Raw genomic sequence first — 72,089 nt, 5'->3', positions numbered from 1 at the left:
AAATTTATAATATTAAAAAATAATTATATATTCATGTGTCTGAATATATTGTTTATAACCACTGCACTGTTAGTTTTCCTTTGCTATTTCTCCAAAATAATTCAGATAATAAGAGACAACTATTTTCTGTTCACAAAAAAAAAAAAAAAAAAAAAAATTGTGATTGGTGCAAGATTATTTTTTTATAAAATATCCAAAACTGCACTCTGTTATCTCTAGGCATGCGGCAGCGAAAACAAGTAGGAATAACAGTAGATAATAATAGCATATGGCATGAAACATAGTATCCTTCAAATTTGATAAGCAGCAGATCTTTTTTACAAGGATAATATTAGATATATTAAATTTTTTATCAAATAAATGGCTAAATATTTCATATGAGTATGACTCACATTTATGTGAGACATTTAATAATTTATTTAGTAGAAAATTTAGGACCTATAACATTTCTTTTTTCACAAATCATAAAACGGCAAATTTGGCAACAAATAGCAAAAAACAAACCTGCTTATACTAGAGCAAAAACCAAGCACTGCTTATATATAAACTAGTTCAAAAAAGCCCGTGCAAGGTAAGGATTATTTTTATAATATATTTAAATTTTGTATTTTGATAATTTTTTAAAAATTAGAATATTGTTCTATGAAATTAAATAGAATAATTCATTAAATATATGATAGAATTATATGATATGAGATGTATAATTTTTCAATTTTTTATACACCTAATAATGTAGACTCCAATTCTATTACAATATCATTTTGGATGAATTTATGAGTCTTTAATATTTCTTCCGAATTTATAAAAAAGATTATGGTGTGTAGCTTTTCTCAACAAATAAACATAAAACGAATACTAGGATAATTTTCCTATCTAAAAAAAACTATTAAAATAATTTACTGAATAAATAAAGAAGCAAAAGAATATATATACAAATGATTAATTTTATTAATACATAAATCATACTCGCATAACAAATGACCAATTTTATTAATATGTAAATCATTAAGTAAATTAACAATTTTTAATGATATGAACAATATTTTTTAGGTAACCATTTTTTAATAAATAAATCATTAAGTCAATTAACATTTTTTAATGATATGAGAAATATTTTTAATAAAAATTTTTGATAATTTATTATTGCATAGGAGGATATATATATATATACATATTTTTCCTCAATATTGTGTTAAATTAAAATTTATAACAAACAATAGATGTAATTTCTAGTATTATAGGACCGATTTATATTTTAAACAAACCTTATGGGTATATTTGTAATTTGTTAAAAAATAAAAGATTTGTATTTCATAATTGACCAAGATTGTTTGCATAATTACGGAAAAACTTATTTCATAATTGACCAAAAATGTTTGCGTAATTATGAAAAATCTTAATTCATAATTGACTAAGAATATTTGCGTAATTACAAAAAAATTTCACTCAACATATAGGCCACAATTAGTAAATTATTCAAAATAAAAAGCAAAATTAAAGAAAATGGCGAATCTCAAGCAGGTAAGCGATTTATATATATATAAATATAGATATAGCAATAGTGAGCCAGAATTTTGACTTAGAAGGGGCAACATTGAGTTAAGATTATAGCGATCTATCACAATGCAAATAATTTTGACTTTTAATTGAGGGTAAAACAACTAAAAATGAATATAATTTCAGATTTAAAATTTTAAAGTTATGCTAAAGTTAGTTAATTTTTTTTTTATTTTTTATTTTTGATTTATTATTAATATGATTTGCTATTTCAATTTTGTTAATGTGACGATCATTATAATTTAAAATGAGATCACATACTATAATTAAAAATGAGAAGGACAAAATTATACCCAAAAACAAAACAAAAACAAAACAGAGAGGGAAGAGAAAGACATGAGAGAAAGGAGAGAAATAATATAGAATTTAAAAGAAAATGTTTTAACAAAATTAAATATTTAGAGTGACAAATTATGGGAATTTGTATTTTATTTTTAATTAATGAATCATGCTATAATGAAACTAATAAATTATAATCATAATGAAAATCAATACACCATATAATTAATATAAATAAATATTTTCAAGATATGAGAGAAAAATCATAAATAAATAACATGGGAAATGCAATCAATAATCAGATTGAGATATTTGAACCTCTAACCTCATAATGAAAATGCAAGAATTCGGACTAATAGATTAATCATGTTGGTTTTGCAAAGATTTTGTCAAAAATAAAAAACAAAAACAAAAATAGAAGATGAGATACAAAAAATTGTGACATATTTTGAATTTTAAAATTAATTGTTTTTTAAATAAGGGTAAAAGTGTAATTTCCAAAAATTGAAGAGGGGCATGTGACTCTCTTGGTCCCAACGTGCCTCCGTCCCTGATAGTCATAAATAAAAACCAACAAATAAAATTTGGTGGAATTTTTTATATGTTCATGAATTCAATTATGTGGTTTCTTCTATTGTAATGTAATGTGAGATTTCTCATTAATCTTGAAATTATCAATTTGTTTGAAGGATTTGGATCCCAACAATATTTACTTGGTTTCAGAAAATTGAGTCATTTTTTAAAAAACAATTTTTGAAAAAAAAAATTCAACATTTTATTTGGTTGAAAATTTTTTGAATTTTTTTTTTTAAAATCACTCTCTCTCTCTCTCTTATACATCAATCAATCACTTTTTCTCTCTCCTCTCTCCTCTCTCTTTCTCAATCCATTTTTTTTCTCTCACACACATCAACTTAATTACAACAAAATATCAAATCATTCCAAACTTTCATACTCCAAAACTATTTCTAAAATATACAACCAAACAAACCAAAAAAAATTCTAAACTCTTTTCTCAAGATTTTTTTTAAAAAAAATTTATCTCCCAAAACCAAACCAAACAAACCCTAAATTTTTTATTTTTTGTGTCTTTTTTTTTTTAAGTCAAAACTTTTGATATTTTAAGAAATTTATTTTATTTTTTAAATGCACCTAACCTAAATATACTTAAAAAGTATAATATTTATGAAAACATTTTTAAAAAAAATTCATCAAATACAAAAAAATATAAAAATTGAGTACATTTTCATATTCTGGTGTATTTATTGAATTTTTTAAAATATTTTTTCACAAATATTTTACTTTTTTTGGTGAACCTAAGTTATGTGCATTTACTAAAAATAAAAAAATAAAAACATTAAAAATAAAAAACTTAATTTTAGAAAATTAATCAAAACCAAACAAGGTGTCCAACAAATATCGGCATGTCCAACAAATTTAAATAGGGCGAATTACACTAACAGTCTTTATAGTTTGGGGTTTGCATCACTTTGATTCCTGACTTTTTTATTGTGACACATTTGATCATAAACTTTGAATCTTGTTTCAAATAAGGACAATTGAAAATACATTGCTCAATTTCAAGGGCAAAGTTGTCAATTTGATAAAATATAAACTAATTTGACAAAAATAAATGTCAAAAAAATATTTTTGAATTTTTAAAAATTATTTCTACCTATCAAAGATAAAATTATGTAAAAAATGATAAATTTTTTACACATTTATTTATTTTATTTACCAAATTAATTTTTATTATGTGTTTGGATCATATAATTGGTGGTTGCTAGGCTTTTAATATGTAATCGATATATTTAATATATGAAATGTTTTTAGTTTTGAATTTTTTGATTTAATGGATTGATTTAATAATGATATTAAAGTTGTCGCCATATTTGACTTTTAAAAAAACTAAAACTAATTTAATGAAAATAAAAATAACTACCTATTACATGATCATCATCAAAACATATAATAAAAATTAATTTGGTAAAAAAAAATAATTAATTTGTAAAAAATTTATCAATTTTATATAATTTTATCATTGGTGGGTAGAAATAATTTTTAAAAATTTAAAATATTTTTTGACATTTATTTTTGTCAAAATAGTTTTTATTTTATCAAATTAACGACTTTGCCCTTGAAATTGAGTAATGGTATATTCATTTGTCCTTATTTGGAATAAGATTCAAGATTCAAGATCAAATATGTCACAATTGAAAAGTCATGGACTAAAGTAACACAAACTCTAAACTATAGGGACCTTTAGTGCAATTCGCCCATTTAAATATGTAAATATGCAGGTAGAGTATATTTCATGTGGTATCTTCTATTATTATGATTGGATTTAACGATACGATTCACTAGTTTAGAAAATAATAAGAAATATATATATTTGTGATTGGTAGAAGATAATATCACGTAATACGTTATTAGTATACAAAACCTTTTGGTAAATAAGATTCCCATTAGGGTGATCTCAGCTCACCAAGATTAAAATTACGTAATACATTATATTACAAAAATTTTACTAAATATTTGACTAAATGTTTCACATGGTGCATGTGAGACATTTCAAATATTTAGTAGAATTTTTGGTATTCATAGCATAACTCTTTAAATTAAGAAATGGGGTGGTTGTTGTGCTTCCAACACTGTAGTCACTGTTGTATCATTATATAAGTTTATTTCGGGACTCGTTTCGATAATCTAAACCGTCCAGTTTTTATAGTATATTAAGTACAACATACCTGCAAAAATTCAAATCGATCGGACATCATTAATCTTTTCATCGACTCACATTTATATTTACAAAAATAAATGACATATGTGATTTGAAGTATAAAATTAAATAAAAACGAGAATCGATTAAATGTTAATGATATCTGATTAATTTGAATTTTTTAAGATATATTATATATATTTTTTTTATCAATAAAAAAAAACTTTATTGATGAACACAATAGATGAAATATATCAATAAAACGGGGGGATATATAGAAGCATCACAGCATAACTTTAAGATCCCAATTAGATTGACACAAACAGTTTAAATTATCAAAATAAATCTCAAAATAGACCTATCTAATAGTACAACAGTAATTACTTTGTAGTGAGTCCAGCAGCCACTTTATTTCCTTTAAATTATGAGCACTTTGCAAAGGATTTGAATAGTCCATATTACTTAAGACGTCAATTTCATGATCATTGTGAAAGGGATGGGCGTCCTTTTAGTCTGTAATCGGATTGATGGGTATTTTTAAGCTTGTGAGGGTTTATCATGAGTTTCGTTTTGATAATCTGAATCGTTCAATATGTAGAACTCATCGAGTACTATATATTTGTAAACAATCACGTTGATCGGATATCAATAGCCATCTGATCGGATTAGATATCTGTCAGCTGTTTATTTTTTTACTTTTTTTTAATACAAAACTAATTCGATCACGTAGCTATCAATATCTAATCAATGTGATTTTTTTCAAACTTATAGTACTCGGCGAGTTCCACATATTAAATGGTTTAGATTATCAAAACGACACTCGTGATGAGCCCCTATGAGCCCAACAGTACTCTTCAGTCTGATAACAAACTGGAGAGAAGTCAACCCCATTGTGAAATAACTACACCAACATTTTTTTTATTTCAAATTTCAAAAACAATTATAAGGTGATTTTAAAATTTAAATTGACCTAATGCTTATAGACCACCAACTTTGAATTTTAATTTTTCCCCCAAAAAAAAAAAAAAAAAATTTGAATTTTAATAACGTGTTTCAATTATTTTCAAAACCATTAAAAGGATTTTAAAATCGAAATTGACATGATACTTTTGTTGTTAACTTTGAATTCTAATAATGTGTTTGTATCTAAATTTTACTTTTTAAATATATATATATATATATATTTATTTATTTATTTATTTATTTATTATGAATGATGAAATTCTCTCCACACGAGATTGGCAAGATGATGCGCCCACCCCTCTGCGCACAAGGGAAACCCAAGTTAGTGATCACCCCCGAACTTGTTAGGTCAGGAGGATCATCCGATGATCAAGTCAGTAGTTTGATCGAATATTCTTATAATGGTAAAAATAAAGTTTAATTTGCTTGAAATGTATATTTTTTAGATTATCTTGGCCTATCCACTTCTTCATGTGATTCCCTTTTTATAACTGAGTATTAAGTCATCTTTAACGGTTGATCTCTTTTTGATTGAAAATCTAGCACCTGTCAGGGGCCACTTTTATTATTGACCAATTTGTATTTAATATTGGTCATTGGATCTTTGCTTATCAGACGATCCCCCTCTTATTAGACTATGGATCTCTGCGTAATGGCCAAGTTGCACCAAGATTGTTGATTTGAATTGATCAGACAACCTTGCCTTTTGTAATCCCTTGAGCAGTAACCATCTTATCCCAATCCTCCACCATTAGATCTATGTAGATAGATTGTCTATCATTGCGTCAGTCAATTTATTTTCTGAATCGCATCTTGTTCTTTTAGATATAATGAATCTGGTCGGTCTTTCATCGATCTGAACTTTATCAAATTTAAAGGTCGTTGGGAATGATCTAAATAAGTGTATTTTTTGTCTTTTTACAAAAAGATGTGCAGAAAAATAGAGAGATGATGTGATGAAAAAAAGATAAAAAATGTATACTTATTTAGGATAACCAAACTTGACCTTAGACTTTTTCTGAGTATTTTGGATCCATATTTCAAGTTGGGATGGACTTAGATTTCCACCCCACATATATGTATATATATATATATATATATATATATGAATTTATAACATTTTTGTTTTGGACCCTCATCAGTGTCACTTGTAGCCCATAATAATGATTTTAAAGTGAAAATTTAAGTACACATTTCACCCACTTCCTTCGTGTCAAGAGTCTTCCACTTTACAAACATCATCTACTTGTCATTCCCCCTTGCCCACTTCTATGTTGTTTGCGTATGTGTGTGGGGAATATAAATTTACACACATTTTGTTTATGGGAACAATGAGGCCGACCACCGAATGAGGGAGGAGCATCACATCTCACAGTAAAGTATGCACTCCATACTTTGGCCGGTGCAAATCCCACCACGCGGTTTTGTTTGGTTGGTTGGCTGGAAAATTTTCATCTAAATTTTCTTCCAAGTTCCCAAGTTACGTGAAACATACAAGCTTGAGAAAGATCACGAAGAAGTTGGTATCAGTGACTCCACTACAAAACTGATCATCATGATGGGAACTAGTCAAGCAGATAAGTATATGATTAACTTTTTATGAGTTAGTTTGGGATGTAGGTTGGTTTTTTAATTTTTTTTTATTATTTTAGTACGAGATTAAAAAGTCTTGTTTGGAAATGATTTTTTGACTTTTTTGACTTTTTATAAGAGAAATGATGTAATAATTATGAGTTGAATGTAATATTTTATCTTGTTAAACTAAAAAAACTTATTTTTTCTTTTTGTAACTAAAATAGTCCTAAATCCAACCCAACCCAACCATTCTTCTCAAACGAAGCCTATTAATTACATTTATTTATTCCCTTGTAGTTTAGGCATTTGCACTTTACTCTCTATTATTTGAAAATAGTTACTTATGTTGTTTGTGATTTTGAATTAAAATGTTACACTAAAACTGCTAACGAAAAATGTAAAATAAATTTAATATAGTATATATATATATATTTTTTTCCTTTTTCTTTCTGTTTCCTCATTCTATCTCTTCTACTATACAATTAATTTAATTTAATTAATCACATAACTTTTCTAAATTCTTAACTCTATTTCTAATTTAATCTCACATTACATTATAAAAAAATATAAGATATAATACAACATAATAAAGCATATATATAAATATAAGTATATTTTATACATATATATGTCTCAAGCAGGTAAACAACAAAACTTCAAACGAAATGGGTATGCCTAAAAATACAATCGTGCCGAATTCCAATCAACTCGTTCCTTTTGTATGATCCAGCAACCATTCCAGCTTTTGCCTCAATTCTTCTCAAGAAACAGAGCAAACACACAAATGCTTGAAATATAATGAATTTTGTGGCACAGATCTTGAGAATCAAAAGAGATTTGAGCTCATATTGTGTGGAATTTGAGTAGATTGCGAAGATAGGGGCTTCCCTCACACTAACTCACTGATCGCCATCGCTTCCCATCGCCGTCGCCACCTACTCCATCAAATCGACCACCCATCGCCACCCCCCACCCTCAGATCGACCACCTACGGCCACGTTAAAAGGTATCTGGAAGTAGGAGAGGGTGGTTAAGGTTAGGGTTTTCAGAGTTAGGGTTAGATTTTAGGGGAGAAGATGATAGTGGAGAAGATGAAATCTCCTTCATGGTTTTCGCCGGAGACCAATATAATCCGTGGCGAAATTAGAAATTCAGAGTAGAGGTATACATTAATTACAATATAATTTTTTTTTTAGGTAGCATCACATGAGTTTTGCTTAAAATATGAATTGCCTCTTGAAATTTGAAAAATTATAAATATTTCTCTATTAAAATTTTTTATTTAACAAAATTAATTAAAAAATAAAAATTTTAACTATTCATCTATACAATAATAAAATTATTTGAATTATTAATTAAAATAAAATTTTAACATTATTAAAAACTGTTAATTAACTTGATAATTTATTAATAAAAAGACTTATTGTTATAAAATTAAAAATTTTAAGAGGCATAATGTAATTTCTAAAACTACAATGAGTAATTTATAATTTAAGTAAATTTCAGAGGATGCGTTTTTAATTTACTCTTATTTTTTCTCTTTATAACAAGTAATAACAAGGTATTATTAAGCTTATATGCATTTTTGTGTATTTTTCATCAATTAATAAGGTATAATATTGTAATTATCCTGAGATGTATACGTGATGTGACTTCTAAATTGGTAATTAACATTTATTAATCCGACATTAGGAACAAACAAATAACTAAATTTATAATTAATAAGTTTAACACCACAAACTCAATTAATAAAAAGAAATAACCAACTAAACAAATTATCTAATAAAAAATGAATTATTAATTTATTCAATTTCTACTCTGACTTGTTAACTAAGAGCATCTTCAACGGTGAACTTCTTTTTCACCAAATTTGAGTAAAAAATGACTCATTTTCTCAATTTGATATCAGTTGCTCCAACGGTGCATCAAAATCCCATGGGTGAACCGGTTGGTCGACCAGTAAAGCCAATTTTTATTTTATTTTATTTTTTTGGGACCTTTTTGAACTGTGTGAACCAGTTCGCAGGCCAATTTTTGCATGCACTGGTCGACCGGTTGGTCAACCGGGTGGTCGACCAAGGGGTCGACCAGGTGGTCATCCAGGTGGTCGACCACCATGTGTAAAATTCTCAAGCTTTTCTGCTTTAACGATCACGCACAGTAATTTGATAAAACCTGTATTCTATTCTCAGTTTGATGGTTTTTTTGTTTAATTCTCAATTTGATACCAGTTTGGTGAAACCGTTGGACCTTCAAAAAGTGCCTTTTGCACCAAATTTCAAATTTGATGCCAGATTTGCTGAACCGTTGGAGATGGTCTAAGGGTGTACAAAAATGAAAAGGTGAATATAATAGAATATTTTTAAAATTTAAAAAGGAAAAAGCCTCCGACCCCAGAGGGGGTACTGGGGGTTACGTGTGATTGGTGCAAAAAAAAAAAACTGTTATTTATTTATTTATTTTTTGTTTTCAGCCAATGGGGAGGCGACACCTCACTGGGAGTTGTCAGTGGGGGTCGCCCCACTGGGGGTCGGTAGCACGGCTCATTTAAAAAATGTTTAGAATTTTACATGATTTACAGAAAAGATACTATTAAACTTTTATTAGAAATAAATAATATATAATCTTTATATAGGAACAATAGTCTAATTATCAAAACTTTAAGAGTACGTGCTCCTTAACTTTAAGGGGTGGTTTGGCATAACCTATTTTAGTCCATCTTTTTATCTTTTTTGAATCACATCAATCAACATCTCCTCTCTACTTTTCTACACATCTTGTCATAAAAAGTCAAAAAGTACACTTATTTAGGACATCCCAAACTATTCCTAATTGTCTCTGCCACTGCAGATAATAGTGAGTAGACTTCTCGACCCAAATCCAATTATATAAATCTGAGCTTTACAATTCATGGAAACAATTTGGTTCAAGAAAACAATTCTCAAAAAGGTGAAGCGAATGAGCGAAAGAGATGAGATTGAATTGAAGGAGAAAGAGATGGAGCTGGAAAAATAAATAAATTATTGGTGATGATCTTGGTGTTGGATTCCCAGACAGAGGATGAAATGAATGGAGATGGGCTCTATTCCATGGAAGAGGAAGAGGAAGATTTGAGAAGAAGTTGAAAAAAAAAAAAAAAAAAAAAACTTTTAAACAATTGTAGGGAATAAGATGATAGTGGGGATGATGAAATTTTGGACAAATTTGTGTTTTTCCATCATATTTCAGCTTATAAATTAATTTTTTTAGTACCTACTCTATTTTTCCGCACATGTATGGCAAATTTTGTCAATTTAGACGGAATAAAAAACTGCAGAGAGGGAAATTGCAAAACAACTAAAACCGTAGAAAGGGTAGGTAGTTATTTTCAAATAATAAGTGTTAAATTTGATGTATATAAAAAAAATAGAGAGAATGAAATATGTATTGATGATTGATATTATTGATTGATATCTATTGATGTGTTACAAGATTGTTGTTTGATTTGTATGTTACAAGATATTATATAGGAGAGGTGTGAGGTAAGTGAGTGGTGGTAGTGGATGGTAGTGGAGGTGGTGGGTGGTAGTGGAGATGGTAAGTGTGTTAGGTTTAGTGGGGTGGATGTAGTGGGTTAGGTTAGTGGGTTAGGTTTAGTGTACATTAACAGCCCCCCTCAAACTCAAGGAGGATAGGAACTAACCAACTTGAGTTTGAAGAGAGTAACAAAACAGAAAAGTAAACTGATAAATAAAAAACAAAACAGGATAGGAGACACGGTATGGTCGTGTCGGACCGTTGTAGCAGACAGTTTACGGGGTCATGTTGGACCGTTGTAGAAGACAGTTTACTGGGTCATGTCGGACCGATGTAGCAGGACAGTTTACGGGGTCATGTCGGACCGTTGTAGCAGACAGTTTACAGGGTCATGTCGGACCGTTGTAGCAGACACTGTGTGGTCGTGTCAGACCGTTGTAGAAGACAGTTTATGGGGTCATGTTGGACCATTGTAGAAGCTGACCGGAATCAATGTCGGGACAGTTTATGGGGTCATGTCGGACCGTTGGAGCAGACAGTTTACGGGGTCATGTCGGACCGTTGTTGAAGACAGTTTACGGGGTCATGTCGGACCGTTGTAGAAAATTGTGATGATGTACCAAGGGGGCGACTTAGGGAGTGCGCCATGAGTGACTTATACATGATACTGTGTATAACCCCCCCTCAAACTCAAATAGGTGTGAAGATAAAAACCTATTTGAGGTTGAAAAGGGATTGATAAAGCGGACCGGTAGAGAAGACACTGTATGAGTGTGTATATAGGCTGCCCAAAAGATATACATGGATGTAGATATCGAGCCCTCAAAAGTCGTGCCCTTAAAAGGTGTGCCCGCACCCTCAAAAGGCGTGCCATCAAAAGGCGTGCCCAAATGCATCAAAAGGCGTGCCATGAAAAGGCGTGCCAGGTTGTCGGCGAGCGCCGAGCGGCGCAGGATGCGCGTGGCTGTCTCTGTGTCATGGTCTTTATAAACCGAAGCGGAGGAGGCAGAAACTGAGACAGAAAAACTGAGAGAAACCTCTGAAAAATTCTTCATTTTGCTGAGAAAGAGAGGTCGTGTTGCTGAGAGAGATAGTCTGTAACACTCTGTTGCTGTTGCCCAGAAAATGGCTTCGTCGTCCCGCGGGCTGCTCACCCTCTTTCCCGACCTCAACGAGTCCACAGGAGAGAGAACTGGTGCAGTGGCCAGTGAACCGCAACCAAACACTGCTGGGTTTGCTCCGCTGAACTTTCCGATGCGGTCTGTGGAGCAAAAAATGGCGGTGCAGTCGGATGTGGAGGCCAATCAGTATACGTTGAAGACATGTGTGGAGTCCATGACGGCGGTTACAAATCTGTCGCACCGGCTGCAGAGTAGGACAAATGAGGTGCAGCAGTTAAACTCCCAGCTGGCTCTGCTCCAACGCATGTATAAGGATGCGCGAGCAGAGATAAGCGTGCTAAGGGCAGAAAACAAGGAGCTGAAGCGGAAGGCCACCGTGATGTTCCGATTTGGAGGGCCGCCATATGTTGCAGTGGAGGAGCAGGGCGTAGTGATGATGCCCAGTGGAGTGGGAAACACGGAGGCAACACCGGCAAGGGCCGCCCAGGACGGAGGCAAGAAGAAGAGACCGGCGGAATAGGCGAAGAAGTGAGGGCGGTGGGTGGCCGGCTGCAGAAAAGAAAACAAAGCTTTGGGTGTTTGTTTGTGGTTGTTTTTTTTTTTTTTTTTTTTTTTTTTTTTTGTCTTTTGTGTAAAAGTGTGATCGGATTTGATCCCGATATAAAGAAAGGATAAGTTTGTGAAAGTAAAACGAGTTATGTTTTTTTTTTTTTTTTTTTTTTTTTTGTGTGAAATCGTCCTTTGGCCTTGGGTAAGATATTATAATAAAATATATATACATATATATGAGTAGTGAGGGAATGATGAGGATAAGGTGGTGTGGTGGGTGGAGGGAGAATCATTTATTTTAAAAAGAGAGTTGATGGGAAGGAAAAGACAATGATTTTGAAAAAAAAGAGAGAGTGGGAGTGGGGAACATGGACGGAAGGGTATAGGATAAAGAGAATAAAAAAAAGTAAAATAAATAAATAAAAGAAAAGGTGTGCTAATGGTGTGAAAGAGTGCTAGTGGTGGATTTGTGAAAGGAATAAAAAATTAAAAAGGAATGTGAGATGCAAATGTACTTGGACGGGGCCGACACTAATGAAAAAGGGAGATGAAGGGTGTATGGTTCGTTTTCTGATCAAAAAAGAGGGAGTAAAATAACTATAAAAAAAAGGAAAAGAAAGTGGAGACCATGAGGAGAGAGAAAAGTACTGATCCCTTGCTCATATTTGCAGATATGAGAGAGATGCTCTAAATCTGTTAATCGCGTTTGGGAAAAGAGAAAATTAGGAGGGGGTTTCTGTCTGTCTGATGTGATGAAGAATTGGAGGTCGGAGGCGTGGCGGAGCTCCTGCAGGAACTGGCGGCAATGGCCGCAGGGGGCGGCGGAGACCAGGGAACTCAAGGTTGACGCTGACGAAGATCCGACCGTCGGATCCTCAGCCGACGGCGCCGATGTGGTAGGCGGATCTGGGCACAGGGGCGCTGTACAAGGCGGCGTCGGGGCCGAGGTCGGCGGCGGTGGCTGCCGCGATTGGCGGCGTGGTGGAACCAAGGAAAAGTTAGAAGAGTTAAATGATTTAGCCATGCGTATGGAAGTTCTTCTACAAGATGCAAAAGAGCAGAAGTTGGCTTTGCAGAAAGTTCCTGCCTGGTTTCGGGGATGGAAATCTCCTTGGCAAGGAAAGCTCAAGGGAGGTGAATGAGGAGGTGGTCGGGATTTTGTGCAAAGAAGCATCATCCGGGAAGGGGATTCAGAGGATTGATCTTTCAGGGCGTCTGTTACGTCTGCTTCCAGAGAGACCCAACATACACACCCCGGAGAAAGAGAGAGAAAGACCATGCCCGAGGGAGGGGCTAGGACAGTGACTGAGATAGAGGAAGCTAGGGTATGTGTAGAGGTCCGGCGGGCGGCCAAGGCGAGGCTGCCGCCCGCCGATGAAGCAGAATAACCAGGTTCTTAACCTTGCTCTGATACCATGTTAAATTTGATGTATATAAAAAAAATAGAGAGAATGAAATATGTATTGATGATTGATATTATTGATTGATATCTATTGATGTGTTACAAGATTGTTGTTTGATTTGTATGTTACAAGATATTATATAGGAGAGGTGTGAGGTAAGTGAGTGGTGGTAGTGGATGGTAGTGGAGGTGGTGGGTGGTAGTGGAGATGGTAAGTGTGTTAGGTTTAGTGGGGTGGATGTAGTGGGTTAGGTTAGTGGGTTAGGTTTAGTGTACATTAACAATAAGAAGTGAAGTGTAAATGGCTTATACCGCAGGGGTAAAGCAAATTTTACCCTTACATAATATTTTTGTATTTCTATTAAAATTTCACATTCATTTTTAATAATAATAATCAATCTTGTACAACGTAAGTCAAATTCTCATGTTATTATTCTGTTCATCTGGGGTTAATTAACAAGGCTAACCAAATTTGTTATATGAATCATACAATGCATTTTTTTCGCTTGATTACCGTCTCTAAACTTTCACTAAAATCTTAGTATAGTCCTCATATTTTCACCAAAATCTTACTATGATCCCCTTGTTTTTAATTTTTTTTTCAATCTAATCAACGGTAGATAGACAGAAGGGTTATATGTAATTTGACTTAAACTGTAAGAAGTCGACTGTTAAAATTGAAATTGAAAATGACATTTTACTGAAACTACAAGTATGCTAATAAGGGGAGAGAGAGAGAGAGATGGGGGGGGTTGATTTATGTTTGCTTCACCCATGATTCTAAATCACAGTATCAGTATGGTAGTATCAGCTGGTATGTATCGAGAATCGGGTGTCATGATTGTAAAATTTCTTAACCATTTTTATAGAAATATCATCCCGTCACAGTTTGTGTAATGGCCTGAAAAATAATTATATCCCGTTACAAACTATAAATCAACTGATATGTTGCAATTTTTAATGTCAGCCTCCAGATGTGGTTTTTGGTGGGACAATGAGTAGCTTCTGAATTTGGATAATCAAGAAGAAATTATTATTATGGAGAGAAATGATTATTTGTTATCAGACAAATGAGCTTTTGTGGGTTGAAGTGTTGAGCAGTTTGTAGTTTTGTGAGTTGTTTTGATCGAAGAGTGATTATGCTTTACGCAACTGTGGGGTGCCCTTGTCCAAGTCAATTTCACCAACTCCATTCACTTGAGTTTTTGTCGATAAAGTGGCCTCAAAATTTGAAATTGTAATATAAATGCATGATGAAGTTATTTTTTATTTTAACTCATTTGATGTAATTTTTTGATAGTCGGGTATTCTGTCAAACTTACATTCATCTCAATTAATTTTAGGATCAACGCAAACGTCCCTTTCACGTAGGATCAGCGCTGGCCTAAGGCCAGTAAGGCTCATGTTTTAGGCCTCCAAATTTTAGCCCAAAAATAGGACTTCAAATTTAATAAAATGTTATAGGTCTAATGCTTTTCTTTTTTTTTAGAATCAATTTAAAGGGTCCCAAAATATTTTATTGGGTCCATGTATAGTTTAACTCATATTTATTTATAAGTGTAGTTTGACCCATATTTATTAAAATGAAAATATATATGAAAAAAAAAGTGTTCGGGCGCAAAAAGAACAATACATACAATATATGGACCCTAATTTTTTTTGTTTTACCTTCTCTATTTATTAGATTTTAGTGGAATAAATAATTTTGTCCCAATTTTTTTACTTAGGTCTTTATCAGTTTTAATTGAATAATTTTTTTTTTTAATTTTTTTGCCCTAATTTTATTTCATTAAATTGTTTTGTTTATAATTTTAATGATTATATGTACAAGTAATTTTTTTTTGTGCCTACAAACAAATAAAAAAATTGTAACTTATCGTTTTATCTATGAATTTTTTTTTTTTTAATGCAAGAGAGGCCCCCATTTATGAAATTTGCCTTAAGCCTTCTAAATTTCAAGACCGGCCCTACTTTCACGTAGACGTGACCCTAAGAAATTAATCACCTAATAAAAGTTGGACCTGAGATCTGAAAAGAACACACCCTCATGCCCCAAGTTACATCTACTATGTCTACTCCTTGAAATTTTTTGCATAGCTGAGATTGAATTGATTTGTGAGCAAGGATGAAAAGTTACTCTGCTCCTCAATACTACCTTGCATAATAAGAGAAAAGTTTGAAGATAAAGAAAGCATGATATTTTGGAAGAGTAGCCTGCTTCAAAAAAGGCTGGCTGTAATATTGCTCATATCATATATGTGGCAAAATTGTGTACATTTAATCGTTTTCAGATTATAGTGGTGAAAATATCAGCGTTGGAATTGCTCTTTAGCTATCTTCAAAATATAGTTTAGAAATGTTATCTACCAAGAATGTTTCGCAAAAAAAAATTAAAAAAAGAAAAGAAAAGAAAAGAAAAAAGCTCAGAAAGTGAGGTGTAATTCTAAATTTGTGATGTAGGTCACGCTCAAGAATGAATCTTTTTCTTTTTGCTCAGTAAACAAATATAATAAAAATGTAAGATACAATGGTAATCTATGCAGTGGACTACCCTTGTGCAACAGTGCAAGGGTGGTCCTTAAAGGAGCTTCGCCGAGATAAGGCGTGGACCTAGTTTTGCCGTGGTTTCGAAGAAAAGAGAATTAAGGGGTGTTTGTTTTGGGGGTGGTTTTGCCGTGGTTTTGAAGAAAAGAAAATTAAGGGAGATGATAGCGCTCTATGTTCATTTCATATAATAGTTTGATGTTTGATCTAAAAAATATAAGTCAGACTAATAGTTTAATTGAACTATCAATTCATTATTTGTGAGATTATTGTGTCCCATGAACGGTGTGAGATACAAAATTGTGGGATAACTCCTTCTCCGGATAAGAGGGTAAAATGACATTTTTGACCCTCCGGATTATTGTACTTATTAGTAAAATAAAATTTAAAGTCTCAATTAAAAATTAAAATAAATTTATTTAATTTTTATTGATGTTCTATTTATTTAATTTTTTAAAAGTTCTAACCAAAAATTAAAATATAATTTATAACTTAGATTTAATATTCCTATTATTTAGTAAACAATTCAAAAGGATAAAATAATCTTTTGAGCATTTATCATTCTTTATAATATCCCAAACAATAGAATAGTCATTTCCTGACATCTAATTTCATGACTACATGGATACACATCATTTCCAACTAAATAGTCTAGGGACTATGTATCTTAAGATTAACAGTCTGATAGATTACAATCCCCTCTTATCTAGTCAGTCCGAATAAATATGGCCTTAGAGTTTTCCTTTTCTGTGATCCGAATAAATGCCAAATTGGTGAAGTGCATTGTATCCATACATTACAACACAACCCAGAGAGAAGTGTATATATATATATAGAAGAGGAGAATTGAGACTTGGGTTCTCTATCAGTAAGTAGCTATTCCCCACACCCTAAATCCTGTATTAGATTGTCAAAGAATTAAGCGTGCCTTCTTGTAAAGAAAAAGTCTATGCAATATAGTAGGACAAGGTCATGATGGTGACTAAAATGCTAAATTCTGGAAGAGAAAGGGAATAGAAGGGTGATCCTATATATTGTCCAGGAAGCACACTTAAATCATGCTTGAATGATTTGGGAATTTCATAGGAACCTTGAATTTTAACACATATTATTGCGTAAGATAATTTTCCTTTTGGTTGAGTCACCAAATCCATAGCTCAAACCCTTCAATGTCCAAAGTTCCAATGGCACATTATAAAAGTTAAATCCCATTTGGGGCACTACAGAGCTCTTGCATCTTTAATTGAATCCTTGGATACCATCTCCTAATGAGTAGAAGCTTCCTACCAAAGTTGTATGGACCATTATTGAATTTTTTATCCAAAGTTTGCTCATCATTAAACTTAAAAATTAAAAAACCACTGTCAAGTGTATACACTTCAGTACACCTTTCCATAAATTTATTTATTTTTAACATTACTGGTCCTTGTTTCTCAAAAAAGGGTTAGTTTATCTCAAATTCAAATATAAATTTTGGAGAACTTGAGGGACTCGTAATACTCACCACAGATCTCGTTTCGATGATTTGAATCATTCATTTGGTAGGTCCTCAATGTATATCATTCATAAAAAAAGATCAATCCGATAATCGTAATATTTTTATTTGATTGTATTTCTCTCCAAAAAAAATGAATGGTATATTTAAAAAAATACTTCTCGTCTATTTTTCTGAAAATAAATGCCATAAAATAAAAAATATTACAATTATTGGATCAAATTAATTTTTTTATCGATAATATACACAGAGAATTTTATAAATGGTTTAAATTATCAAAACGAGACATGTAATGACTCCCATAAACTTTCGGATTTTGAAAATTTTTCTCAAATTTATATTAAATTTTTCGAAAACCCAACCCTTCTAAAAAAAATGTCTCACTAGAGCATGATTCCATTGACCTAAACACTATGTGAAATTTCTATTGGGTGATTAATCTGATTCCCTTGCTTAATCAGCTCAGTACTGTGTGCTTGTTTAGTTTAAATGCTCTGATCCATTTGTTCGCATTAGGTTTAAAAAAGAGGCCTGGTCACAATTTGACTAGCCCATTTCAAAAGGCCCACTACTAATCGATGCATTTGCATGGCATTCCATTTTGAACCCAAAAAAATATTTCAGTACGTACATTTAAATTCATAAATTTTAATTTTTATTATATCATAATATGAATATTTACTAATAAGTATAGTACATATTAAATTCTAAAATAATATATATATATATTTTCTCATGGTACACCTTAATCAATTATTTCTATTCAAATCTCTGCATCTTCTTTTCCAAGAGATCAAAGTTATTTTCTCTTCTTCTTCTTCTCTCCAAAACTTCAATCCACTTTATAAAAACACATTATTATCATCAATATGTTTTTTTTTTACTTTTTTTTATATTATTATTATTTTGAAACCCCAAACGCTAGAAAAATGTTTGATTTTTTGAAACAACTTATCAAAGAGGGAGTAAGTATTTATATAAAGGGGTTTCACAATTTTTATAGAGTACCCTTAATTGTTTTCTATAACCTTTTTTTTTTGGAAAAAAATTAAAAGGCCCACTAGTTAGATTAGCAATAACATATTATTAGAATTGTTCTTAATTTATCATTTAAATAGTACATTAAATGAGAACTAATCTTTCTTGTTAGTACGAGAAGTTTGCTGATGGTGCCTCTGATTATGGCGATTGCCTTAGCTGATGCCTTTGTTGTAATTCGTGTCCCTGTATCAGTTTGAAAAGTTTTTAAAATAATTTAATTTTTTTTAATTTTTTTATTATTTATTATTTGGATTTACTTAAGAGTAATTTGAGAAAAATAATAGAGTGTACTGAGAGTAATATAAAATTTTAAATAATTAAATAAAATATACTCAAAAATTAGAAGTTGAGTAATGCTAGAGATTCCAAATATTCTACTAAAATTTTTACCAAATGTCACATATGGGTGTGGAACCTACACAATGTGGGTCCCATGTGGATCCCACACCCATGTGAGACATTTGATAAAACTTTTGGTAGAATTTTTGGACCTCTAGCATTTTTGTTAGAAGTTTTGAATAATCCCCCCATTTGCATTCATGGAGAGACCCAATCGTAGATGTTGGCCCATTCACATGCCCATTTTGAAAACATCGCTTGCAAATCAAAAGGCCTACTGCCAATTGGATATAACAAATCTCTCTCTCTCTCTCTCTCTCTATATATATACTAGTGTATACCCATGCTTTCAATAAAAATAAGTGAATAAAAATGAGAAAACAGAAAAAATAAAAACAAAAAAAAAAAAAGGGAGGAAAATAAAAAATGGGGGAAATAAAAAAAAATAAAAAGAAAAGGAGGAAGGTGGGATCATGAAATTATTCATAGGATCATGGGAGGGTGGGTGAGAAAAGGAAAAGTAAGAGAGAAAAACGGGAAAGTAGAAAATGTACACATTAAATACATCATAACCATTATTTTGTAGTTTGATAAGATCTGAGCCGTCCAAATATCTTAGAAGAAAATATGTTAAAGATTCAAAAAACCTTTATTACCAACTCTTGGAGTGTGATTTTCAATCTATTTGTAGATTGATTTTAAACTAAATAAATCACAGTATATAGAAATTAGTAGTATTGCCTAGAAAAATAAAGATAAAATTTAGTAGGGACAAATAAACATGAAATGGCTGCAAGTCAAAACTAATATATACAACTCAAAAGGCAAAAAAAACATACAAATAGATAAATGAATAGATGCAAGGCCATAGCATTCATATAAGGATGGATATAGGTTTTTCCAATGGATTATGAGACAGGGTTTCCATGTCTTGTATTATAAGGACGTAAATATAAAAGTAAAATATGACATGGAGGAGGAACTGACAATATCCTTGGTTTAGTAACCTTTTTATTTCACACAGTCAAAAGGTTTTGATTGAGATCAAATGGCAAAAATCAATCCTAAAGACAATATTTCATACATTTGATCCACTATTTAGGTTTCATTCTGCATGTCACCCAACTCAAAACCAACCATATAAACAACCCACACCCCCTAAAAATAAGAACCCAAGGAATTGGAAGTGCAGCAAAAAAATTGATTTTTTTTCCTAGTCAGGAGTTCAATATTGAGAAAAAATGAATTCCATCCAAGATAACAAAATTCATACCTTGAGCAGTTAGTGAACATGGCCAGGTAACTAATCAATGAGGTGTCATTGTATTTCTGCAAACAGCAGTGATGGAAATAAACATCTGATAGAGATGGTGCCAAGGAAGCTTGATCAGGAGTCCAGTCCAATATTATTAAATGATATAAAATCAAATACTTTACAGTGAAAAAGGAAAGGGGGGAGGCCTAGGAAGTACCATAACAGGCAATCACAATTATTTGATTCCCACTCCAACCTCCTATTCTTTTTGGTAGTTATTCTTGTGAATTGGTTAGAATAAAGGTACATTCTATTGATGGTATAACTGGCTAAGGTAAATTCTATTAAACTTGCCTAAAAAAATGAAGCATCCCCTCCTCTTCTCTCCCCAAAAGAACGAAAATTTAAATAAGAAAAGAAATTTGATAAGTTAGGGTTTTTTCCCTAATACATGCACCTACTATTCAAATTGCTAATTATTTGATTTCACATTCATAGAAAAATGCATATATTCCTTGTGTGCATGTTATCTAGCAAAATTATGCCTTACAATGCTCTGCTTATTAAATTTAGAATCTAGGAATTCTTGGAATTGTTTTGGCTGATTTTCAAATATTCTCTCTTTTTTTCTTTCAATATGTATATATATATATATATAGTATATCAAAATGTTCCAAGAACAGAACAATGAAGAATAGTGGGGAGATGAAAGGATGAAAAAACCAACCAGTGGTAATGAGCAAAACACTCAATGGTGTTCTATAGGAAATTGGAAAAACTAACCAGTGTACAGCAAAATAAAAAATTACCAGTGTACAGTAAATGGTGTTCTACACTCAATGGTCAGCACAACCAGTTCAAAAACTAATGTAGTTCTTGGTGCTTGGATGGGTATTAGATAGAGATGAGCTGAGCTTAATTAACAACAACAGTTTATTTCAAGTTTGCTATGGTAAACAAAATTTGAACATAAACATGAACATTCTGCTACAATGACACATATAAATAAATTGATATTCATGAGATTCTTTAATTTGGGTAAATTCTCAAAAAAATCCAATTCTAATTTTAATAGGAGGATCACTCCAGTCAAGATAACCAGTACACAACAAAATAAAAAACACTCAATGGTGTTCTACACTCAATAGTCACCACAACCAGTTCGGTGCTTGGATGGGTTTAGATTTTGTTTAATTAATAAAATGTATTAGATTGAGATGAGTTGAGTTTAATTAATAAAATTGTGTGTTTGAAAGAATGGAATTCTAATAAACAATGTAAAATAACATTGAAGCCCAATGTAAATGACCCATAAACAATGTAAAATAACATTGAAGCCTCTGGATTGTCAACACAAAGAACTGATAAACTTACCTCTGTTTTGCAGCAAGGGAAATTCAAGAACAGACACAACAAACATAGAGAGAGAAGGGGAGAGGCACAAATCGAGTGAAACACAAAATAAAAAAACATTGAAACAATTCTCAATCTTACATGAACGATGGGTTTGAATTGCAACAACGATGGGTAGGAAGTTGTTTGCCTCGTAATAGTTGAAGAAGATAACCTAACTTGGATCATCATCAACCTGAAAAAGTGAAACAAAGAGAAAAATATTCATAAATTAAGAGAAAAAGATTCATAAATTACCAGTTTCAGATATATGAAAAAAAAATGTTTTGTTTTTGAATGGATAAAAGGAAAAGAGTGGCAATGAATCGAAGATGGGCTATCGATTTCACTGACAATTCAATTGTTCCTTTATCTCGTGACATCCCTCATCCCCCTTGTTTCTCTCGTGCTTCTCTCTCTCTCTCTCTCTCTCTCTCTCTCTCTCTCTCTTTGTTGCATTGTGGATTTGAAAATCAAAGAGCCCTTGAAGATTTGTGGAAGTTGTTTGCCTTGTAATAGCTGAAGAAGAAGAAGATATACCGATTGATTGGAACAAAGCCGAACTTGGACCATCATCCGTAGATCATCATCAACCCGAAAAAGTGAAACAAAGAGAAAAAGTTTCAGATACAGAGGCAAGAGATAAGAGAAATAGAGGAAAGTTGGGAAGGCAGGTGTTTTTGGTGGTTCTGGAAGAATAACAAATAGGGAGAGAGAAAAAGAGGGAATGGGGAGGAGATGTGTAATGGAGAGTGAGAGAGAGATAAAGACGGAATGTGGAAAGAGACGTGGGTAGGTGGGAGAGCGAGAGAGCACATAGTGTTTTGACGGGAATGAAAATCATCTCAGCCATGGATGTTTATTAGAATTGATCTGAGCCATTCAAATGAAATGTATTTCTGATACATTTTGACATATTTTCAAAAACCGTTATGCTTTATTATATAAATATTGCTTAGATTTGTTTGATTTGAAATAAACTAAGATTGATCTTATTAAAATTTGAACGACTGGGATAACTTGATTAGAAATGAACTTTTCGTCCAAACAATTGTTAACTTTTATTTTACAATCCTACATTAGGAAAATGAGAAGAAATTGAGTTGTTTCACTATATAAACCTTATGATCCCATTTAATATTGTAGTGTTGTGCATATTTTAGTTCAAGACAGTTTAAATTTTAAAATTAAAATAAAATTTAAAAGTTTTAATTAATTAAATTTTGTATAAGTTGGTTGGTCCCTTGACCTAGCCGATAGGGTGAACTGTTTTTGGTTTGACTGATTCACTGGTTTAACTGCGATTTTAGCAGTTTTATCAAAATATATTGATTAAATTTGTTTGCTTTGAAATAAATTAAAGGTTGGCCTAATTAAAAATTAAATGGCTAAGATTGCTTAATTCAAAATAAACTTCTCACCAAAACAATTGTTAACGTTTAAATAATTAAGAAAATCTCCATAGCTTTCATTTAATTTTTATTTTATAATCACACATCAAGAAAAGAAAGAAAAATTGAATTTTTTTACTTACATGAAGTGAATCTTATACACCCATTTATACAAGCAAAATAAGATTTTTAATGAGAAGCCTTATGATTAATATTTTATACTAATTTTTTTTTTAATTTTAAACAATTAAGACAATTTTGATTGGTTAACTTCTATTTAAATTTTATTTTATATAATATAAAAAAATTAAATATAATTATAATATTTTTATTAAATAATATATTATTTTATTCGTTCGGTGATATGCTAGTTTTATTTTATTACGTTGGCACTTTTTTATTTTTATTTTTTAACTTTTGTTTAGTCCATCGTGAGTGTATTAGTAGTTAAAGATTTAAAATGGAGAGTCTGAGCTAAAGGCGGGGTTTATAAAGACTTTGATGTAGGGGTGAGCAACGGATATATTGATTCGTCAAAATCGATCGAATCGAACCGATTCGTCGTATTTTGGACGGATGCGTGATGTCGAGCGGACGGTTGCGGATTGATTTTCTCCAATCCACCAATTTGGTGGACGGATGGCGGATTTGAGATTCCTTTGGCTGCAACCGAATCGCCAAACTGCGAGTACCCTTAGTAATTTATAAGACTTTGTGTTTTCAATTTGTTTGAATATTTTGTTTGTGTTTTCAATAGAAAAAGAGTTCAAATATTCTGTTGAAATTTTTTTTTTAACTTGAATATATTTTTTGAATTGAAAAAAATAAACATATTATTTATTTATATTTTTTGGTTTTTAAATCTAACTCTAAAAGTAATAAATAGAAAATATAGTATATGCTGGTTGGTTTTTGTTTTCAAAAACATATATAAATGTGACAATACAGAGATATACAATCTTTATTATTGCTTTGTTCATGGTTTTGGTGGTTTGCATTGTTTTTATATTTTAAGAACTACAGATTGTAATATTTTATGTGGATGAGGCATGCTGTGATTGTAATATGTGGATGAGGCATGTAGTGATTGTGATATTCTAAAGTTTCAAACTTTCTTTCTTTGGATGAGGCATGCAGTAATTGTAATATTTTTTTAAGTCATTAACTGTAATACTTTCTTTCTTTTTTTCTTTTTTTTTTATTTGAGGAAGTGCACAAGTTGAATTATGTTGAAAATTTATAAAATTTCAAACTGTCAAACCGATTCGCATCCATCCGCCAATCCGCCAATCCGCTCAATCCACATCCGCCGGATTGGCGGATGGATGCGGATTGATTTTCTCTAATCCGCCAATCTAGCGGACGGATGGCGGATTGGAGATTTCGTGGCCACAACTGACCCGCGCCTACCCCTATAAAAGACAAAACAGAAAGTCAAAATCATGCGTGGTTGCCCGAGCTCCGATAACTTTTCCGCGATCTTTTTTTTTATTTTTAAAATGTAGATCTGTAGATTTATTTATGTGTCGTTTGGTAACACTTACGTTTTCAGTTTTCTGTTTATATTTATAAAAATTCAAAAAATTCAAATAAAAAATTATTTCGTAATTTTTGATTTATAAATCAGTGGTCTCAGTTTATAAATTTGACCAAAAAATGTAAATTCAAAAAATGTGTTTCCGTTTTGAGTTTTGAGTTTTGAGTTTTTTTTTTTTTTTTTTTTTTTTTTTTTATATCACCCAACAATAGCTACCACTCGCCACCATTTTCCACCACCGTCTTCCGCCACCACCACCCACCTCCCACCACCACCACTCACCACCCACCTGCCACCACCCGCCATTACCACCCACTTGCCACCCACCAAGCACCACCCACCTGCCACCCACTCGCCACCACCACCCACCCCTCGCTACCATTACCATCACTACCACCGCCACCCGCCACCCACCACCCACTTGCCATTCACCTGCCACCACCCACCAACCGCCACTACCATCCACTGTCCGCCACCACCACTCGCCTCTACCACTCACCAGCCACCTGCCACCACCAGCCACCCACCACCACCCACCCGCCACCCACCTGCCACTACCCGCCACCGTCACCCACTCACCCACCATTACCACCACCACCACCCGCCACCACCCACAAGCACCCACCATCACTCGTCATCTGCCACCCACTTGCCACCACCACCACCCACTCGCTACCACTCATTACGCGCCACCGTCACCCACCCACCCACCATCACCACCTGCCACTATCCACCACCACCCGCCATCCGCTACCCACCTGCTGCCACCACCCACCACCCGCCATCGTCACCCACCCACTCACCCACCACCACTACCCGCCACCTACCCGTCACCACCCGCCATCCGCCACCTACTTGCCACCACTACCTACCACCCGCCACCACCACCATCACCACCACCACCACCACCCACTCGCTACCACCCGCCACTGTCACCCACCCATCCACCAACCACCACCACCCACCCACCACCACTTGCTACCCACCACTCACCGTCACCACTTTCCACCACCGTCTTCCACTTGCCACCACTTGTCATTTCTCACTCTTTTTTATATTTTTAAAATTTTTTAAACATTTTGTTAATTACCAAATGCGTTTGTAATTTATGTTTTTCTAAAAATAAGCAAAAAATAAACAAAAACTAATTTATAAAATTTTTGCAAATATAAACTGAAAACGTAAACGTTACCAAACAGACCCTTAGAATATATATTTGAATTTTTTATGTCTGAAACAAAAGTTTTTGAGAGTTTTTTCTTCTGATTTCGGCATAGATTTTTGATTTTTTGATACTTATAATGGTTCCCTCCTCTCTAAACCCTTTTCCCATACTATTGTGGGTGTTCTTTCTTCTTCGGCGACAGTGGTGGCGGCGGCGGCAGCGTTGGGCAACGACGATGAGGACGTTGTCGACAGGGACGGCGAATTTTTAAACAGATTTTGCTTTTCAGACCACATATTTGAACAGATCAGTGGTTTTTCCTAGATCGTAGCTGTTTTTTTTGACGAATTTGTTTTTTATTTTTTTTTTGTTGTTTTTTTTTTCTTTTGTTGTTTGGTTGGAATGACCTTTTGGGGTCTTAATTATATATTCTTGTTTTATTAATATATTGTTTTTCATGTTCTCAAAAAAAAAAAAAAAAAAAAAATTAAAAATTATTTAAAATTTTATATCAATGGTTCAGATTCATTTAATATATGGATCACACATTTCATCAGTTTAATTTTTACCATACAATCTACTTATGGGTACATTCTTGATTCCAAATTTTCGGACCTCAAATTTTTGCTGTTGTTATTATTGTTGTTGTTGTTGTTGTATACATAAATTTGTTGTCAGCAATAATAAATGTATGAAATGGAATGACAAATTTAGATTTGTTAATTTGACATAGTGCAAATACAGTTTCTGAGTATACTGTTTGGGCAGAAGATTTTTTTATTAAAATAGTTAATAAAGATAAAAAAAATCTTAAAATAATCAATAAAATAAAATATCGCATCTAAATTATAATTATTTTATTTTTTCTTTCACAATCATCAAATCAAGTACAAAAAAAAAAAAAAAAAAAAAATCATCTTCCCAAACATCATTTTTTTAAACCAAATTAAAATAGTAAAAAAATTAACTTTCCAAACGAGCTCAAATTTAGATGTCCAGTTTTTACTGAGTTGATGCATTTCTATTGAGTTGGCCCAATTCATTAACCCATCTAGGGAAATAATGATAATTAAAAAAAAAAAAAAAAAAAAAAGAAGGAAACTAAAAGACTTTTTAGTTTAAGACGGATTTTATAAGATGAAAAACATAGAACATTTTTGTAATAGTTGAGATTTCTTAGCTTTTGTTTGGCAACTTGAGTGGGGTTTAGTTTGGGTTTATTTTAACTATAAAAAGAAAAAATATGTTTTTTAACCCAATAAGATAAAATGTGACATTCAATCCATAATCATTACATTATTTCTTTTACAAAAAGTTAAAAAAGCTAAAAAACTTATCCCAAACAAGGCATTTAGAGCCAAACCCATTTCTCAAACAAACTCCAACATTTTCATAGAGTTTTTTTTTTTTTTTTTTTTTTTTTTTTTTCTCTTCACAGAGTAGAGAAATTTCAACTTTGTGACAAGTTAAAATTTTTCTAATAATATTATTATTGAGGAACCTTATTAATAAGAAAAAAAAATTATTGAACCTCTCCTACTATCTAAAATTAAAGAGAGATGTTTTATTAATTTTTTTTTCTAAACTAAATTAGAAAAATAAGAAATTCATAATAATTTTGCTTTTATGTCCATGGTGGATCCTTAATGAGGAAGGATAGTGAAATGTGACTCAAATGTGTTTTGTGTGTGTGTGTTGTGTGTGTGTTGGGGGGAGGGGGGTCCATGTCTATGGTGAATCCTTAATGAGGTAGGATTAGCGAAAAGTGACTCAAATGTTTTTTTTTTTTTTGGGGGGGGGGGGAGGGAGGGTGTAATTTTTCCGTACAAATGGAATCAACTATAAATTTGGGAATCATTAGGGAAGGTTACCATAATTTACTCTTAAAAAATGTAAGTAGGATGGGATGATGTACGACACAATTAACATTTTAAGAGACAAGTTGTTAGCGAAACATTTAATTAGAATCGTTGAGATATGAAAATAGAGAGAAATAACGAATTTAAATGGTAAATTAAATGTATGTACAAGAATATGAGATTTATATAATTCATCTACAACTACCATCGTCGTTGTTTAAATATGATAAAAAAAAAAATTACAATCAAGATAGAGAGATAACTTTCTCTAAATACTCTTAATCTATAATTCAAGTTGATAATGCAATATGGTCAATGGAGGATGGGTCGGACTGATCCACATGTCCCACAGGTTTACTGGTCTTCGTCTTCTTAATAGGTGCCTGCAAAAGGTCCGGTGGGGAGGTACTAAGACTGGAGTCGTTTCTCCTTGTGGACACTTCGATGATCAAGTTAGATTGGAAGTGATAGAGAGACTAGTTGGAGACGGAGAGGGAGAGGGAGGGAGAGAGAGAGAGAGAGTATTACTTGCTATCTTTTATGTTCTTCACAAGCTTCCTTATATATTTTTTCTCATCATTTCCTTGTCCATTCGAACTATCTTATTCGCCGAAAGTTTATGGTTTACTCGTCGTCGACCATGGCAGTTTCACAATAACAATGGACGAGAGGTCTTGTTGTATTTAATGTTATGACATCCTCATTTAATGCTTGATACTCGGGTTCAATAACTCTGTAGGATTTTTGTTTGCCACGTGGCTAACTCCCTGCCTAACAGGTGTCTAAGTATCACAAGGTTGGGCCAACATGGGTTCTTCGGTGGGCCTGTTGTTGAGTTTCACCCACAAGATTATAACTGAATGGCCGCTTGGGCCGCCAGAAGCAGTTGTGGTTTGGGCTATCCTCGGCCATGTGGGCCATGCCCATCAGTAGTCCTCTTTTCCCGAGCATAGCTTTAAACTAGCGAAGGGAATAAGAAAAATGATGGTAGTACCCCAAGTTGCCAAAGATGGGACCGAACGAGGAGAGAGTAGACGGATGAGGAGGAGCGAGAGTGGACGATTGTCGTGGTGACCGATCGTCAAGGGAGCTGATCGTGGAAATGGTCATCCGTCGGGATGGCCAATCAAGATGGCCGACTGTTGAGGTGGCTGACTGTCACGGTGGCCAACCGTTGAGGTGACTGACCGTCAAGGTAGCCAACCATTAAGGTGGCTGACTGGGGAAGTGGTTGACCATTGATGTGGCCGATCGTCAAGGTAGTTAACCATTGAGGTGGTCGACAATTATGGAGGTCGACCGTTGAGGTGACTGATTGTCAAGGTGGTCGACCTTTAAGATGGATGCCCGCCAAGGTAACCGACCATCAAGGTAGTCGACGGTTAAGGTGGTCGACCGTTGAGCTGATCGATCGTTAAGGTGGTCGACCGTCAAGGTGACTGACTATTGAGGTGAACGACCATCAAGGTGGTCGACCGTTAAGGTGGCCGACCGTTATGGTGACCGACCGTCAAGGTGGCCGATTGTTGAGGTGGTCAATCGTGGAGGTAGTCGACCATGGGATCTTGAGGGTTGACTTGACGGCTTTGATGGTGCACGGGGCTCGAGTTGCATCGGTGCGTGTGATGATGCGATGGAGGACAGACGGGACGGAAGAGAGAAAGTTAGTCGTGGAGGAAGTGATCGTGGCCGTCAACGTGATGCAGTCTAGGCTGTTGATGGGGAGTTTGAATCGTTTGTGGGAGGTAAAAAAGGCTTTTCATTTCGTTCCACTCCCATTACCTAACTTTTTATTCCCTCCACATTCTTGGCAAAAGTGTTTTCAAACTGGCAATCCCTAAAACACAAGCAAACCTTGGGCGTTTAGACGTGTGCAATTTTCGTACCTGATTGCTAAGAACCAACGTATTCCAGACCTCTCCTCATTCATAGCTACGGAAGCCCCTTTACTTCACATCTCGAATGTCCTCGCCCTTGCCACCGAAGCGATTTATAGAAACATAAGGGATATGGCATAAGAGAGAGTCCATACCATGACCCCTGATGCCCTAGGGGATGACGACGGGGTGGCCCTTGCAAAGAAGTATAAAGTGGAGAGGCTGGTTGAGAAGATAGTGGAGAGGCCACCATGACCTATTCCGACAATGATGATATCGACTGCTCAGTTGTTGAGCCAAATTGCCCCTGACATTGGCATACCAAGGCAGGTAAATCGACGATGACGCTAGAGGATCTGGAAGAGTTGCGTACCAAATACCAGATCTCGACGAGCGTGGAGCTGAGGTTGCCAACAACAGCAGAGAGGGCGTTAGACACACGGCCGGGGGAGTTTGCTTTATATGAAGAGGCACTAGTGGGGAGTTGAGACTGCCACTCCCACAGCTCGTCATCGACGTGTTGAATCGACTGGTGGTGGCGTCGGGCTAGCTGATGCCAAATGCGTGGAAGATTTTGTTCCCTTGTGTAATCTTTTGGCCACGAGCAATCAATGGGGAGGCGATGACAGTAGATGAATTTTTCTCTTACTATAAAGCCTCAAGCCAACATGAGACATGGGTGACTCTACATGTAGTAGCGGGTAGAGAGTTGGTGACAGGGCTTCCCTTATCCGTGAGGGGATGGCGCACAAATTGGTTTTACATATTAGTGGATGGTGGGAGGTGGTGCGGAGGATGTGGAAAATCCCAACCAAATCCCTCGAACCAAAGTTGGATGCTACAGCGGAGAGAAGGGTGAAGTAGGTGAAAGACGACCTCATTAACCCTTCGGTCTTGTTTGCTCTGAAGTTGGGGCCATAACCAGTTGGGGGGGGGGATCCTGCCCCTGAAGAAGTGGAGGCGATGAGAAAAGCACAAGAAGCTGAAGATAGGCGAATCTTAGCAATAGCAAAAAAATATAAGGAGACGGAGTTGGGCCCAGCTTCTAAGTTGGTCACGAAGAGGTCGACTCACCCACGATACAAAGCTTTGGAAGAGGGGGATTTGAGGACTTTTGTGCCGTTGAAGGCTCCATTTGACCTGCTAAAGGCGAGAAGCAGAATGGAGGTGAAGCAAGTGAGAGAGAAGAAGAAAAGGGGCCCGTCCAAGGGTGGAGGTGAAGAGCCCAGCCTGTAGAAAAGGAAAGAAGGGATAGTAGAGGGAGCGAGGGTAGAAAAGAGGCCCTTAAGGCCAGCAGTTGACACGTCAATGACCGAAGCTGACCCTCCCGTGGTGGAACAAAGTAGGCTAAGTGAACCAAGATAGCAAAAGGCGAGCCAAGAGGGAGATCGCCCCCAGCCAGAGGAGAGCGATATTAAGGAGGGGGAGAAGACCGTGGTGGATAGAGAAGAGACAACCTCATGCCCAACTGAAATAGAAGCAAGCGTAATAGAGAGGGTAGTGGGCGTGCAGGGTAGGAGTACCACCGCTTGGCATTTTAGTACCGTAGTGGGAGTGACCCTGGTGAATCTGTGAATCTACTGGGCGACGTGAAGGCCTCTTATGAGCAAATGCTTGGAGTAGTGGATGACATTGCGGTCAGAGATGCATCTAGGTTCAGTGAGGGTGAACTCAGGAAGGTCCTAGGCTCAGCGCAGATGGAGGCATTGATGCTGGCCATATCGCTTTTGGACAAGGAGGTTGGGGCGATGGTGGAGTTGAAGGAGGTGAAGGCACAGGCCGAGCAAGCAAATGCTGAAGCAAAAATAGCTAAGGCCGAAGTCAAGTTGCTGTGCAAATTGGCCCAAAGTGCCTGCGGCAAAGGGCTCTTACTCGTCCAAAATTGTAAAAAATTTGAAGTGTTAGCGCTCGTGTAGAGCCACGCAACTGAGAATGCAAAGGGGGAGAAGATGAGGGCATAAATGGAGTTGGTAGAGTCCAGAGCTCAGCTGGGCCACGGCATCAAAGACTTAGAAGTTGCCCGCTGCAAGGTGGTGGGGCTAGAGCTTAAGATGGCGAACGAACGAAAGAAGAGTTTAGAGGTGGATGAGGCCTATCAAACTGCCAAGGAGCGGTTGGAAAAGGCCTTAAGCAATAATGAGGATTTGTGTGACTCAGCTTTGAAAGAGAAAGAGGAGTTGGGTGCACAAATCATAGAGTTGACAAAGGCGCTGTCCATAGAAAAGAAGATGGTGGAGGAAGAGAGGGCCAAGGTTGAAGAGTTGGCGTCAGGAAGGGCGTCCTACCTTGATATGTACACAGCAGTGATGGAACAATTCAAGCAGTCGACAGAATTTCAAGTTGCGGTGGATTCTACCTCAGCCAGGAGTTTGGCCATGAAGGGGGGAGGCGAGGTTGGACCATCAAACTTGGCTGTTGTTGAACTGGTGGAAGAGCAGACTAAGTCGAAAATAATCCAGAACTTTCAGCAATCTGACTACTACAAGCACCAGCTAAGCATCTATTGGGATAGAGGATGGGTTACCTTCCAGCAAAGGGTAGATGAGGTCTTCCCAGACATTGACTTCACCCTCATAAAGCCAGGAGAAGGAGACGTTGCCCAAACCCCACTGGACGAGGGGGTTGAAGAAGAAGATCTCGTGTCCAGTTAGGAGGAAGGAGACGGAGGGGGGCTAGTTAAGCTGGTAGGGGCATAGTTGTATTTATATTTGTTTGTTTTGTTTTGATCTGCTTTTGTAAGAAAAATGTTTTAGTTTGTAATGGACTTATGTTATAATATGAAAACTGGTTTTGTAAGTTGTGAAGTGACAAATTGTTATTGGTGTGTATTTTTCATTATTGTGTGATGAGCTGGCCCTGTACCTTTTACAGTAGTTGAAATAAAGAATAAAAAGGAGTTTGAAAACTGTAAAGTGTATAAAAACTGGATTTGTCCAAAAACAAAAGGTGAATTGGTGAATTGTAAGTTTAACCGGGTACATTTTAATGAATGGAACAATATTATTTGACTGAGGCTTGTTAGACTCAGTCTGGCTGAGTTATGCATGTGTTTTGCATGCTTAGTTTGGCTAAGCTTTTCGTGTTCAGTCTGGCTGAGGCTTGCTTGATTCAGTTTGGCTAAGGCTAGTCACGCTCAGTCGAGCTGAGGCTAGTCACGCTCAGTCTGACTGAGGCTTGTTATGCTCTGTCTGGTTGAGGCTTGTTTGACTCAGTCTAGTTGAGGCTTGCTTGACTCAGTCTGACTGAGGCTTGCTTGACTCAGTCTGGCTGAACTCTTCATGCTCAGTCTGGCTAAGGCTCTTCATGCTCAGTGTGGCTGAGGCTAGTTATGCTCAGTCTGGCTGAGCTCTTCATGCTCAACGCAATGCAATACTCACAAAATGTACAACACGAATAATGGGGGTTGAATAACTTTGTCATTAATGCGTAGTCCTGCCATTGTAAGCTTATACATTGTATTGAAATGATAAAAATAAACAAGTGGTTCGAACATCAAAATGAACAATACAACAAGAAAAGACGTCATTTTACTGGAAATACCGCTTTAAATTCTCAGCATTCCATGGATGAGGGAGGTCTCTGACCTTCATATCTTGTAGATGGTAAGTGCTTGGCCATGACCTGGATTTGACAATGTAAGGTCTTTCCTACTTAGCTGCTAGCTTGTCCTCGGTCGGGTTTTTGGTGGCGAGAGTTGCTTCTCGTATGACCAGGTCTCCTATTACGAATCCTCTGGGTCTGACTCTGTAGTTCTAATGTTTCTGCATCCTCTATTGATATGGGGCCAACTTGACAGCGGCCAACTCTTGTAGTTCTTCAATTAGGTCTAGCTCGTCTCGTTGCAATTCTTTGTTTAGTTCTGAGTTCGGTTGTGTTACTCGGAGGGGGGGTAGTAGACCGATCTCTACGGGGATGATTGCCTCAGTGCCATATGTTAGACGGACATAGGTCTCCCTAATGGGAGTTCTTGCTGTCGTCCAATAGGCACAAAGTACGTTTGGTAGCTTGTCTGTCCATAGTCCCTTAGCGGTTTCTAATTTGGTCTTGATGATCTTTAACAGAGACTGGTTGGTGACTTCGACTTGCCCATTAGCTTGGGAATGGCCTGGAGAGGAAAAACATGTCCTGATGTTGAGTTCCTCACAGAATTTCTTGAAGTTGACGTTGTCAAACTATTTGCCATTATCTGATACAATGGCTTGAGGGATCCCGAATAGGCAAACTATTGACTTCCAGATGAACTTGGTGGTATTCTGTTCAGTGATCTTAGCAAGAGGCTCTACTTCCACCCATTTGGTGAAGTAGTCAATGGCAACCACAACAAACTTGACTTAGCCTTTGCCAATGGGCAAGGGACCGATTAGGTTGATGCCCACTTGGCTAAGGGAGATGGGCTACTGAGTGTGATCAACTCTGTTAGAGGGGCATGAGGTATGTTGGCGAAGCATTGGCATTTGTCACATTTTAGCACAAAATCATTGGCGTCTTGACTAAGCATGTGCTAGAAGTAGCCCGTGTGGAGAATTTTATGGGCCAAAGACCATCCCCCAGAGTGGTTTCCACAAACTCCTTCACGTATCTCTCTCATCGCATAGGTAGCTTAATCAGCTTTTAGATACCTGAGGTATGGCCGTGAGAATCCCCATTTGTACAAGATGCTGTTAGTGATGACATAATTAGACGACCGAGCTCTGACATTGTCGGTCTCCTTCTTATTTTTTGGTAGCATCCCCTGCTCTAAGAACGTGATAATGTCTTCGATCCATGGAACATGCTCGTTTTGGAGCAAGTGGATCGCTTGTTAATCTGGTGAAATTGCTGAATGGGTTAGGTATTCGATTCGGACGTCGTGTCTAAGATCTGATTGGTTTGCTGAGGCTAATTGGGCCATTTCATCTGCTTGAGAGTTTTCTGATCTGGGGATATGCTTGATGTGAAAACTATTGAAGAGGTGGGAACCTAGGTATAAGAGGGGAATGTCATGAATTAAGCACCCCACTCACTCGATCAAAGATTAGCCTTTACTAATCATGATGTGATTTTTATGTATAGTATATGTTTGTTCCGATTATTGTGCTAGCTTTACTATGTGATTCACACAAGTATAGACCAATTCACAATACTTGGAACGCTTTGATTTCATGTTTGTTTAAAAATTGTTTTGAATATATGCCACTTTGAAAAAGTAAGCCCACATTTATATTAATCAAATTATCCAACTTAAGCAAAATTGCCTTCATCTACAGGCATTCAAACAGTTATATCAACTAAGCACATAGCCTCATGGTAGTTTATGCTTGACATATCAACAATTGCACACATGCAATATGCTAAAGGAAAAATTGCTTACCCCAAATATCTGAGGTGAGTCAAAAGAAAGAAAAAGTTAGAAAAAAGAATGCATGATCCTAAACAATACAACATGACTAATGCAACACATACAACATGCAATTAATAGGCTCGGTTACTAACATGGACTGTAAGTCAATTCAAGGCATGCGATAAAGCACGTGTTCGAGTAAGGAATTTGAAATTGACATTGATTAGTATGATGAGCTAAACCCTTATGCATGGAAAACGAATGGATGTGAGTCATGGAGAATGCTAAGGAAAACATGATATTATATGCAATCCATCATAAGCGGGTAAATAAAAGGGAGAAAGAAATGAGGGTTGGAAGACATACACAATATTATAATTTTTCCCTCATGTAAGAGGGTCTGAATGAATGTCCTAGCTAGGTTAATTATTACATTACCAACTAAACGAATTAACTATACTAACGAATTATTACAAATTAGAATTAAGCTAATTACAAACTCAAAAGAATTTAACTAATTAATTACAACATGCTAATTAATCTCAGAGTTATTAAGCTAATTAATTCGAATGGAAGCCAAAGAATCACGCACGCAACCGAGAACATCCTCCCGGAAACTCCTCCGTTTTGCTGCCTGAACTGTTCTGTTTGCAGTCAGAAAATAATTCTATTTTTGCCCCAGCTTCTGCTCTATTCTGCCATGAAAATGGCACTGCTTGCTCAACAAAAGGTGGCCGGCCGGCCAAGGAAAGTGGACGGCTAGATGGTAGGGTGGCCGGCCGGCCACTGTTTCTTGGTACTGCCTTGCTACAACAGAATGGAAATAGAGAAAAAACGGAGTGTTTCCAGGGTTTATCCTCTTTGCCTCTTCCTATCATGAAATTGATCAAGGGAAGAGTAGAATCGGTTCCCAAATCATCAATGATCACAAGGTTGTTGTGTGATGATCTATGAATCAACGGGACAAAGGCTTAATGACTGAAAATGAAAGACCAACAAAACCTTCTCCTTATCATGGAGTTACCTCAAAGGAAGTGGTAGACACTGATTCTTGAGGCATTATCATCACTAGAGAGTAAGAAATGACTCAAGACTCGATGGGTTCAATTAACGTCCGATTGAACCCGACTTGATTTTATTCTCTTGCTTATTTTCGTCTAATTTTATTAACCCTTTTTTAATTACCTCTCCATTCTTTAATCATTTTAGGCCTTGTTTGGGAAGTTGGCTATTTTAGTAAGCTATTTTAGTTTTTGGCTATTTTAGTAGGTTAAATTTTTTGTGTTTGGGAAGATTGTTGGATTTTTTTAGTTGGATATGATGTTTGGAAAGAAAAAGTGAAATGATTATGGGTTTGATGTGACGTTTTGTCTTATTAACTATTTTAGCCTATTTTGTCTTTTTGTGAATTTTAGCCTAAAATAAGCTAAAATAGCCCTTGCCAAACAAGGCCTTAGTCCAAAAATGGGAGTTATGTCCACTAATGAAGAGAAGTGTCAAACAAGAAGTTATTTTTGGTATGAGAGAGATGTAATGCTTTGGTAATGAACCTCTAAAGAGATTAAACTATTAAGCGTGGAAAGTCTCTTTCGCATGCCTTAAACAACACACATTTGAAATAACTCTCAAACAAAGAAAACTAAGAAAGGAGGGAAGGTGCAGAGATGAGTATTACAAGTGTAAGCATATGTATGAAAATGAAAGCTATTAACTCAAATAGATTGGTGTCTAAGGCCTAAACCACCAAACCTATGAGGGCTACAACACTACAAGTATACTATGCAAAGCATAAATAAAGTTAACACACTAAAACAGTCCTAAAACTCACAAAAATAGTGCTGGAAATACTTTGAAAGAGCCAAAAAAAGTAAGCAAAACGAGAGAGAATTAAAGCTAGTAAGCAAGCCTAAGGAGGGGTGGCTAACCCCTCCCATTTTTGGACCTCAAAACCACATATTTTTTCCTTTTAAAACTCTGAAAATCAGTGGTCAAAAGTTAAGAAAGAAGTGGGAAACATAAGGACAAAAACTTATGGAATAAGGTTCAAAGAAGGGTGGTTAACCCTTCCACCTTTGGTAGTTTTAAGTCACAAGTTTCAGCCCATAAAAACAATCCAAAAACAACAACAAAAGTGAGGGAAGAAGTAGTGTAAAGAAGGCAAAAGTTATACCTCTTGAAGAGAGGCTACTCTTTGATTCACAAACCAACAAGTGATCACCTTTAAGAGCTGAAATTTTAGCTTAAGAACCTCAGCAAGGTGACTCAAATTTTTGGTTTAGGAAGTGTATGTATAGTATATGTATATTGCAAGATAGAGAAAGAGAGTGCTTAGCAAGTTTTTGAGCTTTGGACAATTTTTCTAACTTAAAACCAAGAGGAATGTTCAAGTATATATGGAAAAATAGGTTGCTATCTTGGAAATATCTGTATGGAGCCAGCTGGTGCAGTGCATGCATATGGGGGAACAGCTGGCAACAAATATCTATTCTTCCAAAAAACCTAGCTGGCCTGTTGGCTAGGTAGGGGACGACTGGCCACTAATTTCTGGCCAGCCGGCCACATGTTGCCCAGTAGGCCTCTGGGTGATTAGGCTTGAAAAAATTGGGTTTTGGTCCAAAAGAAGTACAGGGTTCCAGACTTCTGAAACTCAAAATCGAGGCTTCCTGCGAAAGAAATCGAACGTTTACACAGTGTACTAATTCATCATCAAGTGATCAACTTGAGGCACCTAAGTTTTAAGGGCGATAAAAAGTGGGGTGTCTATAGTTGCCTATGTTTGACAGAGCTGGAAGTCATGAAATGACGTGAGTGAATGTCAATGCCCGAAGACAACCCATTTTGACTAGGCCATAAAAGTTTGGCAAAGTAATCAAAATGCAGATCCAATTAGTTGAACCCAAGGGTTGCCTATGTATCCCTTTGCAAGAAACCAAATGAGTGTTGTTCAGGGGCAGAATGAAAAACAAAATAATATATGATGCAATGCAACAGTTGAGAACATAAACGAGCATGCCGCCCTAAAATTGTGTAAATGAAATTCAATATAAGGCAACAGTTGAAACCATCGATGAGCATACCGCCCGAAAATTATAAAGATGAGATGCAATACAATGCAACAAATGAAACCATGAACGAGTAACAATCTTAACTACACTTCCACGTACAAGAAACAATCCTAACTACACTTTCGTGTAGTGAGGTTAATAAGAAACAGTCCTAACTACACATTCGTGTAGAGAGGACATGAAACAAACCAAACTACACTTCTGCGTGGAGTGGTTACCAAGAAACAGACCAAACTACACTTCTGCGTAGAGAGGTGAAAGCAACAAACCTAACTACACTTCCGCATAGAGAGGAACAAGAACAATCCAAACTACACTTCTGCGTGGTGAGGAACAAGAATAATCCAAACTACACTTCCACGTAAAGAGGAACAAGAAACAGGCCTTACTACACTTCTGCGTAGAAAGGATAAAGAAACCATCCTCACTACACTTCCGTGTAGAGAGATCAAGAACAATCCTAACTACACTTCCACATAGAGAGGAGAAGAAACAATCCAAACTACACTTCTGCATAGATAGGACAAGAACAACCCAACTACACTTCCACGTAGAGGGGTTAAGGGTTGCAAGCCGAATCACACTCATGTGACAAGGACAGATACAATAAATAAAAAGCGAGACGCTTATGAATGCAACATAATGCGGCATAATTGATGCGAAGTACAAAACGATGCATGTTCTATGCAATATAACATGCAACAGAATCGAAAAAGATAAACAAAAAATAGTATTTTGAAAACACCTCATAAAGATCTCTGGCTTACTGCTCGGAGGTTCTTACATGCTCAAAACGATAAAACTTGCTCAAACTTGAGGTTGGGGCATTTTCTATTTTAGAGAAACGACGAGATTTGAAACGACATATTCAGAATCACATTTTGGAATTTTCTATGAAGGAAACAAACCTGGATTCTTCAATTCTTCACGTTAGGATGCATACAGGATTCTCCATGTATAGAATAGGCAAGACCTCAGCGAAAAAAACCACATTGGACCAGCTTCTTGGTCGGCCGGCCACTTGAGTAGCTGGCTAGCCACTCAATGGGTTTTCGGGGGCAATTTGGTCCTTTTTGCCCGTGGCTTATTTAATACACAACCAAACTTCATTTCCTTCCCCTCCTTCGAAAACACTCCTTCTGTCACTCTAGGTGTTTCCTCTCTCTATATTTGTGCTTTACAAACGTTACCCAACGCTCCACGCAATTTTTTTTTTCTTCAAAAAACACCTTTGGCCTCTACGTTTTGAATCGATTGGATTTTGTTTTCACTGAGTTTTTGGGTTTTTTCACTTTGGGCTCATTTCCCTCGTGTTGTTCTTAGGTTTCACACTTTTTCTTGGGTTTTGACTTTTTCTCTCATTTTCTCTCTCCTAGGGTTTGAATTTTCAAGTTTTATTCTCCTCATTTTCTTCATTTTCTCCCATATTTCTCCATGGCGGATGGTATTCCACACGGCAGTGCCCCTCTAGAGGTTGAGGAGCTGATAGTTAACGAGGCTAACGGGGTGGCGCAGGACATCGCCACTGATATTGAGGTGGAGGAGATATACCCTCTAGGGTATGAGTCGGAGTTGCCACCACTGAGGGTGGGACCTTTTGATCCGGCCACTTACCACCCCCGAACACATACGATGGCCCCCTAGGGGATGCTACGGTTCGAGGATTTTGCTATGGACATGCCCGAGGATGTCCTATTGAGGGAGCGGGCCTCCCATCTTTCTCATGACACTGTTGAGGTAAAAACTTTACTTTCATGCACTTTGCTTGTTTTGTCATTTCATTACTGCCTTTCATTACCGTCTTTCATTCTGTTATGCATCTGATACTTTGTTTTCTTGTCAACACAGGTTGTCGCTTTCTCTTGGAAACGATATGGAGCGGTGATCGTAAGGGACGGGACTGGACTCATGAGCTCTCTAGTCGGGTCCGTGTGATTGTTGACGAGGTGGGCTTTGGCCTATTTTGCTCTAGGCTTTCGTGGCTGTTGGCCAGGCAAGCTCTACTTGGATCTTTGGTGGAGAGGTGGTAGGACACCACAAACTCCTTCCACTTCTTTTCCATCGGGGAGATGACAATGACTCCCTTTGACTTCTCGATGATTACAGGCTTGAGAGTAGGGGTGATCCGATCCCTTTCGACCTTGACATGGACTAGTGGGAGGCAACTTGGATATATCTGCTTGGGGCACGCCCTCCACTGGACAGGTCGGCTATGGTTTGATACAGTTGGTTCTACGATCATTTTTATGGGAGTCAGCCAAAGACTTAGGAGGAGGTGGAGTAGTACACCTGGGGCTTTTTGATCTATCTCCTCGGTATCACCTTGTTTGCAAACATGTGGAATACCGTAGGTCTGTACCTGCTGAGTGCTCTTGTGGTGCTGTCCCGGGCCCGATTCTATGATTGGGGTGGCCCTGGCCTCGCTACCTTGTATGGGTACATGAGCTCCGGTTCCCGCAAAAAGAAGAACAAGGTTGGAGGCTACTGGAGAGTCTGAGAGGTACACACTGTTCTTTTATTTTCAGTTTCTTTCTACTCTATACATTCTATCTTCATTCATATTGTCCTTTCTGTTTTGCACTTTTTGTCTTCATCTCTGTTTATACATTGTTGGCTCACAAATTGATCTCTTATTCACAGCTCTAGCTATATGCATATTTCCTTGCCCTTGGCCCAGTTCCAAGGGATGAGATAGAGCCGACCGTGCCTTATTTCGGGTGATATTATAGGAGATACCATTCTCGACATCGCGACGATACCATTTTTGCCTACTACTGCCAATATTTTGACATAGTGACGGCGCAAGAGGTACCATACTCACTCCTGCTTCATTTCCACAGCTAATGCTTTGATTCATATTCTAACAACTGATTTTGACCACTAACGACGACTAATAACTGTGAATCCCTTATTTGCAGATCGTATGGTAGCCCTGGGCGATAATGCCGGCCAGGATACGGGATCAGTATGCCGGGTCCTGGGCTACCCCCCGGTTTCAAATCTTGCTAGTGGGCCTTTTCTGCCGGACATGGTATTTGGGAGAGCGGTTCGTGCGCTAGACACAGGGCCTACTTGCTCTAGTTGTTTCTGTCCCTCTTTCGGCATCCATAAGAACAACTGATAGCCTCCCAGTTGAGGCTATTGTACATTAAATGGTAGGGCAGAACGATGTTTTCTTCCAAGGGGTTGGGGATTATGGGGCCTTCTTCAGGACTCATCTGATGCCACCCCTGACTAGAGTTCGCACAGGAGGTGTTGCAGGTGCCCCTATGGCTGGAGGTGTTGCTTGTGTGGTCGAGGCGGATATTGGTGGAGCTCCCCCTGCTGTGCACGTAGTCGGTTGGCCAGTGATTCTGACAGCGATCCCATGTTGGCGGTTGAGCGAGACAACTTATCAGATTTCGATAGAGCCACCAGAGGTGGAGCATGGGTACGTCAGGGATCTTGACGTGCAGCAGGTATAGACCTTGCTTTATAGTTTGGATACTGATTGGTCAAACTCACTTGCAGGCACCCATAGCGTGCACGGACGGTCTCCTCCAATTGGTCGCCTCTCTGGTCTAAACAATGTAGAGGAGAGAGACGCTGCTTACAATCCACAGTATCTAGGTATTCTGTTTTTTTTCCTCATGTTTTGACTTGCACTAACTTGCACTGATTCATGCCCATACAAACTCTATATTACACTGTACTGATATGTCATACTCATATTGACCCTGTGCATCAAACAATACTGATATACCATACTCATACTGAATCTGCATCATTCTGTAATGACATCTGTACTCATACTGAATCTGTATCATACCCCTACTGAATCTGTATTATGCATCATACTCATACTGTGTTCTGATACTCTGATTCTTGTTTTCAGGTTCCACATGCACAGATGGCACCAACGGCATCGGTAACATCGGCGGCACCAATGGTGCCTTCTCTGGTTGCAGGGAGAAGAAGTAGGCAGGCTCCTATTCGCGGTAGGGGTGAGGGTAGAGGCAGGGGTGCCCGGAGTGAGAGTGAGGAGTTTGAGGTGCAAGAGGCCTTCTCATCCTCAGAGCCGCCTTTGAGTGGAGACGACGCATAGACCAGTGGCGCTGAGGAGACAAGGAGCAGGCGCTTTAAGTCTGAGACTGGGGATGATGGTGCTGGCTCTGAGTCAGGGAGTGGAGAGGACGAGATCAGCTCTGCGTTAGGGAGTAGAGAGGGCGATGTCGATTCTGGTTCTGAGTCCCACTCTTCTAATGATAGTAGCACCGATGGTGATAGTGCCCCTGAATCCCTTCCATGGAAGAGGGCGAAGAGGGCCTCTTGAGCTGTAATGCCCTCAAAATTAACCCATTATATATCATTGACATGCATTATTTAAAGAAGACAATTTATTAATTCATTCATCAGAGTATTACTAAATAAAGCATTACATGTAATATGGAATAAAATGCCCTACAGGCTTACATCTTTCCAAGCCAACACTTGGATACAAAAATATGAGTTCTAACTCAATACAAGAAAAGCCCTAGGCTTGAATGTTTACATGTACTAATAAATAAAGACAATTAACTAAAGGTAGTCTTCTTCAATCCAGAAGCCAAACCCTCCCAAGCTAAGTCCTTGGAGGTAGTTTATCACCTGAACCTGAAAATGATGTTCCCATAAAGGGTGAGCCACAGCCCAGTAGAAATATACTAAACCACATATAAGCAATGAATAAAGCAATAGCATTCAACAGATGGTTAACCAAGATAATCAATTACTTCATTTTACAGTCTCATGACACTATTGTCTAAGATACGTTTTACTTTCCAATTTTATCAACATGGCTCAGAACCTGGCCAAACTTACAACAGTGAATCACATATATAATATTCACATCCTTCCAATATCAACAAACAAATGAGACTCAAGCTCAAATCAAACACTTCATACTTCCAGATTGATACACATTTTAGTGCTGTATCAATAAAACACTTCTATATAAATAAGCACACATAAAAGTGATGCTAATGGAGTCCATCCCCTATCTCCTCCCAAACAAAATCCGGTTTAGAGGTCCATCCCCTATCTTCCCCTAAACCGTGGAGTACATCCCCTATCTCCTCCCACACACAAAACAATGTATGCAAATGCAATGCTCAATCAATACACGTATTTTCTGTATCAATGCCATAGTCAAAATTAATGACTTAACCAATGTGATTAGTTTCAGTTATTCCTAATCCACATGCAATGTCTACAACAATCACGACTATCCTCCACCGATAGCCCAAAACAGTTATTTCTAAACTGAAAATAACTATGTCAACAATTCAATAGACAAATGATTCCAATTACCCAATTACGCCATTTAATCAATGAATTCCCCAATTCCATGAATTTAACCATCTTTTCCCAATTCCATGAATTACTTATACAAATTAATTCAATAATACAACTAGGGTTTTTCCCAAAATTTACCAAAGTATCCCCAACATATCAAAATACCAAAACTTAGAACAAAACCTATAAAATGGAGTAGGAAATCCCTACCTCGAAGAAAACAACACAAATGGTGAAGACAAAGATGAGTGCCCAAATACCAAAGTGCTCCAAATCGCCAAATGTTCAGATTAAATGAAAGCCCTCGACTCCCTCTATCTTTTTAATGAAGGATCTAGGGTAGAAACACACCCTAAGTGGATCAAATCTAAGAAAGAAGGTGAGTAGGGAGAGAGAGAAGTCGGACCTAGGGTTTGGAATCAAAAGAAGATGAAAAAGACTGATCAAAACCCGCTGCTGTGTATATAAACTGGACAGGCTCGCTCGAGCGAAGACATGGTCGCTCGAGCGACCAGACACAGAAAAGCAACGCTCGAGCCAAGGAAGCCTTGCTTGAGCCAACAACCCAAAAGCTCGCTCGAGCGAAAGAAAACTCGATCGAGCGAAGAATTCAAACCCTCAGGTCTGTAACCAGACTCACGCTCGAGCGAAGAAACTATCGCTCGAGCGAAGAACGAACTAACTCGCTCGAGCGAAGAAAAACTCGCTCGAGCCAAGAATGCAAAGCTACAGGTCCATACTGGACGCCACCTCTCGCTCGAGCGAACAACTCCTCGCTCGAGCGAAGAACCAAAAACCTGGACAGCAACACTTGGTTTCTAAACCCAACCAACCTGAAACAAACCTGTCCAACACATCCTATAATTCCAAATGAGAAAATAAGGGACAACAACAACAATTATACAATGACAGAATCTACGGAACCTAAGTCCGGATACAATAATCAAATGGGAAAAGACCGGGGTCGCTATATGAGCTGCCTGATGTGACTGGTGCAGATTTTTGTACTCTTTTGCTTATTTTATTTTGTTTTGGTAGGTTAGCACGTGTATAGCTTTAGATAGGACTCTTACTTCTTGTTTTGAAACACTTGTAATTCCTCTTTTGTACAAACTATGATTAGGCTAAAATCCTGTAGTTTTATAAAAAGAGTTTTATTTTGCATCTCAAGCATGGCACCACACTTTGCATAAAATTGGAACTGAATTTGAAACTGCAAATGCCTATATTTGAATGATATTCGTAACCGGATATTGAGCTGACAACTGACCCAAAATGTAAAATAAAACTCGATAAATGAAAAATAAATTAAAAACAACCTATACACAGCTATTTACAATTGCTGGAAACAAAGGACTCAAAACAAGACCTTAAAGCAAAAAGACCAAAACAAAACTATGTTGCCTAACTGCCTAGCTAGCAGAGCTGGTTGGTTAGCCACCTGAAGGGACGGCTAACTGCTGGCATCCACCCAGACAACCTTATCCTCTATAAAAGGTCTTTCTTTGCTATTTCTTCGACAAAACTTCATTATTGCTGTTATTTTGTCTGAAAATAAAGATATTCCTTATCGAGAAGCTCAAGGATTGGATAGCCACTTTGGATGGCTCGGAAAAGGTAAATTTTTGGGGTTTCAGAATAAACGCTCTTTTTTCGTTGAGCCATACTTTGCTTTGTTTTCCATTCCTTCACGTCGCGGTCCGTTGTTGGAACCTGGTTGCGCACGTATTTCACTTTGGAGCACAAGAAATGTGCCCTACGCTTGAAGAATTTCAGGCTTTAATGGAATCCCGATGCGATGAGGAGATTATGCCTTATCCCCATTTTGGCCATGCACGGGCTCTAGAACAGATGTGTGGGCTTACTTTACATGAGACTTGATCCTTGGCTCATGACGGGGAGTTGGACATTCCTGGTTTGATTCATCGATTTTCAGGCATTGGAGACAAAGGTTCTCTTCTCTGGTAAAGTCATTGCCAGCATGCTCTCTGCTTATGCTTGTTTACGCACTTATTTCTTGCCCTTAGTTATGGCGGAGCCAACATTAGATTGATCGAAGTGGTCCAACGTCTGAAAGAGGGTATGAGTTGTATTGGTTTGGCACTAGTCGAGACCTTGATGGGTTTAAATGCTTTTCATCGGCGAGAGACTACTCGGTTTGTAGGGAGTCCACTGCTTCTCTAGGTAGTGTTTCCCACCCTTTCTTATTTATGATGATTTTTCACATCACTCGACACTCACTCTCTATTTTTCTTTCAAAACCCTTTCCTTATTTTTCTCTCCACGTACATCTCTCTATTCTTCGCTCTCTCTTATTTTTCATCTCTTCCCAGGTATGGTTGATAGATAGGTTGAAAGTGGTGGACCTTTGTCCCGAGTATTCAGCCAGAGCCTACTTCTTTCGCCAGTGGCTAATGGACTTCCCTTCAGAGGGATTGTGGTGCGACTTAATGTGCAATAGATCTGTGATTGACATTACTTGGCATTGCCCCTGGCTTAACTTGACTAAGATGGGCTACAACATGTCTCGACAGCTGGGTATACAGTTGATTGGCCTCATTCATTGGGTCTTCTATTTTCCTTTTCGGTTCAGGCGCTAGTTTGGACATGATTAGACTTGTCTGGAGGAAATGGTGGAATACCCAGCTCCATTTCCAGTTTGTGCCTCGCACTTGACCCAATACCTTGTTGCTTGGTGGACGAGAGAACTTCTGGCCCTTGACCTTAGCTTCAGTTACGCCTTTTCTGGCGAATGCTTGGCTTGGCTCGAGGATGAGGCATAAGTCGGGCCATTCTTGGTGGCAAAGACTTCCATAAGCGCGAGTAGAAGACATAGGAACACCTGACTTATCTATGCCCCTAGTTTATTGCTTTGACATTTCTTTTCAAGTTTTATGATGTAAAAACAACTTTGATTTAATCTGAGAGTTAGAAAATATACTTGTGTGGAAATAAATAGAATTAAAGTTGTGAGCATTGAAAATTTTCCTTTTTACTTTAAGAATGGTCTGTGTTGTAAAAGGTAAAATTTTGAGCTAATCAACCTCATTAAACTTTTCAAAATCATAAGAGGGGAAGGTCATGAATTGAGCACCCTACTCACCCGATCAAAGATCGACCTCTACTGATCATGATGTGATTTTTATGTACAGTATATGCTCTTGTTCTGATTATCATGCTAGCTTTACTACGTGATTCACACAAGTATAAACCAATTCACAAAACTTGGAACGCTTTGATTTCATATTTGTTTGAAAATTGTTTTGAATATGTGTCACTTCGAAAAAGTAAGCCCATATTTATATTAATCAAATCATCCAACTTAAGCGAAATAGCCTTCATCCACATGTATTTAAATAGGTATATAAACTAAGCATGTAGCCTCATGGTAGTTTATGCTTGACATATCAACAATTGCACGCATGCAATATGCTAAAGCAAAAATTGCTTACCCCAAATATCCGAGGTGTGTCAAAAGAAATAAAATAGTTAGAAAAAAAAAAAATGCAAGATCCTAAACAATACAACATGACTAATGCAACGCATAGACCATGCAATTAAAAGGCTTGGTTATTAGCGTGGCACATGAGTCAATTCAAGGCATGCAATAAAGCGCGTGTTCGAGTAAGGAATTTGAAATTGACATTAATTAGTATGATGAGCTGAACCCTTATGCATGCAAAACGAACAGATGCGAGTCATAGAGAATACTAAGGAAAACATGATGTTATATGAAATCCATCATAAGCGGGTAAATAAAAAGGAGAAAGAAATGAGGGTTAGAAGACATACACAATGTTATAATTTTGCCCTCATGTAAAAGGGTCCGAATGAATGTCCTAACTAGGCTAATTATTACATTACCAAATAAATGAATTAACTATACCAACTAATTACTAAAAATTAGAATTAAGCTAATTACAAACTCAAAGGAATTTAACTACTTAATTACAACATGCTAATTAATCTATGAGCAATTAAGATAATTAATTCGAACGGGAGCTGAAGAATCACGTGCGCAACTGAGAACATCCTCTCAAAGACTCCTTTGTTTTGCTGCATGAACCGTTCTGTTTGTAGTCAGAAAATAATTCTGTTTTTGCCCCAGCTTTTACTCCATTTTGCTATGAAAATGACATTGCTTGCTTAACAAAAGGTGGCTGTCCGACCGGTACTGCCTTGTTGCAACAGTATGGAAATAGAGCAAAAACAGAGTGTTTCCAGGGGATGTTTATCCTTTCTGCCTCTACTTATCATGAAATTGATCAAGGAAGGAGTATAATCGATTCATAAATCATTAATGATCTCAAGGTTATTGTGTGATAATCTATGAATCGATGGTACAAAGGCTCAATGAATGAAAAGGAAAGACCAACAAAACCTCCTCCCTATCATGGAGTTACCTCAAGGGAAGTGGTAAACATTGATTCTTGAGCCATTATCATCACTAGAGAGTATGAAATGACTCAAGACTCAATGGGTTCAATTAACGTTCGATTGAACTCAACTTGATTTTATTCTCTTGCTTCTTTTAGTCTAATTTTATTAACCCCTTTTTAATTACCTTTCCATTCTTTAATCATTTTAGTCCAAAAATGGGAGTTATGTCCACTAATGAAGAGAAGTGTCAAACAAGAAGTTGTTTTTGATATGAGAGAGATGTAATGCCTTGGTAATAAACCTCTGAAGAGATTAAACCATTAAGCATGGAAAGTCTCTTTCGCATACCTTAAATAATACTCATTTGAAATATCTCTCAAACAAAGAAAACCAAGAAAGGAAGGAGAGTGCATAGATGAGTATTACAAGTGTAAGCATATGTATGAAAATGAAAGCTATCAACTCAAATAGGTTGGTGTTTAACGCCTAAACCACTAAACCTATGAGGACTACAACACTACAAGCATACTATGCAAAGCATAAATAAAGTAAACACACTAAAACAATCCTAAAACTCACAAAAATAGTGCTGGAAATACTTTGAAAGAGCCAAAAAAAAGTAAGCAAAATGAGAGAAGTAAAGCTAGTAAGCAAGCCTAAGGAGGGGTGGCTAACCCCTCCCATTTTTGGTCCTCAAAACCCCATATTTTTTGTCCTTTTAATACTTTGAAAATCAATGGTCAAAGGTTGAGAAAGAAGTGGGAAACACAAGGACAAAAACTTATGGAATAAGGTTTAAAGAAGGGTGGTTAACCCCTCTACTTTTGGTAGCTTTAAGTCACAAGTTTCAACCCATAGAAATAGTCCAAAAATAGTATAAAAACAGTAAGAAAAGAGAGGGAAGAAGTAGTTTAAAGAAGGCAAAAGTTATACCTCTTGAAGAGAGGTTACACTTTGATTCACAAACCAACAAGTGATTACCCTCAAGAGTTGAAATTTTAGCTTAAGAACCTTAGCAAGGAGACTTAAAATTTTGGTTTAGGAAGTGTATGTATAGTGTATGTATATTGCAAGATAGAGAGAGAGAGAGAGAGTGCTTACCAAGTTTTTGAGCTTTGGACAATTTTTCTAACCTAAAACCAAAATGAATATTCAAGTATATATAGAAAAATTGGTTGCTATCTCGAAAATATCAGTATGGAGCTAGTTGGTGCAGTGTATGCACATGGGGGGACAGTTGGCAACAAATATCTGTTCTGCAGGGAAACCCGGCTGGCTAGGTAGGGGACAGCTGGCCACTAATTTCTAGCCAGCCAGTCACCTGTTGGCCCGTAGGCCTTTGTATGGTCAGGCTTGGAAAAATTGGGTTTTGGTCCAAAGGAGGTGCAGGGTTCTAGGCTTTTGAAACTCAAAATCGAGGCTCCTTGCCAAAGAAATTGAACGTTTACATAGCGTACTAATTCATCATCGAGTGATCAACCTGAGGCGCTCAAGTCTTAAGGACGGTCAAAAATGGGTGTCTACACATCAACGTAGACCTCCGTGTTCCTACCTATCTGGTTTTTGAAAATGGCATTAACTAGTCATTGGTAAGTGGTTATTGCATTTTTCAGACCGAATGGCATCACACGGTAATGGTAAGTCCCCCTGTCAGAATGAAAGATGTGTGCTCCTGATCAGCTGCATGCATTAAGATTTGGTTATAACTTGAAAATGTATCCATGAAACTAAACATCTGATGGCTTCCTATTGCATCGACTAATAGATCTATCCTGGGTAATGGATAGCTATCTTTTGGGCAAGCTCGATTGAGGTCAGAGTAGTCAATGCAAAGTCTACATTTATTGTTACTTTTGCAAACAAAGACCACGTTGGATATCCACTTGGGATAGTCCATGTTTGTTTGTTTGTTTGTTTGTTTGTTTGTTTGTTTGTTTTTTTTTTTTTTTATGAATTCAACAGCTTGTCTACCTTTGCAGCGATGAGATTATTGCGCTCTAGATGGAAAATGCGCTGTTTTTGTCAGAATAGCTAGAACTGGGGCTCAATGTTGAGGCGATGAGTAATAAAAGAAGGATCAATGCCTGGTATGTCCGAATGAGTCCAAGCAAAGACATCGTTATGCTCGGCTAAAAGAGCTGTAAGGTCGACCTTGGTCTGAGGGAACGACTGGCTACCAATCTTAGCTATTTTCGTTGGGTCGGTAGAATCAATGAGTACTTTGACTTATTCTTCCACTAGTTCCCCTTGATTAATTCCTCTTCATCCCTGATGTCAAGGTCTTCGATGATCATAGCCTCCCTCATCTTGACCTCCTTTAACGAGGCTACGTAGCATTCTCTAGCTACCATCTGCTCACCTCTCATAGTGCCGACCCCCTATTTAGTCGGAAACTTTATGGCCAACTGATAAGTGGACGTTACAGCTTGGAGGGTGTTGAGAGCCGTGCATCCAAGGATAATATTGTAAGCGGAAGGACAGTCGACAACGAGAAAGGTGAGAAGTTTGGTGGACTGTCGTGGATATTCTCCAATGATGATTGGAAGGCTTATGGAGCCTATGGAGGTCATTTGATCTCAAGTGAATCCGACTAGTGGGGTTTGTAGGGGCGACAGCTTTTCTTCCCCGATCTTGAGCTGTCAGAAGACACTAAGGAAGATGATATCTGATGAACTGCCATCATCGACAAGTACTCAAATGACTTTGTAGTTCGATAAGAGAGTAGAAATGACTAGGGGGTCGTCATCGGGGTAGTGGATTACTGTACAATCTGTAGTCGTTACGACCATTATTTGGGTTACTTGTAGGGTCGGTCCATGGTCGCCACTTCCTTATCCGAGCCTTGTCTGATCTTTCTAAGCTTGGCTCGCTGTGTCGACCAAGATGGTCCGCCGCACGCGAGTCCTCCCGCGATAACCCCAATCTCGCCCAATGAGGGTGCAGCCCCACATTGTGCTCGAGGTTGTTGTTGAGCTTTGTCATCATTTTGCTTGGGTTGTTCAGGCTGCCTGGGAGGAGTACGTCTGTCATTTTACTATGGGGGGTCGACCGTGGCTTTTTGGTGGGGAACGGGCTATAGTGAATCGATTGAGGCGCCCCTGGCAGATCAAATCCTCGACCTGGTCTTTAAGGTTAACACATTCTTCAGTGTTATGGCTCTGGTCACGATGGAAACAGAAATATTTGGATTGGTCCCGCTGGTTGGAGGGAGATCTTGATGGTTGGGGCCATTTGAGGTTATAGTCACGTTGAATTTGGTTTAAGACTTGCTCCATAGGTGAGTTGAGAGGTGTGTATCATTTGAACCGACCAGGTGGACGGGTAGGAGCTGGTCGGGCAGAGTGTGGGGGTCGGTCTGCATATTGAAGAGGTCAGTGAGCACATTGTGAGTGCTTGGGCTCAAGTTCTTTTCTCATTTCCTTGGATTGTGGGGTAATCCGATGAGCGCAAGCCAGCTATGAAGGCTGTGAAAATGACTTTTGTTATCGTTCTTTTCAACCTATAAGGCCTCTGTATTGAAACGGGTGACAAAGCTGCGTAGTGATTCCGTTTCTGTCTGCCGGATATTTAGCAGCTGAGTCGTCGGATGTCGCTGCCGCTAGGAACCAATGAAATGGCTTAAGAAAGATTAGTTGAGTTGTTGAAAGGAACTGACAGAGTTTGGTTGATGCTGACTAAACTAGAGTTGCATCGACCCTTTCAATGTGATGGGGAAAGTGCGACACATGATTTCGTTTGGAAAGGCATGGAGCATTATGAGTGTTCAATATGCTTCCACATGGTCGACCGAATCGGTGGTACCATCAAAGGTATCAATCGACGACATTTTGAACTTAGGGAGTAGAGGCTTGTTCCTAATAGAAGTAGTAAAAAGGGAGTTGACAGTAAAAGAAGGTTTGTTCTGCATGTTTTGTATGGCCCTTTAGAGCTGGAGCTTCATGGCCCGTAGTTCTTCATCCTAAATGGGAGCATTGTCCCCTCTAGCATGAAGTGGGGGTTAAACACTAACTTTTTCGCCCCCCATTTCGGAAGTCGAATAAGCCTTACAGTATCGGACTCCCGCGGTTCTGAATCTAATCCCATAAGTGCAATGTGAAATAGATAAGCAGCAAAGAGTCCAAATCTGGTAAATCTTTTGAAAAATCGATTTTGAATCAAATTGCCAAAAATGGACTTCTTTGCCAGATAGAGAGTCGCAACCTAAATATTTTTGGAAAATTTAAGAAACCCATGACTTGTGCCAAAGGCTACGTGTCCGTCATCACCAAGATTGTCTCGACTCGGGAACTTAGGTACGAGAGGGAAAGGTCATGAATTGAGCACCCCCGCTCGCCCGATCAAAGATCGGCCTCTACTAATCATGATATGAATCTTATTTACATTATATTCTCTTGTTTCAATTTATTAGGCTAGCATTTACTATGTGATGTGCACACACATAAGTATAGACTAAATCACAAGAATTGGAACATTTGGCTCTTGTTTTTTTGCAAAATTGTTTCGAATATGTACCATTTGAAAAAGTGATTACATATAAACATTACTCAAATTATTCTAATTCAAGCAATTAGCCTTCATCCACAGGCATTCAAACAATTTATTATTTAAGCAATTAGTCTCATGGCAAGCATGCTAGACATGACAACATCAACATGTGATATGCTAAAGCGAGTAAAGGCTCACCTAGTACTCCAAGCCAAAAGAAAGATGAGTTAGAAAAATGCATGATTCCAACTTATGCAACATGACTAATGCAACACATGTGATATGCAATCTAAATAGACTTGGCCACTTAAAATGACATGTGAATCAATTTGATAACATGCAGTGTAAGCACGTATTCAAAGAAATATTTAAACTAACAATGCAAATTAGAATGATGAACCAAGCCTTAGTGCATGGAATACAAGTGGATGTAAATCATGAAATATGCTAAATAAAACACGATGCCCTAAACTAACCATCATAAGCTAGTAAATAAAAGGGAGAAAGATGTGGGGTTGGAAGACATACACGTTATTACAACATTGCGCTCTCACAAAGGAGAGTCCGAATAAACTAACTAGCTAACTAATTAAAGTTAAGCTATTTAAGCAACTATTACAAACCCAGATGAATAAATAGCTAAACTACTTAACTAATTATTGCAAACCGAATTAATTAACTAATCTAGCTAATTAAAATAATTACAACACGAGACGAATTAACTATTCTAACTAATTAATTTACAAAGCCACTACTTCAAGCACAACACTACTATTGTTACAACGCGGTTCCCAAGGATCAATGGAGAACTCATGCATGAATACGGTTTTCACCCGAAAAGTCAATGTTTCTACTGCTGAATGCCTCTGTTGCACAGTAGATCACTTGCACTGATTTCTACTTCCAGACCAACTCTGTTTCTCTGGGGGAGTACATTGCTAAATTTTGCACTGGTGGCCGGTAGAGGGCCTTCCATCCACTGATGATGGCCTGCCGGCCACTGATGACAGAACTTCTTTGCTGCAATAGAGAGCAACTAGAGCAAAGACAGTGTATTCTCAAGGGTTTGTTTGCACAATTTAACCCTCCATATCATGAACAATTCAAAGGAGTAGTAAGCGTGGTTCACAAACCATCAATGAAAGCAATTTCATTGCATAATGGCCTATGAACCAAAGGGTGCAAGTTTGATAAATACAATAAAATAAGACTCTCAAAACTACCTCTCTCTCATGAAAGATCAAAGGAAGTAGTTGACAATGAATTTTGAACCATTTTCATCACTAATGAGTATGAAAAAACTCAAGACTCAAGTGTTCAATTAACGTCTGATTGAACCCAAATAAGTTATTATCTTGCATCATTTTTTAGCCTTAAGTTTTATTACTTCATTTTAGTTTACCAACCATTTTTTAATAACTTGAGTCCAAAGGTGAATTTAAGTCCTCTAATGGAAAGAGGGCTCAAACCAAAAGTTGTTTTGGACATGAAAGAGACATCATACCGTTGGTAATGAACTCCCAAATGGATTAAACCATTAAGCATGATATCTCAATCTCATGCTTAAACAAACAAGTTGTTTGAAACCACTTTCAAAACAAAACAAAAGACAAGAAATGAGGGAGGTTGCAGAGGTGATTAAGAGTGATCATAAGTATAAAAAGCCATAAATGAATACAACCAACTCAAATAAGATGATGTCTAAGGCCTAAAACCCCAAACTCATGAGGACAATTACACTACAAGCATGCAAAAAAAAAAAAAAAAGGCTCAAATGCAACAAACACTTAAAGACAGTCCTAAAATAAGCTAAAGTTAGTCCTAAAACATGCTGAAATTAAGACAAAAATAGCTAGAATAATATGCTAAAATATGGAGCATGCTAGACTAGTATGCAAAACACAAGGAGGGGAGGCTAAGCCTTCTAATTTTGGACTTCAAACCATGATTTTAGCCACTGAAATAGCTCTAAAAATTAGTGTTTAAAAGCTCAATAAAAGATAGTGCAAATGTGGGAAACACAAGGGTAAAGGCCTTGAGGACAAGGTGTAAAGAAAGGTAAACCACCCCTCAACCTTTATTGGCCTTAAAACCCAAGCTTCAGCCCAAAATACAAAATTTTTGTAGCCCAAAAAAAATTGAAAAATAGCAAGGAAAAGAGTAGATACAACAAGTAAAGAGGTGAAGCCTTATACCTCTTGAAGAGGAGAACCAATTCCAAGTAATAAACCAAAGCAAACACACATTTAAGAGCTCAAACAAGGCTCAAAGATACCTCAGCTCAAATATGAAGAGGTTTGGTTAAGAGTGTATAAGCAAAGGTGAAGGATATGCAAGCAAAGGTTGAGAAATTTGTAAGAGAAAGAGAGAGAAAGTTGTGGAGAGAAAGGAAAAATTTTGCTCCAAAATTTTTCTAACCTCCAAATATGAGAGGGAGGTCATCTATATATAAAAAACATGAATTTCCCTCATAAACATCCAGCCATACACGTGGGAGCAGATGCAAGCATCTGTGCAAACAGCTGGCACAGCTATCACAAAATATCTGCAAAAGACATTGGTGGCAGGCAACCAAGAGTGATGACCGGCAGCCCATATAGGTGGCCGACAGGTCACCAGAGGTTGCAGGCTTGAAAATCACTTGGTTTGGTCCAAAACAGGGCAACAGGGGTGCAAGGTTTGAAAGGTTCAAAGCTGTGACATTCCGCTGAGGACTTCGAGCACTTGACAAGCATATAGGCTTATCATTAGGTGTGTAAGTGATGGCATCTAAGTTATAAAGGCCGTAAAAAATGGGGTGTCTACAAACAATGCTATCTTCTCCCTCATGGATAGTAGCATGGTGCTGTGGAGGGTGATTGTGGAAAAGCGGTGGCCTCTCCTAGTAAAACCGTGAGCCTAGAGGAAGGACGTGCAGACCTTCAAGGTTCGATGGTTAAGGCTGTGGTACGAAGGGCGAAAATGACCCTTGGGACAGATATGGTGGGAAGGGATGATAATGGTGGGCTTGTTTTGGGTTTAGAGGGATTTCTTGTGGCGGTGAAGGAGGGATAGGTAAGTCACGTTAGAGCAAAGCGTTAACCAAGGCTTGGTTTTGTTTGACTAGTCGGTTGATGCTGTTAGTGAGTTTTGCGAAATATAAATATAGGTTGGAGGACTCAGCTTGGGGGTTACCAGTATTGTGTTGCGAAGTCATGAATCTCATCGTAACCATCCACTCTGACATAGAAGATGGGTGATGGTGGAACTTCTTCCGATGACAATGAACATAACTGCCAACCAAGGGCGATTTCCACAGACGGTGCCAACTGATAATGCAATATGGTCAATGGAGGATGGGTTGGATTGATCTACGCATCCTACAAGTCTGTTGGTCTTCGTTTTCTTAATGGGTGCCTACAAAAGGTCCGGTAGGGAGGTACCAAGACTAGAGTGGTTTCTCCCCGTGGACACTCCAATGATTAAGTTAGATTGGAAGTAGGGCTGGGCATAGGATTATCTAACCCGCACAACCTGCCTTACCCGATCCAAACCGCACATGTATGGGCAGTTTCACGAAGTGAATAGGGTAGGGTGCGGTTTAGAATATATAAGATTTGCGGGTTGCGGGTTTGAACCGCACCCACCACAACCCGTCCGCACTTAGCCAAATATATTTTTTAATTTTTTTTTTTAATAAAAACACATGGACTGTTGGCCTTTATATAGATTTTTTTTTTCTTATATGTATATTGTTGTGTGTAGCTACACGGGCATGGTGTCAACCTGTGATAAAAGGCACACCACCGGTGCGTAGGGACAGCCATAGCTGTACCACTGTGGCAGATAATCTGTTTGTGTTTGGGGGTACAGATGGAATGAACCCTCTTAAGGATTTGCATATCTTAGAACCTGTGAGTTACCACTTACTTTTCTCTTTTGCATTTGTCATGTGTTTAACAATTGAGTTATTTAATTTTATAATATGTATCGAATAGCTATGATGATATTATTTGACTGAAGTGATCCTAAAATTGCTAAAATGGTTTTGTTTACATCTTGTGTAAGTTTTGTTTACATCTCACGTTCATTTCCTCAGCAGTTGCCAATGATACTAGATCTTATACTTTAATTTTGTATTATTAGAAAATTGAAAGAAAATGATCCAAAATAAATATTTACAAAATGGGAAAAAAAACTCAAAAATTAGTTTTTAAAAGGTCAAAACCAAACCGCAAACCGCAAACCGCAAACCGCCTGCAACCGTCCGCACATCCGTAAACCCTATTCGTACAAACCGCAAACTGCACTGCGGGCGGTTGCGGTTTGACTTTTTCCTAAACCACATACATGCGGGCGGGTCAAAATTGAACCGCAAACCGCGCAAAACCGATTCGCGAGCACCCCTAATTGGAAGTGATAATGAGAGTTGTTAGAGAGAGAGAGAGAGAGAGAGAGAGAGAGAGAGAGAGAGAGTATTACTTGTTGTCTTTTACATTCTTTATAAGCTTCCTTATATCTTTTTTCTCATCATTTTGTTGTCTATTCAAACTATCTTATTGGCCGAAAGTCTATGGTCGACTTGTCGTCAGCTATGGCAGTTTCACCATAGCAGGAGACGAGAGGTCTTGTTATAATTAATGCTATGACATCTTCATTTAATGCTTAATGTTTGAGCTCAATAACTCTACAGGATCTTTGTGTGCCACGTGACTAACTCCCTGCCTAACAGGTGTCTAAGTGTCACAGGGGCTGGGCCAACATGGGTTCTTCGGTGGGCCTGTTGTTGAGTTTCACCTACTAGATTATAACTGAATGGCCGCTTGGGCTGCCTGAAGCAATTGCGGTTTGGGCTAGGCCGTATGGGCCATGCCCATCACAAGTCAAGTGTTATTGTTTGTTATTTATCAAGATTCATGCTACTCAATACGAATTTATATTGATATTTTTTATGTTAAACAAAGCATTGCAAGTTTAATTTAGGAGATTTGTTTATTTATTTATTTCTTAGGGAGTTCCTTAAAGGCAGTTATTAAGAAACTTAAAATCACTGTACATTTTAAAATACATGTCACTAAAAAAATTAATTTTTTAATTTTTTAAAAATAATATAAATAAAGCACTCTTTTAATATTTTTAATTTTTTTTAATTAATTTCTTTTTCCACACAAGACAAATAAGCAAGCCACTTAGCCGCTTTAACTTTTTGAGAAAATTAGGGGTGCAACTCGGGCGGGCTCAACCCGAGCAACCCGAGCCCAGTCCGAGTTTTTTTAGGGCTTGGGCATCTATATCTTGTAATCTGGACGGGCTTGGGCAGATTTTTGATGCCCGAATTGCAATTTGGGCCGGGCTTGGGCAGAACCAATGGCCAACCCGAGCAACCCGAACCCGAATTGAATTTAATATAATATATAATATATAATTTAATAAATTATATAATATATATAAATTAAGTAAAAGAGTTAGTCTTAATTTTTATTTTTTATTTTTTATTTTTTTTTTGGTTAGTCTTCTATTAAGTAAAAGAGTTTGTCTTAATTTTTATTTTTTATTTTTTTTTGGTTAATCTTCTACCATTAGATTATTATCTTTTATGTCTACCCTTAGATCTACCTACAGGTTTCTGGACTCGGGCAATTCGGGCAATCTGGGCAATTCGGGCAATTCGGGCAATCTGGGCAATTCGGGCAAAGCTTGGGCCGGGCTTGGGCAGCAATGCTCGGGTTCATGGTCGGGCTTGGGCGGGCTTGGGCATTGCCTCGGGCAATTCGGGTCGGGCTTGGGCAGACCCCCAACCCGACCGAACCCGTCCGAGTTGCACCCCTAGAGAAAATTAGGCTCAAGGGTTAGTCTAGTGATTAAAGTCTGAGACCTAAGCATATGTTTTTTTTCGTAATCTTAGGTTTGAAATTTCTCCGATGTAAATAATTTCATAGAATCCATTAATGGACGGTAGAATTGGTTTTCAACTTGGACCGCATACTGAGTATAAAATAAATAAATAAATAACTTTTTAAGACAATCCTTCAGTTCGAAGTTAATGCCTACTTAAGGATAGTGGCAAAGCTTCTTTTGGTCTTTTTTGCTTTAGCTCCCTTTTATTTATTTATTTATTTATTTTTATTTTCTTTCATGATATCATCAAGGTTTTACCTAATTAAATATCACGTTAGATAATGAGAAGTGATAGTTATTGCTATAATTATTTTATTTATTCTTTGTATTCATGCAGTAAACTATGTGTATATGTAGGGATTATCATATTTAAAAAATAAGCAGTGTGTTTGGTTTGAGTTTTTTGGATTAAGTTTTTTGAAAATTGAGTTTTTTAGTTTTTGTGTTTTTTTTTTTAATTTTTTTAATTTTTAGTGAATATTTTTAAATTTTTAAACATTTTTTTTTTTTACTTTTTTAAATGACATTACTTAGATATGTCTAAAAAGTAAAAAATTTGTGAAAAAATATTTTAAAAAATTAATAAATACATAAAAATACAAAAAATGTACTGAATTCTTATATTTTTTTTTATATATTTGGTATTTAATGAATTTTTAAAAGATTTTTTTTACATTTTTTTTTTAGTTTTTAGGTGTATTTATGTTAGGTGTGTCTAAAAAGTAAAAAAATTGCTTAAAATATTAAAAAAATTCAGTAAAAACAAAAAAACACGAAAAATAAGAAAGTAGAATTTTTTGAAAAGTGTTTTTTGAAAAATGAAAACAAGCAAGCTGTTGGAATTCATCATGTTAGTCGTATAAGAAATGAAAAAATTTAGTCAAATTTTCTGAATATATATACATATATATATATATATATATATATATATATATATATATATATATGACATAGGTTTTCTTTGAGTTAAGAAGTGATATTGGGGCTCTTTGTTGTAGCTTAAAAAGTATAACTTTTTAATTTTAGCTTTAGTTAAATGTAATATCCAGTAATCCAACCATAAAATTTTCATATTGTAAAAAATGATTTGAATCCATACGTGTTTTCAGGTACGTCTACATTGTAATGTGTTTATTTCTATGAGTAGATTTACAACAAATATTTGTTGGCTAAAAATTATTAAGGAGCGAGTGAGATATTGATCAACAAAACTAAAATTTGACATAATGGTTGAAAGGTAGTAGCTAGTGTAAATCCATTATTGATGGGCTGGTTTAATTCAGTTTGGTATTAAATTTGAAACCAACAAAATCATAATCCGCTTTAAGTTTTTGGACTTGCAACAAAACCAACCATGCATTAGAACCAATTCAATCTAACCTAATATAGCTCGAGTTAAAACCACAGTTCCACTATATTAAAAATAAGTAAATCTGTCAAAATAAATAAGTCTTTAACATTTAAATATAACACAAATAAAGAGTAAAATATTATTCAATGCAAGTCAATACAAATTAAATCCAAACTAGGGGTCATCAATGGGACGGGACGGGCTTACCCAACCCTGTAACTATTGGGTCCAAATTCCATATTTTAACAGGTTTTTCAAATTTTGACCAGTCAACGGACTGGTATAGGCCGTGCTTATTTAAAAAATTAAAATCATGTCCCGCTAATAAGCCCAAATTTTATGGGCCGAATGAAATGAACTAAACTACACATTTTTCATTACACTTGTATTATTAAATTCTATACACTTTTCATTCACATTTTAAAAATATTTTCATTAGTTTTTTTTTTGGGTTTACTTTTTAACATAATTCAAGTATTTTGATTTTTTATTTTTTTTACAACTCATATAATCAAGTAACACATAAAACCTACAAGTGGGGTGGGCGGATACTAAATATCAAACTTACCTATTGTAACAACCCTATCCGTAATTAGCCACTAATCCGTAGTTAATGATGTTAATGAGAGGATTAAAATAAATTATGTGTTTATTCTGCACTTTGTATGATTTTGGCTTTCTATTTGTTACTTATAGAAATATCTGTTTGGAATTCCACTTTAATATGTAAATCGAAAGCTTTATCGGCATCTGAACCGAAATTGACTACACCGATGTGTTATTTGGAATTTTTAGAACCATATGATAAATTTTATTAAAAATTGATTCAGTCTGATTCGTTAAGTTGCGTTTGGCAAGCTTTATGTTCTAATTAATGTATTTTAGCACCATGGCTATACATGTAACTCTTAAACTCATTTTTGAGCTCAATTCTTTTACCTCTTAGTGCCAAAATCTGAGAATTCATTTTAGAGAGAGAGAGAGAGAGTGCAATTCTAGAGAGAGATAAGAAGAGATTAAGGAGAAATTGAAGGCTATAGCTTGAATTGATCAAAGATTGTGCAAGTACCTAGCTAATTGAAGACTCTAGGTGAGGATTTAAGACTTAATTATGACTTTTAACCATCAAGTAGATCATTTCAAGAAGAATTTGTGATTATGTACAAGAATTAGATCAAAGATGATGAATTTAGAGTTAATTCATGCATGCATGCTTAGTTTAGTTTAATTTCATCATTTTGAACATGATTCATATCATCCATGTTTGAATTATCATGTTTTGAACCTTGATTTCATATTTTGAAAAGGATTTCTTACATGCATGGAGCTTATGAGCTTAATTTACAAGTTTCATGAGTTTTGGAGCGCATAGATTGAAAAGTTTTGCATGCATGTACATTTTCTTACAAATTGAGCATGACTTCTATGAATCCTCTCTTGCATGTTTGAAATTCATCTTCATTTGGGGAAATCATCAAGTTTCAAGTTGTTTTGTGGTGTTTGATCATGTTTTGGGAAGCTCAAGACCAAGAAAATCCATGCATGTTGTGTTCATGAACATTCTTAAAGTTTAAGTTGAAATTGTAAGCTTTTGACAAACTCTTGGGCCATGATTTTATGAAATAATCCTTAATTCATCATATTTTACAAGTTTACTATGTTATCTCTAGTTTTGGGGCCCAAGAGATGTGTTTTGGATGGTTGAATTCGAGTTTTGAGCTTGGGAGGTCAATCTGGATTTTCCAGAAATTTGAACCACGCTCGAGCGGGGACTTTCACGCTCGAGCGTGAACCCTGAATTCATACACTACGCTCGAGCGTGGGTCAAGCGCCCGTTGAGCGTGAAAACCTTGCATCCAGTACTTTTTAGAGTTTACAATCCGCTCGAACGGGGAAAGTCACGCTCGAGCGGAGATTCATTGTCTGCATGTCCGCTCGAGCGGAGAAACCCACGCTCGAGCGTAGACTTCATTTTCAGAAAATTTGACTAAGTGTTCCAATTCATGTTTTGGAATCCTCATTGCATCTTAGGCATTCCAAAGACCTAATTAAGCTTTGATAATGAGGTTATGGATTAGAAACATACTAAGGAATGAATGTACTAAGTCAAGGAATTGCAAGTGTGTATGTGTGTATGTTTAAGCATTGTGATAAGAAAGAACAAGAACCTACGTAATGAAAGCTAAGTTGTTTTGGCCACGTGAATGTGTAATGATAAAATGTGCTTGTGTTATGTATTTTGTGGTTGTAGGTCAAGACTCGAGGACTGATTGACCGCTTACTGGAACCACTGTGAGTAATGTTATCGTAAAGATACATTCATATGAATTATGTTCCAAATGAAATGTGATAAGCTATGATTTCTGAAATGATATCTGTTTACGTGAACGAACATCCCAAGTTTGAAATCTATTATGGCATCCATAGATAGTCCCAAGTTATGGGGGACGACATGAAAATGCGGGACCATGACATACAAGTTTACGAGATCTCGTTAGCCACTTTATTGTGGTGATATGTGTTTAATCGGTATCCAGAACTGATTACTCTAGTCGGGAGACGTTTTGTGATGTGTTCTATGGGATGTACCATTATTATATTCTGATATGAGGATGATTATGCTATGATCTATTTTCCGCTTATGATATGTTCGGATTTCGTTCACGAACCCCTTTACCTTAAAGTTATTCACTGGGCTTTAGCTCACTGTTTGTATATATATATGTATAGGTGAACATTCTGGAGTTCGAGTCTGAAGGCTTTTGTCTGGATCTGTGTTCTGTTGTCAGCCAAACATTGTGCCTCACGTTGAGGTTCCCGAAGCGTCCTATGTTTAAGTTCTATGGTTTCTGTTTATTTAAGACTTGATTTGATGTCGTTGGTTGTACTTAAAATACTGTAATGTGTGTAGGTATAATGTATGGCTGACTACTGGTTATGTATGTAAAGTTTTAAATATTCTGTTTCATATAATTCAGCATAGCTCATTGGACAACTATATTTATGTATTTGCTTTCGCTAGCCCCTTAATCTTGTTATTCTGTTCAGAGGCCTTCGGTAATGCAAGGATTACTGGCCGGTTACGATGTTAAACCTATAGGGGCGGGTTTGGGTCGTGATAGAGTGGTATGAGAGCACGAGTTATACTGCACACACAAGTTCATATGAGTTATAGGATGTCCTAGAAATGAAATAGGGGCATTGCATTACCATGTTTAAGTGTACGAACTATTATGAACGTATCTTTATTGAAAATGAAACGAAATAAAGCCTTTGAGCATGATCAAAGAAGTTAAGTGAAATAACATGTAATGTTAATTTCAATACCGAATGTGGAATCAATGAGAGCTTTTCTTATATTAATAAGCACCCTGTTTGTGTGTAGCCCATGGAACGGACAAGGAATATAGACGAATTTGAATCTTCTGACGCTAGAATTAGCCAGTTAGAAAGAATGGTTGAAGCCTTAACCGAAAATCTGAAACAACAGTAACAAGGGCAAATACATGTACATGAACCAGCTAATTATGATATGATAACACTGACACAGAAATATAATAAGATGAAACCACCGTAATTTCAGGGGGTTATTGAACCGTTAAAAACCAAGGCTCGGGTTTTAGAAACTGAGAAAATGTTTGAAGTATTTTCGTGTATTGAGGCATAGAAAGTTTTGTTGGCAACATTCACACTGAAGGAAGAAGCTAGGAGATGGTGGATGTTAGTACGGAATGAGAATGAATGTGTGACATGGAATAGATTTAAAGAAATTTTCTTCAAAAAATATTTTCCCCAATGCATCCGGGATAGGAAGATATCCGAATTTGAACAACTAAAACAAGGCAAAATGACTGTGGCTGAATATGAAACAAAATTTACTGAGTTAGCCCGTTATGTACCCCACATGATAGACACTGACTACAAAAAGGCTAGGAAATTTGAAGGTGGGCTGGACTTAGATGTGTTTGATCGAGTTGGCATCTTAAAATTGCCAAAGTACGTGGACATTCTTGATAGGGCCTTAATGTCCGAGGCAAACATAGCAGCCTTCAAAATATCAAAATCAACATCATCAACTGAATCCGAGAGAACGAAACAGAAGAAACAGAAAGTCGAAATGACTAGTAATTCGATGACCTCTACAAATGAAAAATCTAGGGCAATAACTGTGAACAAAGAGAGTCGGGGAAGCAATGTGAACAATGGTATACCTATTTGTAAAGAATGTGGGAAACAACATTGGGGCATTTGTTGCCGCCTATCAGGGGCTTGTTTTAGATGTGGACAGAAAGGACGCTTGGCTAAGTCTTACTTACGAGCTCATCTGAACAACACTAAGCCTAATGCTAATATGAATGGTTTTGTTCCTGTACCTAGAGGCAAGGAAGGGTTTACATCCTAGTTCTGGTAGATACTCGGAATGCTGAAACAAATGACACAGGTATTACCTTATTTGTGTATAAATGTATGTATGAAAAGTGATTTAGGAAATCTGTATGACCATGACTTCAACTGAATTGTAATATATTGACTGACATCATTGAATGATTAGACCCATGAACTCGAATTATATACGTGAACCGTCGTATGTGGAATTTTCGAAATTGAGAACTTATGTCAGTTTGGAAGAATGAACTTTTGCTTATGAATTGCGAACGAATGCCTAAATGATAATTGATCCTAGACTCGTACCTGTATATATATTCCCATGCTTGCAATACTATTAGAATTAATGGGGTCGAACCGTGGTTAATGAACACTTTGAGACCTAATGTTGATATAAACCATGGTGACCGACCTTGTGAGCCATGCTCGAACTGTTAAACATGGGGACATAGTATGATTGACTGTATATGGAATTTGTTTGGACCTACATATATCTATACCTTTGCGTGGGATGTTAGTAATCAAACATGACACACACTTTGTATCCGTTGCATTTGTGTTTAGACTGAGTAGACTTATGACTTGTTGCCTTAACCATCGTATCTGGAGAAACTGTTTTGTGCTCATCTGTACATTGAACTCGTGAATCCGTATTGGGAATGTTATTAGATTCTGAACATGCACCTATATGACTATACCTTTGTTCAGAATGATTGATATGATTATTTGTTTGATAACTCGACCGTTGGGACTATGACTCTGGGATTGTGTGACTAAACCTTGAATGATAAACTCTAAACTGTGGATTGTGATTGTTGAACATTGACAAAACTGTTTGACTAGACCAGTGAGCCCATGCTTTAATGATTGTATGACCAATTTGAAACTTCTGTATAACAATCTGCTATTGTGTACCTTATGCTTACATGCAAAACTCATTTGGGAAATTGCTATACTGACTGTAATGCTTACCTCTCGATGTGAATAACTGCATGCCCGTGCATTTACTTGTAGAATTATTGGGAGGAAACACATTGTATATGACCTGAAACACTTTGACATAAACTTCTATGATACATGACTTTGATGTGACTGTGAGAATTGATGAACTTAGACTAATTGTGGAATTACTAACGATGCACCTAAGCGAATGGAGTATGAACTATAGAATTAATGTACCTCGTTTGGAAATAATAAGGCTAGAACCTTTACCTGATCTAATGTGACAGAACCATGGTTTGATGAGACCTTTGTTTACCTGAGAGAACTTCTGTTTGATGACTCACGCCTTGAACTTTTATTTAATATGACTGGGTAGAACTTTCATCTGATATGACCCGGTAGAACTTTCATTGATTTGATCTGAGGAGACTTTGTTGAGAACTATTACTTGATTTGATTACGTTATGGGGGATTGTGAATTGCTTATGATTGAATAACAGGGCCGTGTTGCTAAGGGAACTAACCGAATGAGAATTAGAATCAATCTTGAACCCTTAGGAAGAATATGAACCGTCAACAGCAGACTATGTGATTACGAATAGCTTCTTACTATATGCCTGTAACCGATTGGGAAACACGTGAATAAGATTATGAAATTTGGTAACTTGTGCTTGGGGAATATGGGAATACCGTATACATGACACGTGGTTAATTACTCCGGTATTACCGTTACTACCATGAACTTGTTTGACTAAGAGAATGATTGCTTTTGTGTTACTATACTTCAAAACTGATGGAATTTATTGACAGCAGATTGGTTCGATTCTAAACCCTGATTACTTGGAAGGATATGCAATCAGTATGACTGCTTCTGTATTAACACATAGTACGATTGAATCTATGGAAACTGAGGCTGATGAATAGTATATGAATGATAACTTCAGAATGACCTGGATTAACTGTAATAAAATTACCGGATTGAAAACCAAATCGAACAAGGACCGGATGGATGACTCGAAAGTGAGTAAATCAAGTCTCTGTGACTTAATAATGGGAAACAGTGTGAATCTATGACGTCCCATAAGTACTTGATATAAGTAATGTGAGTAATAACTTAATAAAGTTATGTCCAACTGTATTTATTGCTGTGTGACAAACTAAGTTTTGTTTTTTGAAATGCTATATGCTGTATGCTGAATGATTGTCCAATTTATGATATGTATTCGTGACATCCTTAGCATCATGTGATATCTGTTGGCTGTTACCCGGTATCGGAGGTTCCTTTATGGAACTGGTTATTCGTAACCCTCATGTGTCTGTATCTGTTCTGTATATGCTAAGGGATGTATCACGTATGTTTAAGCAAGACTTGTGACATCTGTGTATGATTTGGACAAGAATGTGAATACGAACATGTATATGAATCTGTTTCTAATTAAAATCTGGATGTGTATAAGACTCTGTTTTGATACGAACCCTAATCTCTGTATATGATTTATGATTCTGTTTCTGCACGAAGCTAAGGTCGAGATTGGGTTATGAGCATATTTATGAATATGGTTATGCTCCTGTTTTGTAAAAAATTGCAGTTATATTTGCGATGAACATCATTTCTTTTGATATAAGATAACTTGAGTTTGGAGGACCAAACTTTTTAAGTTGGGGAGACTGCAACAATCCCTATCCGTAATTAGCCACTAATTCGTATTTAATGAGAGGATTAAAATAAATTATGTGTTTATTCTACACTTTGTATGATTTTGACTTTCTATTTGTTACTTATAGAAATATCTGTTTGGAACTCCACTTTAATATGTAAATCGAAAGCCTTATCGGCATCCGAAATCGAAATTGACTACACCGATGTGTTATTTGGAATTTTTAGAACCATATGGCAAATTTTATTAAAAATTGATTCAGTCTGATTCGTTAAGTTGTGTTTGGCAAGCTTTATGTTCTAATTAATGTATTTTAGCACCATGGTTATACATGTAACTCTTAAACTCATTTTTGAGCTCAATTCTTTTACCTCTTAGTGCCAAAATCTGAGAATTCATTTTAGAGAGAGAGAGAGAGAGAGTGCAATTCTAGAGAGAGATAAGAAGAGATTAAGGAGAAATTGAAGGCTATAGCTTGAATTGATCAAAGATTGTGCAAGTACCTAGCTAATTGAAGACTCTAGGTAAGGATTTAAGACTTAATTATGATTTTTAACCATCAAGTAGATCATTTCAAGAAGAATTTGTGATTATGTACAAGAATTAGATCAAAGATGATGAATTTAGAGTTAATTCATACATGCATGCTTAGTTTAGTTTAATTTCATCATTTTGAACATGATTCATATCATCCATGTTTGAATTATCATGTTTTGAACCTTGATTTCATATTTTGAAAAGGGATTTCTTACATGCATGGAGCTTCTGAGCTCAATTTACAAGTTTCATGAGTTTTGGAGCAAAGAGATTGAAAAGTTTTGCATGCATGTACATTTTCTTACAAATTGAGCATGACTTCCATGAATCCTCTCTTGCATGTTTGAAATTCATCTTCATTTGGAGAAAGCATCAGGTTTCAAGTTGTTTTGTGGTGTTTGATCATGTTTTGGGAAGCTTAAGACCAAGAAAATCCATGCATGTTGTGTTCATGAACATTCTTAAAGTTTAAGTTGAAATTGTGAACTTTTGGTAAACTCTTGGGCCATGATTTTATGAAATAATCCTTAATTCATCATGTTTTACAAGTTTACTATGTTATCTCTAGTTTTGGGGCCCAAGAGATGTGTTTTGGATGGTTGAATTCAAGTTTTGAGCTTGGGAAGTCAATCTGGATTTTCCAGAAATTTGACCCACGCTCGAGCGGGGACTTTCACACTCGAGCGTGAACCCTGAATTCATGCACCACGCTCGAGCGTGGGTCGAGCGCCCATCCAGCGTGAAAACCTTGCATCCAGTACTTTTTAGAGTTTACAGTCCACTCGAGCGGGGAAAGCCACGCTCCAGCGAAGATTCATTGTCTGCATGTCCGCTCGAGCAGGACCTCATTTTCAGAAAAATTTGACAAAGTGTTCCAATTCATGTTTTGGCATCCTCATTGCATCTTGGGCATTCCTAAGACCTAATTAAGCTTTGATAATGAGATTATGGATTAGAAACACACTAAGAAATGAATGTACTAAGTCAAGGAATTGCAAGTGTGTATGTGTGTGTGTTTAAGCATTGTGATAAGAAAGAACAAGAACCAACGTAATAAAAGCTAAGCTGTGTTGGCCACATGAATGTGTAATGATAAGATATGCTTGTGTTATGTATTTTGTGGCTGTAGGTCAAGACTCAAGGACTGATTGACCGCTTACTGGAACCACTGTGAGTAACGTTATCGTAAAGATACGTTCATATGAATTATGTTCCAAATGAAATGTGATAAGCTATGATTTCTGAAATGATATCTGTTTACGTGAATGAACATCCCAAGTTTGAAATCTATTATGGCATCCATAGATAGTCCCAAGTCATGGGGGACGGTATGAAAATGCGGGTCCATGACATACAAGTTTACGAGATCTCGTTAGCCACTTCATTGTGGTGATATGTGTTTAATCGGTATCCGGAACCGATTACTCTAGTTGGAAGACGTTCTGTGATGTGTTCTATGAGATGTACCATTATTATGTTCTGATATGAGGATGATTATGCTATGATCTATTTTCCGCTTATGATATGTTCGGATTTCGTTCACTAACCTCTTTACCTTAAAGTTATTCACTGGGTTTTAGCTCACTGTTTGTATATATATATATATATATATATATGTGTGTGTGTGTATAGGTGAGCATTCTGGAGTTTGAGTCTGAAGGCTTTTGTCTGGATCTGTGTTCCGTTGTCAGCCAACCATTGTGCCTCACGTGGAGATTCCTGAAGCGTCCTGTGTTTAAGTTCTGTGATTTCTGTTTATTTAAGACTTGATTTGATGCTGTTGGCTGTACTTAAAATACTGTAATGTGTGTGGGTATAATGTATGGTTGACTACCGGTTATGTATGTAAAGTTTTAAATATTCTGTTTCATATAAGTCAGCACAGCTCATTGGACAACTATATTTATGTATTTGCTTCCGCTAGCCCCTTAATCTTGTTAATCTATTTAGAGGCCTTCGGTAATCCAATGATTACTGGCTGGTTACGATGCTAAACCTATAGGGGCGGGTTTGGGTCGTGACACCCATGCAGACTCTTACACGGTAGATTTATGGGCGGACTCGAGTTACAAACCTTTGTCCAAAACTCTAAATCATTTTTTTTGGATTGTGACTAATTGGACACTCAAGCGGGCTGGGTTGAATTACGAGACAGATTGCTTGGATTTGATCATATCGGATTTTTTGTCCGCGGGCTATTTGAAGACCCTAATCCAAACCAAGGGGCTCTAGTCTAGTTGGCTAGCCCATTGGCTACCATGTCTCTCCTAAGGAGGAGATCTTGGGTTCCACTCTTAGTAGTGGAATAGGAAGGTAAATTTTTTTTACAAGGTGAATGGGTGAGTTTTAACTCTCCCAATGTACTAATCTAACAACTAATTTTATGACTTTCGTTGATTAAAAAATATACAAATTAAATCAAACTCAAGTTTAAATATAATTAATACAAATTAAATGCATTAATACAATCAATATAAATTAAATCAACTGTGAAATCTGACTCAAATTTCCAGTACTTCTTTTACCTAATAATTCTTGTATACAAAAAAATTATTAGGTGCAATCAAATTTATTGTAATAGAGTAATAAGGTGAAGACATATCAATATAAATAAAATTTAAAAATATAATAGGTTCGTTTCTCGAATTGGTTGAGTTTAGGGAAAGTCTAAATTAAGAACCAATCCAATCCAATCCTATGGATTTGATGATTTGAAGATCCGGAATCAAATCAGTACACTTCCAAACCAAGCCAACCCAACTTAAAGTGGTCAATTTGATTCGATTATTGATTTACTAGGTAATTTAAACACCTGATCGATAGATAACCGTAGTGGCAGGCAGGCTTGTAAAAGATTGCAATCAAAAACCACTGCGAGGTATGGAATTTGTCTCAACGAGATAGTTTGATACACTAGCTTTGATCAACTCTCTTTCTTTCTTTTTTCTCTCTTCTTCTTCTTCTTCTTCCTTTTTTTTTTCCCCTTGTTTATTTATTTATTTATTATTATTTTTTTCTTTAAATTGATAGTAACTGAAAGTTAAAGTGTATGTTCTCTGTTTCACTCAGTCTCTGTTTTCCTATTTTGTTCAGTTTTGGTTTTGGTTCAATTTATTTATTTATTTATTTTTAAGAGTAATGTTAGAGACCCCAAATATTCTATCAAAAGTTTTATCAAATGTCTCACATGGGTGTGAGACCCACACAATGTGGGTCCCATGTGGACCCACACACATGTGAGACATTTGGTAAAACTTTTGGTAAAATTTTTGAAACCTCTAGCATTTTTGTATTTTTAAAGGTTTCTCCTTCAATTCTTGTTTATGTTTTAAGTAGACACATTCAGCGTAGCACTAAAGTAATTTGTTTCCAACATCCCATTGGTTAGTGATTGTACCCATTGCTGGAAGATTGACTCGAACCACTAGTGAATCTTTGCATGGAAGATAGAACTTTCATACCTCATAAAAATACCCTTTTCTTTTTCTTTTTTAATCAGAATCATTGCATAGAAGATAGAACTTTCATACCTCATAAAAATACCCTTTTTCTTTTTCTTTTTTAATCAGAAAAAAAAAAAAAATACTGATGAAAACCAAAGTGCATTACAATAATGCAACACAGGATATACGTCAATAAGCTCCATTACAAATATGTAGTGGAGAGGAGCACAATAATATGGAATGAAACAAGAAATAGGAGAAAAGAAAAAATTGCTAAAAAAAGATAGAACTTTCAAACACAAGTCATATAGTCACTCGCTTCTCCACAAAACCTTAAAATGTATTTTAACAACTAACAATCGACTTCTACCTATTAAAAGAAAAAAAGAAAAAAGAAAAAATTGAATAAGCACTGAAGAGAAGCAAAAGCATCTTCTTTATACCTTAAATAAAAAATAACATAACCAACCTTTTTAAGTGTATATATATCAATCATTTCTCTTCTATCTTCTTATGAAAACTATATCAGCACCAAATTGTACACCAAATAGATTTTGTAAAAATAGCTTCAAAACCTCCCTCTCTCAATCTTGACTCTGCCCAAGAAAAAAATATGGGGGAATCCAAAACCTTTGCCATGTTTCTTCTCCATGTCTCCATGCTTTGGTGCTTCCTTTTCTACTTAATATTGCTATCTCTAAGCCCTACACAACCCAACTACACCATTGTGAGCTTCCACATCTCAACTCATCCAAACCACATTAACACGACTACTTCTAGGGTCAATCATGGTGGTCACAATGTCAGGTTATCGTTTGCGCTTGAGATTCAAAACCCTAATCAACAGTATGGTGTTCACCATACCAACACCTTGTTGAAGTTCTATTATGGGGAATATACTCCTGGTGAGATAACTGTACATCGTTTTCACCAAAAAAGGGGAAGGACTAGCCAAAAATTAATCCACCATGTGAGGGCCCATGCAAGGACCAAACTTCTTAAAGCAGCAATGTCGAATTCGACCGTGGAGTTGAAGGTGAGTTTGGTTACTAGAATTCGATATGAGTTGTGGGGTTGGACGATTAATCATCATCAGCTTACCTTGCAGGGTCATCTACCAATTGGTTCGGATGGGAAGATTTCAGGTAAGAAGAAGATTAAGCTATATCCTAGAGAAATATAAAATAAGGGTCAGAGGATAATTAGTGTTTTTTTTTTTTTTTTTTGGTGGCAAAGATGTTTTGGCTAAGTTTGTATACTTATTAATTTCTTAGTAATAAATGTGGAAATTTCTTAAACCAATTTGTTGCCATCAATCACGTTGTTCATGATTAAAGTATTTCATTCACATATGAAACAAGAATAGCAAATTTCTTGTGGTAATTTTGGACTTTGGAACATGGTAATGCCCTTTATGAAGGAGGGAAAGAAGTCCAGAGCAAGAGTTTTATCCATGACTAATTTTCAAATTTTGGCATCCATTAATGTTCACTAATGTTTTATCACAATATGTCAATATCCCATAAATCTACCACAACTTTTAATCCATAAAAATGAAGAAATTCAAATAAATAGATTCAGGATGGAAAATACACGTGCGGTTTGATCATACGTGGAGGTGATAGAATTGGGAAAGCCTTGGTGATGTAGATGTGATTTTACCGAAGTTGAGGTGGTTATTGTGCGGGATTATAGCAGTCATATTTGTGCAGCTCATAAAATCCATTTGGAGACTTATTTTGACAATCAAAATCAT

The 72,089-nt window shown here is 36.5% G+C and overlaps 1 long non-coding RNA gene across 1 annotated transcript; it reads left to right on the top strand.

Annotated features, from left to right (window-relative positions):
• The first annotated feature begins 70,846 nt into the window (after nt 1-70,846).
• On the top strand, nt 70,847-71,635 carry LOC114301121 (uncharacterized). The gene is made up of 2 exons (XR_014341114.1): nt 70,847-71,369; nt 71,442-71,635. It is a non-coding gene; the product is annotated as an uncharacterized LOC114301121 (long non-coding RNA).
• The last annotated feature ends 454 nt before the right edge of the window (nt 71,636-72,089 follow it).

The sequence above is a fragment of the Camellia sinensis genome, chromosome 9 (assembly GCF_055761805.1).
Source record: "Camellia sinensis isolate YWXY chromosome 9, ASM5576180v1, whole genome shotgun sequence".
NCBI classification, from domain to species: Eukaryota; Viridiplantae; Streptophyta; class Magnoliopsida; order Ericales; family Theaceae; genus Camellia; species Camellia sinensis.
Note: the sequence above shows the minus strand (reverse complement) of the source record. Positions and strands in the feature narration are given on the sequence as shown.